Source organism: Drosophila ananassae, chromosome XL (assembly GCF_017639315.1).
Source record: "Drosophila ananassae strain 14024-0371.13 chromosome XL, ASM1763931v2, whole genome shotgun sequence".
NCBI lineage: Eukaryota > Metazoa > Arthropoda > Insecta > Diptera > Drosophilidae > Drosophila > Drosophila ananassae.
In genome coordinates, this window is record NC_057931.1 from 13,528,732 (window position 1) to 13,596,252 (window position 67,521).

At 40.5% G+C, this 67,521-nt stretch overlaps 2 protein-coding genes and 2 long non-coding RNA genes across 4 annotated transcripts; 2 read left to right on the top strand and 2 right to left on the bottom strand.

The window, feature by feature from the left end:
* Positions 1-453: 453 nt before the first annotated feature.
* LOC6503148 (chondroadherin) lies at positions 454-35,220 on the top strand. Its single transcript, XM_001963488.4, has 4 exons — positions 454-833; positions 18,556-19,185; positions 23,248-24,512; positions 32,574-35,220. The coding sequence occupies exons 2-3, from the start codon at positions 19,063-19,065 to the stop codon at positions 24,400-24,402; spliced, it is 1,278 nt and encodes a 425-aa protein (XP_001963524.2). The 5' UTR covers positions 454-833; positions 18,556-19,062; the 3' UTR covers positions 24,403-24,512; positions 32,574-35,220.
* LOC6502954 (clumping factor A) lies at positions 3,041-4,273 on the bottom strand. Its single transcript, XM_001963486.4, has 2 exons — positions 3,889-4,273; positions 3,041-3,588 (listed from the first exon to the last, which is right to left on the bottom strand). Exons 1-2 carry the CDS (start codon positions 4,103-4,105, stop codon positions 3,122-3,124), a joined length of 684 nt encoding a protein of 227 aa, XP_001963522.1. The 5' UTR covers positions 4,106-4,273; the 3' UTR covers positions 3,041-3,121.
* A 15,030-nt stretch (positions 35,221-50,250) lies between the features above and the next one.
* Positions 50,251-51,183, bottom strand: LOC116655341. The gene is made up of 2 exons (XR_004310464.2): positions 50,530-51,183; positions 50,251-50,478 (listed from the first exon to the last, which is right to left on the bottom strand). It is a non-coding gene; the product is annotated as an uncharacterized LOC116655341 (long non-coding RNA).
* An 11,033-nt stretch (positions 51,184-62,216) lies between these two features.
* Positions 62,217-63,169, top strand: LOC26514937. Its single transcript, XR_001408546.3, has 2 exons — positions 62,217-62,911; positions 62,963-63,169. It is a non-coding gene; the product is annotated as an uncharacterized LOC26514937 (long non-coding RNA).
* Positions 63,170-67,521: the final 4,352 nt, after the last annotated feature.

Consider the following 67,521-nt stretch of genomic DNA (forward strand, 5'->3'; position numbering starts at 1 on the left):
AGGTTAAGCTGCTTTTTAAATAATACGCACAACACGTTAATACACACAGGGGGCACACAATCCTTTCTGCCGCTGGCCAAAAAAAAAAAAACGGCGGCAGAGCCACAGAGCCATTGAAGGATGGGGAGGCAGAGGGGGAAGGCGAGCCCCGAGTGCCGTGCGGCAGCCCCAAGTCCGGGCGCCACATGCGAACATGTCGAGTGGCGCCCAACGACTGTGCCGTCTTCACGCCCGAACCTGCCTGAGCCGAGCACGGCAGCCACACGAGTTGCAAGCGAACCAGTTTCGTGCGCTCTTCGGCTTCGCTTCGCGTCCGGCTTCGGGCCCGGCCGAGCTCCTCGATTGGCGGCGACGAACACGGACGAGCTCCATCGCCAAATGCCAGGCTTCAAAGCCAGCGCCGACGTCGATGCCGATGCCGATGTCGACGTCGACGCCGACGCTGGCCGTAATCCGTTCGCTGGATTTTTTGAATTAGTTGCGTGTGGTAGCTTGTTGACATCAGTACCGGGTACCGGATGCGAATGCGGATGCGAATACGGATGCGGACGACACGTGTGCGTGGCAAGCAAATCTCTCGACAAATCTCGACAAGCCTTGCCAGAGTTTAGAGTTCAGTTCGTTTGTGGGGCGATCGTCAAGAGAACAAAAAAAAAAAATAAATAAATAAATTTAAAAAAAAAAAAAGAGAAAATAGAAAATAGAAAAGAGCCCACCGGTTTACTGATTCTTTTTTTTTGGCTTTATAACTGTTGCTGGTTTTTGTGTTTGTTTTTGTTGTTGTGCTCCTGATTCTTTATGCGGTATCACGTGTGTGTGTGAGGTGAGGTGAGGTGAGTGATTTTTGGATATTGTTTCTGATGCAACTTGCAACAGAAACCAAAGAGAGAAACCAGAAAACCAAACTAAATCGCACTAAACTATAATCAGACCCCGAAACCCAAAAATCCCGAAAACCCTAAAGCCCCAAGCCCCAACCCCAACTCGAACTCTTAACTCCAACTCAAACATGGCAACCAACTGTAAAGCCCTGGCTGTTAGTAGTACCGTTATAACGGACATGGTAGCCTGGAACCGAGCCGGCTGCCGGCCTGACCTGCGGTCATCGGTTGTCCGTTTAGCTAGTTTTGTGGTCGCTTTGACGCGGTCGCGGGCAATTTGAAAGCCAACACCGAAGCGCCGATTACGATAAGTGCAGGGGCCAGAGAGATAGGGCGGAAGGGTGGTGGCAGAAAGGGCTTGCAATCACCATCCAGTTCAGTCCCATTCAGTTGCATTTCCCATTCACTTTCCCCCCGAATGTTGTTGCTCTTTTTGTTGCATCTCTGCCATTTTATAAATATATAAATGTATATGTGTATGTGTATGTGTGTGTGTGTGTGTGTGCTTGTTTGGGAGTTTTTTATTTCAGCCGAGTAGTTAGTTGGCAGCAATTGCCAGTTTCGCAATTAAAGACTCTCTCTCTTTATGCAAAAATATCCGAGAGGCAAAATATTAAATACTAAATGCCATATATGTACCATCCTCTCCTCCCTCTCCGGCCTGTCGGACTGCCATCCCATCACATCATCTCCCCCAGGTGTAGTGGGTGCGAACATGTGAGAGTGGGACAAAGAAATCCAACCAGTCTGGAGATTTGGCCCAAATCGAATTAGTTTCCAATGCGAGCCCCTGCTCCGGGAGGAGTGGCGGCACGCCTTTGTGCCTGCCGACCGACATCCGATATCCTTTCTTTTGTCTGAATCCTCAACAGGATGTTGTGTGTCTTGTAATTAAAGGGCCACGGGGAAGCAGGCTTTTCTTAACTTTCAAAACTTTCATAATAATTAATATTAATATGTATGTGGCTGTTGAAAGGAATTTTCAATTTCAAAGGAAAAAGCATTTCATTTACGAATTCTAAAACGCAAATAAATATATGAAATATTAACTACATTCTGGCAACTTTTCTTTCAGTTTCAAAAAAGTCAATCAAAGACTGCTTCTAAAATTTATAAAATAGTTTTACGACTTAAAACGTTTCACTTTCTTTAAAAATGTATATCTGAGGATCATCAATATTCTCATTTGCGAAATCTTTTAAGTGAAAATTCAAACGAATTTCTTAAAATTCACTTTTTACACTTGAGGACTGGTACTCATTCACGTCTTCTCCCCAACTCTTTTCTTAAAAACTATCACATTTTGAAATTATTCACAGAAGTCTCTACTAGAACCGGGTATAAAAATGATTAATATTATATTATAATTTGTTTCTAATGAATACGCATAGAGCAATAATTCAATAAAGCTTTATATAATAAATAAAAGCATGAATAAATTCAAAAAGCATGAAATAAATTTAAATAAAATAAAATAATTAAAAGAGGGTAAAGTTTCTCTAGTCTATTTTCTTAACTAAATATAGTATAAAAAGAATATGGTATAAAAAGTAAACATAATAATAAACTATCTAATAGGCGGTACTCAAAGACCGTTCTTTTAAACACATAGATTCATAAAACAAGATTTTGTTGCATACTTTTGGGTGCTAGGGAACAAGCCACAGAAAAAAGCAAGTAGGAAAGCAGAATAAAAACTCTATAATTCCTATACAAATTGCCCGATTTCTTTGAATTGGTTTGTAGATTGGCCTTTTTAATAGTTTCTTATTAAAACTAGGTTGGAAAACTTTTCTGATTTATAGATATAAATTCATAGATCTAAAAATTTAAAATATTTTAGGTTAAGGATCGGAAGAAGTGAAATAAAAATTTGATATAGGATTGAACTGTTTATCATGGAAGAGAAAAGCCTTAGCTCGATAATATAGAGTGTTATTTAATTATAGTTTCTGAGATGCTCGAGTTTTCGATTCCTAAAGTTTAAATTAAATTAAATTAAATTTAAATTCAAGCACTCCCAGAGTCTTACAAACAATAATAGAATGAAATATTATTTACCAAGTGGAAACTACTACCTACTATAAAGACACACTTGATAATCTGCCTTTGATAACCTATTATTAAAATGAAACCTAATGATTAAAAAATGGGAATAATCACTGTTGGAGAATTGCATTTACTCAGCCTTGGACGTAAAGATACTAAAACAGGTTACAATTCCATCCATCAGAGCTCTCCTAATCGAAGTGGGCCTCCTTTTTGGCCTGCGGCTTCTCCTCGCTATCCGGATCGTCCTGATCCGTCAAGAGAAATGTCTGGCTGGTCATCGAAGTGTCGAGGGGGCTCTGGCCCTCGTCCTCGTTGCCTTTGGCGGCGCCATCCTCGTCCTCCTCGCTGAACATCAACTGGTAGGGGTTCTGCAGTCCGTACTCCAGGCTGCCGTCGAGCTGGCCCTGGTCCTGGGCCTTCTCCGCCTCCGCCTCCGACTCGGACTCCGATTCGGAGTCACTTTCGCCTTCGCAGCAGAGGATTTCGTGGGCCAGCAGGGCGATGGTCTCCTCGCAGAATATCTCCACGTCGTCCAGCTCGATGTCAGAGTCCCCGTCCAGGGGACTGTACTTGAGGCTGTGTGGCCCGAACTCGCAGCAGTTCTCGTGGCCAGTGTCCAGCATGGCGTTGACATCCGTGTCGGAGTTGCTCTCAGCTGGGGATCAGAGTAGTTTTCGAGGGAAAGGTTTCGAATTAAACAAATCTGACAGCACTGTTAGGGCCCAAGCTAATAATTTCGATTCAATAGCTGGTTCGGGTTAACTTTTGACACGCGACTGTTGTGGCTCTAAATGGGAAGCCCTCTCATGTCAAAACCGTGCGAAAACCCCAAGCCCCAACTGCAAATTAACCACATTCCAGGCATTCGTCATTACAAGTCCCCACTAATTAGAAGCGGAAACTATTTTCCGACTCTCGTGTAAGTCGAGACGGGAGCCCGCATATTAATCGTTACCTTCGTTGCAGTCGCTATCCGTGTCACTGGAACTGCTCGGTTCGTCGCTGCTGGTGCCGCCGCCGACGACGCCTCCGCCGGATATTAGATTGCCTTCCGCCAATGCGGCATCCACGCCCACCTCTACCTCCATGCCCAGATCGTCACCCAGTTGCACTTGGAGCTGCGAGGACCTGGCGCCGCCGTCTCGCTTCGAATTGGGTGCATCGCCGGCCATCTTTGTCTGTAGCTCCTGATTCTCATCGATCGACTCACCTGTATGTTCTATACTTTCTTTTTTCTTTTTTTTTTAATATTATTTAGTTTTATTTTTCCCTCACTCCGCCTGTCACTCAACACTAACTGTGCCTGTGCCTGTGCCTCTATCGTTACGGGAACCTGAATTTGTTTCGATGCGTATTTGAAGTGCTTCGCCCGGGCCACTGAGATTGGCTCCAGGATTGTGTTCTGGGTTGCAGCACGTAATGTCCCTGGGGAGGAGCGAATTAAATTTTATGCCAACTGCAATGCCACCCAAAAGACAGAGGTCCTCAAGAAAACGCCAAGATGGAGTCGCAATCGCAGTCGCACTTCTCCGGCGAGTTCAAGAGTTGCCATTGAAGTTGCAGCAAGTCCGGCACACTGCAGACTCGTCACAGGCCGCAGGCCAAACTGCCTTTAGTCCTCATGCCCCACACACACACATAGCACACACATATATGTACGTATGTGTTTGTGTACTCCACATATACGAGGCAACATGAACTGGCTACCGCAGCAAAGTTACATTTGAAATTTTATTTCCTTGGTCGAGCCAGAAATGCAACAAATAAAAACGGTCCGGGAGCCACGGTTCCCATTCCGGGGGTCCAAAGTCCGGGCTCTGGGCTCCGGACTAGCATCGTTATCATTGTATCACTCTCATCTGGGCCAGTCGACACGCCCCCTTGCCTCCTCACGCCCCTGGAGCTTCACCTTTTATGGGTTATACGACTTTCACATACCCAATAAAGCACTTTAAAAGGTGGCCCAGAGAGAGTGCTTCGGAGAATAAAGGGACACTGCACTGTGTGACCCCGAAACATAAGGGGGTTATAAATTAATGTCCATTTTGGGTTAAAGTGCTGTTAGGTTTGGATAAATATATTAAATATCAACAAGTTTTTATTTAAAAAACTAAAACAGTGCATAATAGATAGTTAATATGAGATATTTTCGTAAGTGGTGACCCCGATTTCACAAATTTAATTGCAAAAATAATGAAAATGCTTTTATACTCCATTTACTGGCTAAAGATTCTATAGGTTATGAATATAATTCATATATTTCACCAATTATTTATGAGTTATTTAAAATAGTTGCCTAGAGTTTCCTAAAATAAGGTATCTGTGGTGACCCCGAATGACAATTTTCACAACTCCTTCGCTTCTTCTGTGACAGTGGTGTGGGAAATAAATAATTTCCCCCGCCAATTAGAAAATAGTTATATATAAATTATGGTGTCTCCAATTTGTGCTCTTCCAGCCACTAAATTAATATTCCCCGTCCCCAACAAGGAGCACTTTTTTGGAGCCTAACTTTCACCCGTTGCCATTTGCATCCAGGCCAGTTTGCCCTTCGCTTTCTATCGCTCCCGTTTTGCATTTTCACTTCCACTGCCGTTCCTTTGAGCCAGGAGCTAGGGCAGAAGTAGGGCCCGGACCAGGAATAGGACCAGGCGAGGACCACTTTGGTGAACCACAATTTCATTTCGCTTTGCCCTGGCGTTTAGCCTGTTTCGGTTTCGGTGCAGCTTGTATCTGTTTCTCTTATTTTTTTTGGCCCTCTGTCTCCAGTCCGGCTTCCAGTCGGAGGCCTTCCGGTCGTCAGAAGCAGTCGCTTTGTGGGTAGATCTTTGGTATCTCGGCATTGTGTCGCCCGACCTCCAGCTTTCCCGTCCAGCTCTCTAGCTCTCCAGCTCTAGTCCAGAGCCATATCTTTACTTTAAGGCAGGCAGCCAGCTCATTGCCCGCCGCGTTAACGAACATAATAACCCTTTTCTCTCTAATTACACACCGAATTTACTACAAACGAGCAATAAAAATCATCCGAGCAAAATCTCTGCTACACTCCCGACTTCCGACTCCCCACTACCCACTACCCACTCCATGGCGCTTAAATGCAAATGCTTTTTTCTCACGCACAGCACAAAAAACATTAACAACAATGACAATAAATGAAAGACATTAATGCTAAGCGATCCGCATCTCGTTTGTGCGCTCCTCCCTCGCCATTGCTGAGAGGGTCTGGGACAAAGGACGACGGACGACGGACGAAGGAGCCGGAACATGGCGACCGTGACAAACTGAGAGCGACGCTCCCTCCGACAGTCAATGAAATAAAATTAAACAATTATGTTGTGTGTCGGTGGGTGGGATGGTTGGTTGTATGCTTTTTTTTTCCGACTCTGCTCTGCTCTGTTTTAAAATTTTTTTGGGGGGGAGGGAATCTCTGACATGCCCTTGTTACACCTTTGCCGCTCCGTCTGGGCCACGTACATAATTATTTGATGCTGGGCGGGTGGCTGCCCTCCCACCGGGTGGCTGCCACTTAAACCTCGCTCACACACTCACTTGCTCAGTGGGGGCAGTCAGTCATCCAGTCATTCAGTCAGTCAGTCAGTCGCTCAACCGACAGTGGGGCAAATTTTACGCGACGTAATCGTAATATGATTATCGTGCTACATAATCCCCCTCTCTCGCGTGTGTGTGGGTGTGTGTGTGTGGGGATGTGTTAAATAACTTCCTTCCGGTGGAAGCGGCGACAACATCAGCCACTACACGGACCAGAGCCCGAACCCGAACCCAGAACCAGACCCCAACCTACCCTCCCCCCTCTCTCTCGAACCGTACTCGTGTATCCGCTTCCGTCGAATAATGCCGCAGAAATGTTCTAAATCTCATATCATCATTTACGCAGTAATTTTTAGAAGCCAACTGGATGATGAGGAGCAGGCACTTCTCCTCTATCCCTCTATCCCTCTATCCTCGCCCTTTGACAGTCGGAGGACACTCTTTGGCAACTCCATCATCCACTGGCAGTGCCAGTGCCGCTGCCGACTAGTTTCCATTCCCATTGCCGTAATAAACAAAAGCTTCAGCTCGCAACTCATGCGAGTGAAACTTTCTGGCAGGACGACTGTGACTTTCGGCTGGGCCACCACCACGTCCACGGCCACGTCCACGTTCAGGGATGACTGAGAGTGTCCTTATTTTAATCTCGACACAAGTTAACAGCATTGTTGGCAGCCGCGTGCCATCCTGGGTGCGCATCAACATAATGCGACCGGCTCCTGCTCCCTACTCCTCTCTGGCATCCGGCATTCATTCCAGACCGCAGATCCTTTCGGAGCGGAGCCTTAGTTTCAGTTTCAGTTTCAGTTTGCCTCCTGTGTCCTTCGTCCTTGGTCCTTGTCATTAGCAGTTAGCATTCAGACGGCATCGTCATCCTCTTCGTCATCATCGTCGTCCTCGCCGTCGTCGTCGTCGCCTTGGTCGCTCCTTGATATCCTTCGCTGGCTGTCGCCTGCCGTTCATAATGTTATGATGGCTAAAAGCTAATTGCGTTTGTCTGTGTTAGTTGCTGACATTTGCCCTCCACATCCTTCGTCCTGTGTCCTTTTCGCCGCTGCCGTCGTCGACGTGGCGGCATTAAGTGTCACTGGAGTGCCTAATCCTTGTAAGTCGTCTAGTTACACATGTTTTTATAACCTGTTTTCCAGGACTAGGTGAGCCAGTCAGCCATCCAGCCATCCAGCTACCCTGTTTTGTTATCCCCTCGGGTGGATTAGTTTCCACCTAAACAAGCAAGGACCTTCAGTTGGATCCTGTTTGTTTTGAGGGCTTCCAGGACTTGCTTACCAAGCATACCAAAAAAAAGGACACACCATAAAGCTGACAAATAGCCTATTTCTTTAGAAGGATATCTTTGTTTTTAGTAACGTAGAAGTGGAATTAAATGTTATTCTTGTTTATTTTTAATATTTTGTTTATTTTTAAGCCTAACAATTAAGTTTTTGTTAGTTATTTTATCTTTAAATTGTTATTATTTTTAGATACAACTAATTACCATTATTATTTCTTACTTTAGTGTTTAATTTAATAAATTAAATGTATTTGAAATAATCTGAAAGTCACATAAAGAGTGTGTTTCATTACTTTTTTGAAGTTGAATTTAAAAATAAATAATTTTATTGTTTTAATTCTAAAAAATCCCAATAAACTCTTTCAAAGATTTTCAAAAGTCTTGCCTTTCCGAGTCCCACTTAGTTCGATCACTTTGTTATTTTGTTTGTTTAAGCAAAAGTGCTTATTGTTTTTGCCATCGTCATTGCCATCATCCCCGTGCCCGTATCCTTTGCTTTGTCAGCTGCGTGTCCTTGATGTCCTGGGGCCATCAACTTATTGTGGTGTCACTCCGCAGAGCAAACTTTGGGGGATCGGATCACTTAATCAGTCAGGACCGGGTGCGGACCCAATGACCGGCTAACTTCACCTGTCAGCCTGCCGAAGGACCTTGCTGGAAGGAGGAGCCTGCCCGCCGCTTATCACTGACAAATCACCAAGTGACTCCTCCGCTCGGCTGACAACAAGAAGTGTCATCATTAACGAACATCGGCCCCAACAAACATTTATCAAAGCCCAACCAAACAAACAAACAAACAAACAAACAAATGATGGGAAAGGCGTCAGGGAACTTTTGGCAAATTAAATCAGTGCTGCTGATGGGGGGGTCCTGGCGCCAGGATGTGGTGTGGATAACCGCATTCGGGACTGAGACGATAAACTAAGCCCCTGGGGAGGGAGTCCATCCGCCCCTGCCTCTACTTCCTCGACTTCCTCCCCAAAGAACAGTTCTGTTTCTGTTTCCCACCAAATCAAGCAAATCGTATTAAATAACAGTTAATTACAAATACACACGGCCCCGAGGACCCCCCAAAATGGTGGCAGGACGAGGACAAGGACTCTCCAGCAAGGAACCATTCTTTGCGGTGGAAGCCAAACGGTTGTTGCGAATTAATTAATGATTCACTCGAATGATTGATTATTTGACTAAATGATTGAATTATGCGCTCTTGGCCGAAAAACCCCTTTTCGTTGGCCACAATGTGCTGCAGCCTTTGACCTTTGGCCAATAACTCAGTCAGGGAGTGGGAGTGGGAGTGGGAGTGGGAGTGGCTGGTGGATCTGTTAGTTGGTAGTTGGAGAAACCAATAAACACGCCCACACACACACACCACACACCACACACATCCTTGAGTCCCACGCCCCCTTTGTATGGCCAGCTCCTTTTCGCTTTCAACGCAAAAAATATGGCATGCCAGCAAGTCCTTTTTATCCTTCTCTCCTCTGGTCGGCGGGGCCTTGTATAGCTTACAAGGACACATTGATCAAAGTCATTGGCTTTTCGTTTGTGGAATTTCGGTTCATAAATCTGGATCCAGGTGGCCGGCAATTAGCCGAGGGTCCTTACCCTCTCGTTATTATTAGAGGGGGGCTTTAATAAATATCCAATAACTGAATATTGTGAATGGGAAATAGTGCCATGGGGATTACAGGACTCTACATGCTACAGAAAATATCAGAGCCCTGTCTTCCACACTCTCCAAGATCCATTCAGAAGGACTTTCTACGAGTACCTGGCATCATTTCTTAGGATTTCACAATGCAAGTTGTTGGGATTTGTATTTTTTTAAATCTTTTAAGGTATTACTATTTTGAAAAGGATGAATGCCAACAGAAAAAGTGATATTCCCTTCTCAAGGTGACACAAAATGATTTGGAAGGAGAGTTCTTTAGAAAAATATCAAAACTAGAATTGAAGATGTTGCTCCAAGGCCTCGATGGTTAAAAGGATCTACACTCATAATAGCATAATATATAGCAAAAATATCATTATTTCAAGCAACCAAATAGAATATTAATAAAAATTAGCAGGGCATCGAATTATAAATATAAATTATTACGCTTGGGAATCGAATGTTTCTTGAAAGTATCTAGGTATAGTAGTATAGTATAGGTATAGTAGGTCTTCCATATCTTAAAAATTTGTGACCTCTTTACATTATATATTATATTAGCATTCCAGATTTTTCCAAATGGGGCCTTAAAATCAAAACAAATATTTAAATCATATTTTATCAGAGAAAGTAAGCTAAAATAATTTTACCAATATTCTAACTGCAACACATTTTTTGTAATAAATATTAAAAGTTTTCGTAAGGGAGTGTTACCGGATAAGTTCAAAAATGGATGGCAGCTCGATTTTGGTGGAAGTAATTATTTCTTTTCTCTATATCCCAAAAAACGCAGCCCTGGCACTTTTGTAAGAAATCTAGTAGCCTTTGAATTTTTAGAAACCGGACCTTAGCCTGAAAATCATCTTTCTTCCGTCAGTTGTCGCTCGGCATTCGATGGGCTGGTTTCTTCTTTTCTAATTTTTATTATATTTTTTTAATAATAAGAACTGATTTCTTTGTGGAAAAAAAATTTTTTTCTTAAATTTTTTTTATTTATATTTAAAAAAAAATCCAGTGGATGGCTTAATAGTGAAGCATTTAGGGATGCTACATCCTTAAAGCTTGTTTTTATACATTTTGATGGGATAAAAATAGGATATTTAATTTGTACACTTATTTCATTTTATTTTTAATTTTCATGGCACTCTTAAAGATGTGCCTTAAAAAGTATCTCCTAAGCCTGCAGGTCCTGATTTTATTTTTTTCTTTTATTCATATTTTTGATTTTGAAATTCTACTTCCACTCCTGGAATCCCTATTTGGGGCACAGTGCTATTTCCGTTAAAGACTGCAGTACTTCTTTATTTATTTTCTTATTTATATACTTTATCTTTCTGTTTATTTTTATCGAAAATAGTTGGACTTTGCAATCAGACGGATTATCGTTCTACGAAGTACCAAGTCGTCTTCTAAACACCCTTCTTTCTGGTGAAGGAACTATATACATCGGAAGGGCTAGGATAGGCCGACTATATCCCTGACTATATAACTGGCATATAATAATTTAAAGCAGAGGCAGACATTATCTTTGATTTGAACCTGGAGGATCCAACCACACGATCTCATCTTTTATTCTAGAAACCCTCAGTCTCAACCCTTTAACCGTCCTATAAACCAAGTTTAAGGCCATCCCCAAGCACCCAATAATAATCTATATGTCTCTGACTTATTAAGAAGTGTTCGATTGAATTTCGGCCCGAAAGCATCTCCATGCCGAGCTTAACCCTCCTCAGACGGCTTTTGGCCAGGATACAGAGGGAGGTCACGCACTTGGCTTTCGTGGGAATACGGTCATGGCTCGGGCCGGGCTAAGATGCTTAGACAAAGGCCTTAAGGAGTCGGGCCGGGACTCGGACTTGGGCAGTGGGTGCCCTGTAGGACTCTCTGGCAGTGTCGTTGACAGCCACAAATTTTGGCCAGCTCCTGGCGGGCGGCCCTTCCTAGCCCAGACACGTCTGAGCCATGTGGGCCCGAAGGCTGTCTGGGGCGCTTTATGTGCATCTGCTGGATGTCGGGGTGTCGGGATGTATATATATTTATATCTTAATACGTATATCTGACGCCTGATAGAGGTGTCCTGGAGGCGTCGTTGTCCTGCGTATTTCAAGCAATGCAATTTGTGTGGCCGATTGTGGTTTTGTTATCGAAGCCTCGATGAGGCTATTGGACAATTGATGAGGAGAGTGTCCCCCTCTCAGGACACGGCAGGAGTCGGCAGGAAACTGGCTCCCTTATCAATCTGGCCATCGTCATTGCTCGCTCATTGTCCGGGTCTTGGTTAACAAACATTTCATAATTTGATTAGTGACATTCTGCACAGGCATTTGGGCGAAAAGATAAGGAATGCACACCACCAGGATACACGCTAGCAGGACATCCACATCCACATTCAGCTAGCAGCTAGCACCTCCTGTACTGGCCTCTGGCAAATGGCCAAAGTTGCAATTAAATTAAAGGATGCGTCGGATTCGTGTGTGGCATGTGTGTCCAGTGTCCACTGTGTCCTATGTCCCTGTGTGTCCTGTTCGGCCTGGGTGTATCCTGTGTGTGTGTGTGTGGTCAGGTTGTGTGGCACCTTTGCCAACCTTCCTGGTCGATCATTAATGAAGTATCCTTTTCTTCCCTTTTTGTTTTTGGCCAGGACATTGCTACTTTAAAGAGGTGCAGCAACAGCAATATTTCTATATCTTATATCTAATGCGAGTGTGTGCGAGTGTGTGCGAGTGCTGCCACAGCTGCCACATCTGCCACAGAAGCAGCAGCAGCAGCAGTTGCCACCCAGAGTCTCCTGTGTGGAAATAATCCCATTTACTGGCTACTTCTTTTTATCACTTATCCAGTTAAAGACGATTCTTTTATTTGCCCTCCGCCACTTGTTTTTATTTATTTGCTATTTATTTTCTCCTCCATCTTGTTGCAGCTGCCACTGGCGCAGCCACAGCGTACTTGCCCCGTGAGTTATGACCCACGCAGTCTGCTCCCCCACTTGCCCCACTCGCTGTCTTAAGAATTAAATATATATTTCACTTCCAAACAAATAAAAAGCCAATTATACTAATTTTTAAATCGCAGAAATAGCTTAATAATAAATTGCATCTTATGGATGCATTTGACCCCCGTGACCCCACAAGTCAGACCCTCAAAAGTACTAGCCATCGAACAAAAATAGATGTATTCACATAAATATGGGGAAAGTGTAAATTGAAATTTTATTTATTTATTTTGATATTATGATTCTGGTTTTCATCTTCGGTTTCCAATTTATTTGCATATGTTTGTGTGCTCATTCATGGCCAGTTGCAGTTGCAGTGATTGGTTTCGGTTTGAAATCAATTTGCTGATTTCCCATTTTTTCCTCTATTTTTTCACATTTTTTTTTAATCTGCATGTGAAGTGGAACCGCTTTTCTATAATCTAACTAGCCTTTGAATCAATCGACTACTTGTCACTGGCACTTTTCTCTCTTTTTGTTCTCTAATTTCAATTTCCATTTCACCTTTCACTTCGAAAGGTGTTTAAGCTTTAAGTGTTTTTTATAAAAGCTATTTTTAAATAAGATTTGTTCTAAAAATGGTATTCAAACTAAGGGCTTCAGTTTTTTATTTGAAAATAAGAATTAATAATTATTCTTTTTAATACATGTCTTCTTATTTTTGAGACTTTTTAGCAACTTTTCTGGCTCTTTCTGACATTTTTTAAACTCATAACCCTCAAAAAGTGTGCCCCTTTCTCCTTTTTACTTAAAATACCATTAAAGCGTTTGTTTTTAATCCTAAATTACACTAACATTCGAAATAATAGCTATGAACTAAGTTTAAAAACCAATTTAAAAGCCATCTTCAATCACTTGCCAATAAATAGCACTATACTCCTTTAAGAGTCCTGTTGCCTACCAAGATCCTCGCTTATTTGCTTCAGTTATCCTGTTTTCTTTCCTTACATTCCTTACCGACTTTCATTTCTTAGTTGAGTTATTTGTGTCCTGGGCTTTTTGCCGGCCAGAAGAACACATCCTTTTAATTGGCCCTAATAAGAGCTTAAAGGATTCCCCATAAGTCAGAGTGGCCGGACGTGTCTGGAGCTAGTTCCGGGCAGGGTTCAATAAAATGCTTAATAAAATTGATTGATTAGCTGCGAATGGCTGCTGTTTGTTGCAAGAAGGAAGGTTGCAAGAGGCACTGGGGTTGAGGTTGAGGTTGAGCACCGGTGGCCACATATTCCTCCACATGTTTATTTAAAGGCATTGTATTGCCCAAGCCTTGATTCCTGTTTCGAGTGGATGAGGATGAGGATGAGGATAAGGATGAGAACAAGGACGAAGATGTGGATGTGGATGTGGATGCCACATTTTGCAGACTCCCATGCTGAGTTCGTTGGTTCCTTCTGCCACATTTGCGATTCCTTTTACCATTGTCCTGATTCTTCTTACGGCTGCATAGACACATGCACACCATATGTAGCCAATGCAATCCTGCCAGGATGTTTTCGTCCTTTTTTCTCCCTGCCTCCCTCTGCCTGCCCCTGCCTCTGCCTCTGACGTTGTTTTGTTTGTTGCTTACACAATTGTCTGTGCATTATTTGAGTTTGTGCCGGCATTTGTTATTTTGCTTTTATCCTTTTAGAGTTGAAGGCAACGCAAAGTAATGCGATTGCCGGCTGTGGAATAGATCCTGCATCCAGGAACCAGCGAGACAGCGATTCGCGAATTCTTATCCGACTGACAACTGCCATCCCAGCCCCCAGCCCCCAGCCCCTTGTCTCAGACCCTCTGCTCTTCCCAGAAACAAAATTTAGATATATTCTCATTCGTATAGACATTGTTGAGCTGGAAGCTCAAATTCCGCTCTAAATTATATTTTTACAGAGCCTTCTAGTTGGGCCAGCTCTGTTTCCAGCTTGGTCGGTCTCACCTTGCCAGGCCGGGCAGCAGTAGAGCATAATATGGTCCAAAACTTTTAATTGGGCCAACAGCACCCTGGCCAACACACTCATGGCCATAACACCATAAGCGCATTACACTCTTTTTCAATACGAGTGCTCAGGATTTAAAAACAAATTAAAATCAATTATGAAACGGAGAAGCAGTATTTTTTATTAAATTGTATTTATAATATACTTGTTAATCCTTTTAATAACAAAAAGTATCATACCCTGTACTCTTCTCTTCCACGAACCTTTAAAATAATATTTATAAATATAATGACTAAGTTATACTTTCTTGTTACATTTCTCTAAATACTTGTTTTAAAAATAAAATATTTTATATGAAAATTCTACTTTTTATTATTGATTTTTTGATCAAAGTATTTATATTATTTATTTAAACAAAGACCATGCATAAATTCAACAATAAATTCTTTTCACTATAATCTTAAAGTTTTTTTATTCATATTAAGTTTAAATTAGCTGAAATAGTAAAAAGTATTACTATTTAAAATATTCAAGGTAAAAAGCTGAAAAATAAATAATTACACTACTGTGCTTTATTTTTATCGATGGCGATGTGCAGATCTCGATGATCTGTGATCTTCAAGCTTTTATCGATAAATCATATTACAACAATGCTCATCGCTAAGAGTATTTTCAATATGTAATGATCTAGTATTAATTTGGTATTTTAACTAGCTTTTACTTCTTAATTACATTGAAAAGTATGCTTGTATCTTAGTAGTAAGGAGTATCTTATCACTACAGTAGTTTTTTTTAGTTTATCATATTTATTCAAAACAAAATGTAATTATTTAGTTTGTGAAAGAGAAAATAAGTTTTGGTAAATTGTTTGAAACTGGCAGGGACCAGTTCTTGGCCAACGTCTAATTGTTGGCCTTTAAAAAGGAGCACTGCCGGAATTTGGTATTTGCTGGAGAAGAGAAGTGAGCTGCTCTGGGCCAAGTTGTGCTTAGGCCAGGTTAAACAAATGCATCTGTGAATTGCATTAGCCAGGCTCACTCTGCCGGGCCTTTGTTGGTTTCCAATTATAATGTCACGCATTTATGCCTGCGCTTATTTATTATTGTGCTGATGCTGATGCTCCTGCTCCTCCTCATCCTCCTCATCGTCCTCCTCGGCCTCAAGTCTTCAGTTGTCCTGCCAGATCCTGCCAGCTCCTTTTTGCCATCCTCAGTGTCCAATTAAAAGCCGAAGCTGCAGCACGGATTTGGACATGAATCGAAGTGGCAGGGAGGGGAGGGGTGGGTTGGAGAGGGGAGGTCAAAGGGGGGGTTACCAGGATACTGAATGGGGGTTAACTTCTCTAACATCAGGTGCTGTGCTGGCCAGTTTGGAGTTTGGACTGCTTGCATATTTGATTTGTGCATTTAAACATTTCAAACAAGCTGTGTCAACCGGCAGCTTTGCCACGCCCCTCGCCCCCGCCTTATGCCTCATGCCCCATGCCCCATGCCCCACCACCCCTCCCCTCTTTCAGCCACCAAGTTTAGCACCAACCCCCTCCCACCTGCCGTGCCAGTGGCAAGTGCAAGCGACATTGCCTCATTGAAAATTCTCTTTGGAGTAATTTCAGTTATTATATTGCTTTGGCTTTGTTCATCCTTTCCATGCTGATGCTGCCTCGGATCCTGCTGCCTCCTCGCCGCTCCTCCTGCCGCCGCTCCCTGCGTCTCCAGCAACTTATCTCCTACCTGAGCATTATTTATTATAAATGATTAACAAGGCTGCTATTTGGAGACGAGGCTTCCAGCCCGGATGCCTCCGGAACTCGCCCCTCCAACTTCAAATCTTTCACAATTCAGCATCTGCATCTGCATCTGCATCTTGGCAGCCTTCTGTCTCCTGGCTGTCACATCTGGCTTGTCCTGTCACCTCCTGGCCACTCCTCCTCCTCCTGTCTTCCTGTCCTCCCATCCCAGTTCCAGTCTCCTTGCCAGCCAGCTCCTAATCCGACCATAAATGTTGCATATGTCGAAGGCTTTGAGCGGACAAGACCAGGACACCAGTACAACAGGACAGCAGGACATTGGGAGGAGGGGCTCAACCGGCCACAGGCCAGCCAGACGACAAGCGAAATTAAATGCCACCTTTGGCCTGCAGAGAAGCCCTCCACGGGGGATACAACTCACTCAATAAATACGAAACTGCAAACTACAAACGGCTGTTTTTGATGCAAAATATAAAATAATAGCTTTAAATGATTTATTTCTCTTCACATTAAATAAATACAAATTTAAATAAGGGGACATAATTATAAAAACAAGAAAGAAAAGCTTAAGTCACCCTTTACCCTTGTAGTCACTTGACAGTTTATGTTATTAGATATTTTTTTAGATTATTAAATACATTATTTTTTAGATGATGTATATCAGAACGGATGTAGATGCCAACTAATATATAATCATTACAAAATCAATTTAAAAAAAAAACAACTTTCTATCTTCAAAAACACCAAGGTTCGATCGTTCAGCTATAAGCTATAAACTATAAGATGTAGTCCCCCGATCTATATCTAAAGGGTATAGGAAGAAAGGAAGATATACACTTTATGTGGTTGGTGATGTCTCATTTACTGCGTTGAACACTTTTGACTAAAATTACAAGTCCTTCAGCAAAGGTATAAGAAAGCAAAGTGCGTGACCTCCCCCTATATCTCGGCCAAAAGCCGTCTGAGGAGTAACCCTCCTGTAAGCCCGGCATGGAGATGCTTTCGGGCCGAAATTCAATCGAACACTTCTTAATAGGTCAGAGACATATAGATTATTATTGGGTGCTTGGGGATGGCCTTCAACTTGCTTTGTAGGACGTTTAAAGGGTTAATACTGAGTGCTTCGAGAATCTAGTTTGGAAACAGAATCTGGCTTGATCTTACAGGTTTGGTTGGGAATCCTTTGAGCTCCAAGACAACAGTCTGCTTTTGGTTATTGTATTGCAGTACTGGGATATAGGCGAGCGAAAAATCCGTCCGATTGCAAGCTCCAACTATTAGCAGTAAAATTAAATTTAAGAAAATATGAAAATAAAAAAAATAAATAAAGAAGTACGGCAGGCTGCAAAGGAAGTAGCACTGTGCCCCAAATAGGGATTCCAGGAGTGGAAGAAGAATTTCAAAATCAAAAATATAAAAAAAAAAAAAATAAAATCAGGAAATTAAGGCTTCAGGAGATACTTTTTAAGGCACATCTTTAAGAATGCCATGGCTTAAATAAAATAAAAATATTAAAAAATGAAAAAAAAATTAAAAATAAAATGAAATAAGTGTACAAGTAAAAGATCTTATTTGTATCTTATTAAAATGTATAAAAACCAGCTTAAAGGATGTAGCATCCACGGGATTTGTTTTTTTAAATATAAATAAAAAAGGGAAGAAAAATATTTAAAATAAAATATATAAATTAGAAAAGAAGAAACCGGCCCATCGAATGCCGAGCGACGACTGACGAAAATAAGTTGGTTTTTAGGCTAAGGTGGGGCTTTTAAAAATCCAAAGGCTACTTGGTTTCTTATAAACAAGTATTTCTAGTATTTCTCTAGTATTTCTCATTTATTTTTAATCACATTAGAGCTGCCACCCTTTCATTAACATTTGAAAGGTAGTCCGGTAACTCTCCCAACAAAACTTAAATATTTAAAACCAATTTTAGTTTAGAAAGTAGGTATGAGACTCACTCACTCACTCTTGGTTGTAAAAGCGATGATATTATTTAATTTATATGTTGAAAAATGTATTAATTAGCTTCAAAGTTTACTGTTTCCCTGGAAAGAATCCTTCAGAGTTTCTAATATTTGTTATTATTTCAAAAGCACCTGTTTAAACATGCAACCAACTTAAGTGATTAGATAGATCTCTAGAAGTGTTGGTGTAGAAATCTTATGTGGAGGTGGCCATATACATATGTTTATACATATTTCCAGATTCCATTGCCTATATACTCGCCCCAAACTTGTGTTTATGTACTGATGTATGTATGTGACACGCATTGTATTTCCATTTAGTTCGAGTAAGTCATAACTTTTAAGTGTCGCATTGCTTCACTTTCGGTTCTCTTCCGACTGGAACTTCACAATTGCCATCCCTAACAATCCCCCACCCCTGTCGCTGCCTCCCATTCTCCCCAAGTCTAGCTCGTATTCTCGCACTCTTTAACAATCTCTCACTCCTTCTCTGTCTATCTTTGCAGTTATCGGCATGGCCACGCCTCCACACAGCAGCCGAGGCGGTAGAAGAAGCGCAAATAAATATGATTAAGCTTAAGAATATATAATAATACAAAATAAAAAAAAAAAGAAAGGAAGAAAGGAGAGAAGAAAGAGAAAAAATAAATAAAATCGTACAAGACGCAACGCCAGAAGAAAAAGAAGCAGAAGCGCAAGGAGAAGCAGCGGCCGAAGAGGGAGAAAGTTCAAATGAAATAACGCAATATAAAAACATAAATAACTAAGAAAAGTGCCAGGCGGAAGAGGAGCGGAAAGCAAGCGGAGCATCCCATCGCCGAGTAGGAAGAAGAGGAAAGAAGACAACCCGAAAGGAAGAAATCAGCAGAAGAGTCGCAGCGGCCAGAGAGTCACTAGGAGAGAGATAGAGAGAGAGAGAGAGGCAGCCAAGGAGCGGGGGAGCAGCAGCCGGACAACAAGAGAGAATCGAGCTCAATTACGCCGCCAAACTGTCGTGTCAGCAACAACGTGAAATGTGCAATTCCTGGCTGCTGCTCATAATTGCGCTCTCCGTCGTCGTCTGCCTGTGGAACTCGCAACAAACCGAAACATCCAAATCATGCCCACCCGAGTGCATCTGCTTGTCCCAGACTCAAGTAAGCTTAACAATCTACAATACTTGTACTGCTTGTCCTGGTTAGGGTTAGCGCTGCCAGGCTGCCAGGCTGCGGGGCTAGGGGGCCACTTCCCAGCTTCCTCCGCACAGTGGCTGCCATTCCCTTTGTTTCGCCATCAAATCAAAAAATACCTGCCATTCCAAGAGCTCAGTCAATATTATGGAAATTGCTATTCCTTAAAGGATTTTATTATCCTTTTTTTGAAACTAAATCTTAAGGGGGGGATATAGGGTTTTAACATTTTTTCGAGTTTTGAAGATCTTTTCCGCCATTTGCAGCCATTTTTTTGTTAATTTTTTTCCATTAATATTTAACAAAATATTCTTTAAAACTCATACTAGAATATACACACTCATTCTAAAAAAAATATTAAAATTTCAATATTTTAGGGTAAAAAGCACAGAGTTTTTGACAAAATTAACTCGAAAACAAAATTTTGAAAAAATATAGCATACTTTTTAGATGGGATACAGGGCGTATGAGTAACACATATGCCAAAACCTTCTAAAATCAGGGTTATCTTATAAAATATCTCTAAAAGCTTATAATATTGATAAAATATACGTAATCCTAAAATAATTTAAAGACACAATGATCTCAATCATTAAAACCACAGGGCGTATACGTAATTTTTTGTAAAACTCTACGGCAGAAATCTTAAGGGATATTTTACTTTCAAAACTCAATATTTAGGACTCGTATTGACAAATACCTTTTGAAAACAAGCAAAATGTAAATTGAAATGTACTCGCATCGCTTTAAAACCACATGGCGTATACTTGATTTTTTAACTGAAATTTTTAATTTGTCATTTAAAAAGTTAAATATAAGCTTTAAATATTTTTTAAACATTTTTGGGACTACCAATAGTGGAAATAAAATTGAATTTTGTCTCAGCCAACCGGGCGGATACTTAATAAAGGCATATATCGAATGATCTGTCACATTTTGGGTTATAGTTAATCCTCTTTTGATTTTTCCTATAAATAAACCCTCCCAACTAAGCCTACACCCGCACCTGCCTATCTTCTTTCGATTTGGAACTATTCTTACGTAGAACCACCGTAAATAGCAGTCGGTCTGTTCTGCGTCGGAACTTCTATTGTTTTAGTTTTAATTCTATTTGGGTTTTTGGGCGAAAAGTTGGTCAAAGCTCGTCGGCACCACAGTGCAACAGTGGCAAGTTGCAAGTGGCAGAGTGGCAGAGTGGCACAGTGGTGCCGTTGCGCCATGGCGGCACCACGGTGGTGCATGGCTGGGCATCATCATCAGTAGCTGTAGCAGAAGTGGCAGCAGTCAAAGGCAACAAAAGAGATGGAAGCAGAAGACACACAGAACAGTGCCAGGAGCTGGAGCAGTAGCAGGAGAAGGAGAAGGAGAATTTGGAACAGAGGAGGATCTCTGGGGAACTGGTGGTCAGGCAATGGCCACAGATGCTTCTACGGCCTCGTTGGCCCAGTGATGAGCACAAAAATTAAATCGAAAATGCAGGAAAATGGTTATTTTCTCTTAGTTTTTTTACCCCACTTCTTTTTTTGCCTTTTGTTTCTGCGTTTGTGTCTGGGCCAGTCTTTTTTTTGTTGTTTTGGTTGTGCTTTTGCCACGCCCCCGGCATTTGAGTTGGCAGGATTCAATTGTGTCCCCCGAGAGCCTGGAGCATGCTTAATGCGCATCCTTATTACCAGCGGGAACTTGGCATCGTCATTTTTACCAAATTGCGAACTTAAGTGATTTCATTATTTCAGATTATGGACAATGCAATGATTTACTCATTTCTTGTTGTCCTTTTTCGCTTTTTTTGGCACTGCAGACATCCTTTTTCCTGCAACGGCTTTGTCCTGTATTTAAGATGCGAAATTAGTTCAGGTCGCAGAAAGGTAACAAAAGTGTAGCACAGTTTTTGGGGTCGGCCTTCGTTGCTCGTTCTTTTCCGCGTCCACTTTCTCCAGCATCTTCCCTCTTCTCTCCTCTCCACTCTCCCTTCTGCCTTCTCCCTTCTGGCCCCACCCCCTTAGTGCCCAGTTAAAGTTCAGCGAACAAGGGACTTTTTAGCCGTGTCGCTTGAATTCGCGTCTCTGAATGCATGGAAACGAAATTTCATTAAATCGAACAACGCAACCAAAACGAACCAGAACCAGAGCCAGAAACTGAAACAGAAACAGAATCTCACAAAAAAAAAAAAAATTTAAAAAAAATTAAAGAGGAAAGTCAAAAAACGAAACAGCAACAGAAGCAGAAGCCGAAGCCGAAGCAGAACGTAACGGTACCGGGGCCAACAATAACAATTCTAGAGCAGGGCGGTTGGGGCTGACTAACGGTGCCCAAGAAGAGGCGGCAAACGAGAGAGGAAAGAAAACTTTTAATTCGTTCATTTAAAAAGGTGAAGCGTATGAAAATTGTGCAAATGTTACGCAAGAAGTGCACTGCCTAGGTGGCCTAGGGGAGGGGGTGCCCAAAGTCCAGGTCCGGATCTGGGATCCGGGAACAAAAGACGCAGGGCGGGGGCGGAGGCGGAGGCGGGCCAGGGGTCAAGAGAAACGTGACAAGCGATGGACAGTTATGCACAGCAGCTTGGGAGTCACCAGCGGCGAGGCAGCCTCCTCGGCTAGGCCCCCAAAAAATATACACTTGACGAAAATATTGGCCATGTTGAAAAATATTATTAAGTACTAGTTTTATTAATTTTTTAAAATTTTTAACTGGTTTATTATTTTCTTGTGTATAATGAAAAAAAACTATGGACAGATTTTATTTTTCTGTAAAATAAGGGACAACTGTAGAAAACTAATTATAATTTTTATTGGTTCTTTAAATGAAGTATAGCTCAACCAGTATCATAACTAATTATTATAAAAATTACTTTATGAAAATATATTTATAACTAATATAAGAAATACACCATTTTTACTGTGATTTTCTTATTTTTACATAGTTCTTAAATGGCTTTTGAAGAATAAGTATTTAAAGTATTAAAAATCTAAATAAATGACCTTATTTCTCAAATTTTTCTTGGTTCGAAAAAATTCAAATAAAAGCCTTCGAAAAAAACCCTATAAAAGCTTAGAATTCTCAAATGGTTCTGGTAGAAAGCAAAAAATATGTAATAGAAAAAAAAAAAGAAAACCGGAATGAGATCTCCAAAAATTGGTAACTGAATCTCAACTTTTTTGTTTAAATAGTCAAGAAGAAAACTTATTTATGCATATAGTTCTGTAGGATTTTCTCCAAGTGTATGCCAGGAGTAGTGCAGAAGAAGGTGAAAATTCTTAAGGAAACGCACACATCAGCACATCATAGTTATAAAAAATGAAGGCGCAAAGCAGAACGGAGAGCCAAAGACGAAAGGCGGATGATGGGTGACAAAACAAAGCTAGACAATGAGGAAAGAGGAGGAGGAGGAGGAGTAGGAGTAGGAGGAAAGACGAGTGGGAGGAGGTACTCCTTCCTCACACCTAGACATTGCCATTTCGGCGAAACGAACAAAAAAAAAAAAGAATTCGATTTAATTTTATTTTCAGCAATAAAGCCACAAATTCAATTTTCGCGCCACGCATCAAACGAAGTCACTCCATTCCCAAGGCATCCACCTCCTGCTCCTCCTCCTGCTCTGCCTCCTCCTCCCCCCTCTTGCCCACTACTTTTTGTGGCGTCTCTGATCTGATTGCCCAGCGGCTGTCAGTTGCCATGACGGAGGTATCAATGCCACCCCCAGACGGGCAGCGGACAGGAGGAGCAGACGGAAAATGTCATAAAGCAAGAAAACACAAACTGATTAAGAGCAAGAACCTTTGATGAGTCGATGAGTTTAAATACAAAGTCGACCTATTGGCTGCCACAAGCTGGCTTTTACGATTCCTGAATAAATGTTGCACATCAAAAGGATGTCCTTCGAGGACGAATCTCTTTGTTTTGAGCAATTTCTGATTCCAGGAAGCTATAGAGAATGTTTAGTCGTCATATTAGGTCTGAGAGATACTCCCTTAGCTTAATAATTAAATAGAACTTGATTATAATTAATTTGTATCATCTTGCAACTTGCAGGTTCTGTGCAACACCGGAGGTCTTGAGCAAATCCCGCTCCGCCAGCTGCCCGCAACGGTGGAGAACCTGGCCCTGACCAAGAACAACTTCCCGATCATCAAGCCGGACTCCTTCGCCGGACTGCGGGCGCTGAAAAAGCTATCGCTGGACGGCAACAACATAACCAGGATCAGGCAGTTCGCCTTCCGGGGCCTGCCCCGGCTGAAGGAGCTATCGATCCAGTACACTCCCCTGCAGACGGTGGCCCAGTTCGCCTTCGCCGGCCTGCAGAACCTCTCCACGATCCTGCTGAGCCACAACCAGATCCAGAGGATCGAGGGCAACGCCTTCGCCGGCACCTCCAACATCAAGCTGATCCTGCTGACCAATAATCCCCTGATCCGGATCGACAGTTCGGCGTTCTCGAGTCTCACCAACGTGGGCCACCTGATCCTGCCATCGGGCATCAGGAGCATCGAGCAGGACGCCTTCTACGGCATGGACACGGTGGGACTGCTGAAGCTGGCCTATATGGATCTCAAGGAGGTGGCTCCCTTCACGTTTCGCGGCCTGACGAACGTCCTCCTGCTGACGCTCCAGGAGTCGGATCTGGGTGTGATATGCGCCGACGCCTTCACAGGACTCGCCCAGGTCGAGACCCTGCAGATTCTGAACAACAAAATCGACTCGATCGAGGAGCTCAACTTCACCGCGTCCGCGGCTATAAAGCACTTGAAGTTCTTCGGCAACCATGTCCTGGAGACACCCGATCCGAACGCCATCATCGTGGACGGCGTGGAGCACTTGCAGCTCGTCAACAATCACTTCCCGTGTGGCTGCCACATTCACACGCTGCTCGACGGCCCCCTGGCCGAGGGGGCGCACAACTTGACCGATTTTCTGCAGAAGAACTACTGCATTTCTCCGCTGGAGGTGAACGGCCGGGTGATGAGTGAACTGGACATCGACTCCATCGGCCGTTGCTCCGATCAGCTGACCAAGGGGAATCTGGGCAGCTCGGCGGCGTCGCTGGCCTTGGGCCTCAACTCCATGCTGCTCATCGCGGTGGCAAGTTGTGCGGAGTGGCGCCACGTCCGGCTGTTGGCTGCCCGACTGGCGCTGCTTTTGGGGCACGTTGCCTGGCGGAGGCGTCGGAAACGGCGAAAGGGCCACTAGGAGATGGTAAAAGAAAACCAAATGTTCCAGATGGTCCAAAAGAAACAAGGCCATCATCAAAGAGATCCACAGGGTATCTGCCCCAACGACTGTCCAGGGGCAGGCTCAAGGTAGGTTTCCTTTTTCCCCTTGAATCACACTTTAAATCACGATGGGTGACCCCGAAATCCCCAATAGTAAAAATAGGTGTTTTTGTCTTGTTTCTTATTCTTATTTAAAAAAAAAATAACTATAATTAGCTTACATATAAATAAATTTTATACAAAAACATGTTCGATTTAATATTATACATATAATACCAAATGGTGACCCCGATAGGTGACCCCGAATGAATAAAACTACTCTCTAATGACCACACAAGCCTTTTGTTTTGTAAATATATGTTTTTATTTCCATGTTATTATTCCCTGCACTGTTTCTTGGCTTAATTCCTGAAATTTATCAGAAATTTAAGTGTCAATAGTGCGAATTTCAAAAGAAAACAAATTAAAGCTCGACCAACAGGAGAAATGCATTTCGGCAGTCACCTGGTCGTTTTTTTAGCAAATGGAAAACCATTTCACTGGCCTCTCATCTTTAAATGCAATCGCAAACATGGCCAGCAGAGTGTTTAGTCATCGTCATAAGTATTCCGGGCGGCCCGGCCCCAGCCCCAGCCCCGGACCCGGACCCGAGAGCCCCACTCCTTTTAGCCCCGAAACCAATTGAACTGCTTGAAGGCTGCAGTGCAGCAAACATCAGTTCTCCGGGATACGGTTTCTCATTGTCAGGCTTTAAGTGTGTGTTTCGCTCGGCGAGTGTGTGCTGCAGGGGGTTAAAACGGGGAGGTCACCCGGAGGGGAGTGGGTGTGTGGCATGGGGTTAGCATACAAAACGAAAACGGAAATTACAAATTCTATTCACTCGCCCCGACTGTGGCACTCTAATTCGTAGCCGTCGCCGTCGCCGTCGCCGTTCCCCGGGCTAACCCATTTAGGAGAAGAAGGAGGAGGAGACTTGGTCGGGAGAGCTTTGATGGAGACATCGGGTCCTTGGGAGCATCGGGGGCTAGGCTATTCTTCAGCCGCTTATCGCAAAGGATTTAGATTTATCTAACTTGATTATGAGACCGGGGCTAGCCTGGTTAGGTCGGGCTGGAACAAATGCCCAGAGAAATCATTGAAGGAAATTAAAACTTTGTTTACTTTTCAAGTCCCAACTCGGCCGAGGGAGAAAAAAGACAAATCATCCGGGGCTGGGACATTTTCTTCTTTTTTTAAAGAGAACTTTTCTTTTTATTTGCATTTTCGTTCTTTTTTTATTTAAATAAGCGGTACTTCCAGAAGACTATGCTATTGAGCATTTAAGATATATTTTAAGATATTCCTAAAAAATTCAACTTTGTTATACAAAGAAATTTAAAATTAAAAAAAAATATATACTGGTAACTTAGCTAATGACTAACTAACTAAATAGTTTAAAGACATAGGAGAAGGCCTTCTAGAACTACGCCCCAAATTTGTCGAGTATAGTTTTGTAAACTTTACTATCATATCTAATTACTAAATAAATAATATTTTAATAAACCTAATATGATAGGCTAGGATTCATAAAAACCTAATGTTTTTATAAGAAATTCCATAAATTATTCGATAGAAATGCAGGAGAAAGGGTTTTGTCATTTGGTTTTATCCATAAGTACCAACCAATATTTGTTTAAATGATATGAGGTTTATTAATAAGTTGCTAAGGGATCTAAGTAACTGCTTCATACCTCACTACCGTGCATCATTTTAACAGTATCTTACTTTCTTAGTTTAGAGATTATACTTAGCTTAGAGATATATAGAAAAATAGAATTTATAGAGAAAATAATCTAAACAATAGACATTCGTTAACCATTTTCTATAATTATGAAGAGCATTATTGTCTTCAGATTCTAAATTTCTATTAGGGGATATAATTGAGAAACTATAAAATAATGGAGAAAATACTTTAAAGAATCATATATTTCTATCCCTAAATATTAATCTATATTTGAACGGGAGAGTAACAAAGTTATTTATTATTTAATATATTATTATATATATATTATGAATGAATATATATTCTATCATTAAACTGTTTTAAAAGTATCTAATACGGGATAAGAGAACTGTAGGAATAAAAGGGGCAATGGTCCGTCTATCTCTAACTATTGGAAGAATTGTTAACTGAAGAGAGTCTGATCCCAAAGGATCTTGTTATCTGCTATATGATAACCGGCTATCATAAAGTCCCTTCGTTCCATCTGAGAGACTGCTTAAAGCCTTAAAGCTGAGGCCAGACTGTGAGTGTGCAATTGTCGTCCATGTTCCAGTGGTCAGTGCTTCAATGTGGCCAGCTTAACACGTTCCTCCTGTCTTTCGCCACGCCCCCTTGAGCCTGCCTTTGGGGATGAGGACGGACTGAAGGGACTGGGGAAACGGGGGGAACTGGGGGATTGTAGGCACACTTTGCTCTTTGGCGCTTTCCACTCGTCCGCAGATCGTTAACTTAATTGTTCCGCTTGAAATCCGAAAACTGCCAACGCCATTGTTGCGACTGATAGTCGTGAATGGCTGTAACCACGCCCCCATGGTGCTCCCCCTACTCCCACTTTTGGCCAACGCCTCTGGCTGTTACAGCAACTGGAATAGTAACAGAAACAGAAACAGGAACAGGAATGCAATAAAATTGGCGTGACTAACTCAGCTCGGGGAGCGATGCGAGCATTGCAGATGAGCTAAGCTCCAGGCGGGCTATTGAAGTGGTAGCTTCAGGGGGGGGTGTCGAGTGCCGACTGGCAGTGGCTACTGGCAGCAGGACCTGCCACAGAAGGGCGCAAGTCGTGCGTGCCTCGGCCAACGTTGACGCCGTCATGCAATCAGCAAATAGGCGACCGCAGCAAAAGTCGCGTAATTAACGCGAGGCCAACATGGCCATGTCCTGGAGTTTGGCATTAGATGGTGACTCTAACCAATTTGGCCCCCTGCTTTCCTCTCCCACTACCACTCGCACTCCTTCTAAGCTTTAATCATACATCTGAATCCCGGGAAATCCTGTGATAAATGTCCTGCAAAGTCCTGCAATAGCAAAGCAAACATTCTAAAGTAAAGGAACGATAAATAAAATCAACGAAGGGGCAGCTCTAAAAACGCGGTGCGAAAAGTGAATTGCAATTGGAAGCGAGTTGCAAATTGAAAGGACTAGACCCGGGGCAGTGCAAGCGGGGAAGTATCTTTTAAAAAGGACTCATTTATAGCCGATATCCGAGGTCTAGATAAGCCAAAATTTAAGTTACTATTCGGTAGGAGAAAAGTTTTAACACTTGGACTTGCAGGTTTATAAGAAATTATTAAAAATACTCAAAAAACTTGTTGAATAGTTCTGTATAAATTTTTTGTACTTAGACAAACTATAAGTTATATATATAACTAAAAAATAATCAACTTTAATATCTTAAATTCAATCCTTTCAGAATTTTCCGTCCAGTTATAAAATTAGGGATAGAAAATACATGAACCTCTTAAGTTTCAACTTTAAAGTCCTTTAAAGATATACCTTAAAAATATAAAAAAAAAGCTTATATATATTTAAAGGATTCAGGGATTATTTTAAAGCATAGATACAGAACACTAGAGTCTTAAAAGTATTAGAAATGAAGGAACAAACATATTCCTTGTAGTTCCAAAGTTCCAAAGTACGTTCAAGGCCCAAGAACCAATAAGTTCCAAGTAGTTTCCCTCTTAAGCACTTTCAGAACTTTCCCCCGATTATCCCCCACCACTCCCTCCTGATTAACCTTCCCTACAACAATAAGCCAGTGGAACTCCCATTAGGTGAATCACACGGAATAATCCTCTCGGAAGCGGCAGCGCTCCATCATCTTTATCTGGGCGAGCCATTAGGAGTTATTTCCCGGCTAATCGCTGGCCTCTCCATCTGGATCGGTGCTGGCTCATCATATGCAAAGGCCACCCATCGCACCACCGCACCACCGCCCCCTCGATTAACCCTATTAAACCCCTCATGACCATTAACCCATCTGGCATTCTTCGGGCCACCCCTTGTATCTAAAGCAGTTGCCACGCAGAAATCTCTGGCAAATTACCAGCGACATAAATTAGAGGCCGAAACCACAATGGATACACGATGCTTTCCTCTACTTTTCGAAACGGGTTAAACAGAGGGGGGCGGAGGGAGTGCAGGGAGTGGGTAGGTAGTGGGTTAAAGAGGAACTGGCACTAGCACTGGCACTGGCACTGGTGAGTGCCTGAAATATGACAACGAGCAGTGGCGGGTTAAGCGACGTCCATTTGCGTGTCACATGACATTTTTATACTCCTCTCGCCCGGCGCTTTTTTTGCAAATTTATTGAGCTAATACAAAATTTAATCAGCCTCCTCCGTGCCGATTGCCCTTCGTCCTTTCTGCTCCGGCTGGCCCTTCGTCCTGGCTCCTGGCTAGGCCCCTTTATTCCCGTTTCCCCTTTATTTTTTGCCTCCGCATTATCAGACTCGTCTCGACCATAAATAACTGAAAGTAAGGTCCAGGCTAGGACGAGGTCCTCCTGGCGGGGTAGAACAGCTGGCGGCAAAGAAAAGGATTGGCATTGGTCCTTACACTTCATTTAAAGTCAAGGAGTCGCACATAAATTTCCATGCACATAATTAAACGGCCGAAATGACAAAGCAAAATCGAGTGAGTCGAGGTCAGAACGAGGCGAAAATGGAGGCGAAGCGGCTGAGCCGTTGACCTCCGGGGGTCACAAACACAAATCTAATAAAATATGCAGCCAGATGACCAGGATCGCCCCACCCCCCAACCAAACTACATCCTTGTATCTATTATCCTGGTAGTGTGTGTGTTTGTCTAATAACAAAAATTATGAAAATCTATGGGGGTGGGCCTGTCAATTAACTTGGCCAGTAATGAGCGGAATGGCATACAGGGCGTATGAGCAATGCGGCCATGGGGGTTCTGTTTGGAGGAAGGGCTATTGGGAGGATAGGGTTGGGTCTGAGGGGCGTATGGGGATATTGACAGAGAACAGGACACCCAGGAGGATAAAAAGGGTACAGGGGATTAAAGCTAAAAGGAATATTGTAGTTTAATTAGTTAAGAAACAGTATTTATTTAGTGATAGTTTAAGTGAAATTTAAGTTTTTTAAGGTTAAGATTATATTTAAGATTATTAGTTTTTAAAGGTATATTTTTCCTAAATTATATTTCCATTTTCCCTTGAAAAATCCCCCAAAAGACACTCTTCTTAAGATCACCTTCCTTAAAAATGTTATGTTCACTTTTAAATAAATTACAAAAAAAACTAAATAATAATTATTTTTATCATTATCATTATAATTAAGAATATAAGTTTTAAGAAATATATTTTTTCCTAAATTATATTTCCATTTTCCTTTTTGAAAAATCTTTAAAATCAAGCACATATTTCACCAAAAGACACTCCTTTTCAGATCACCTTCCTTTTAAATTTAATTTTCAATTTTAAATAAATTATATAAAAAGCTAAATAATAATTATTTTTAAAGCCCTTAAGGGCAATAAATTGCCCGCTAAAAACAACATTTAATTTGTGTTAATTTCTTTGGCCAAAAAGGCAAAACTCCAGGGCGCACCTGCAGCACCTTTAAGCCCATTCTGTCAGTTCCGACAGGGCACAATTCACGCGAAAATGTGCCAGAATACTTTAGAAGGCGAAAGGAGTTAGTCCTGGCAAGTGGCAGGGTGGAGAGAGGGGCTAAAAAACAGAGGCAAAGGAACAACTTTATCGACGCGATTTTGGCCGCTGACTTGAGGCTGAGATTGCGACTGACATCGAAGTCGAGGCCGAGGCCGAGGCCGAGGCCGAGGCAGAAATGCTTAAGTAAGCTTAGTGAGTTGAGAACTGAGCACACACACACAGAGAGAGAGGAAGAGGTCCTTGCCACACACCCCCCCTGCAGCACGCTTAACCCTCCACCCCCTTAACCCCATAAAGCATTTCTACACATGTGCGCCCTTTTGTATGCTACACTGAACCCCAATAAGCGCTTCTTCCCACCGATGTGGCAAGGAAGGAGGCAAGGAAGTGCCTGTGGAAGTGGAAACATTGGCCCTGGCTCAACAATTTAAAAGTTAAAAACTTCTACTGCTGCCGGAGCTGGCTTTAAAGCCTTTAAGTATTTTAATTATGTAGGATTTCACTTCCTGTTGCCTGTTACTCTCCGGCCCGGACCGAAGCCCACGGCCAGGCCAAAAATTTGTAGATGTCAGTGGGCTTTTTTGCCTCCCCTGGTGGCTCTAAGGCTTGCTGCCTGCCTGCCTCCCTGACTAACTAATTGAAAAATCCTATCCGCCTATGGCCCGGGGCCAGGACTTTGTCTTGGGTTCGTGTTCTCTGATGCCTCAAGGACATCTTCTTGCCAACGCCCCGGCGCGTGACATGTGTCATTCGGGGTGTATAAAATCAATCTAGAATGATCATCTTTGGCCAACAAGTCGACACGTATGTGGAGATCATCATTACTGTCCTTGAAGCAGGACCTTGCCGCACACACACACACACACACAGGCAGCCCATCTCCCATCAACAACATCTTCATGCTCTTGAGTCGGCAATATAAATCAAATCAAAAGCACAAACAAGCCGCGAGTGTGTACACAATTCAAGTAAACTCCATAGAGAGTAGGTCCTGGCCGAAAATGCAGGGAGCGAAGAAGGAGGGAGGAGGGTAGATTGTAGAGAGGGCGCAAGGGCAGTGAGCATCCTGAAGCCAGGACCAAAAGACAGACAACCAACTGGGACATAAATCAAGGCGGCGCCAACTTTGCACTGCACTCTTGCACAGGACCAGAAAGGACAAAGCCCAGGACGAGAGAGCCAGAACCAGACCCAGCGCCAGGACCTGCCAGGATATACATATATATATAAATCCATAGATATATATATAGAAATACGATAGATAGGCTTGTAAGTGCACTCGAATGTTGCTTGTTGCAATGATGACATCATCGTCATCATCCTACAGCCCCTGTCCCGCGTCCTTCGTCCTGTGTTTTGTGCCCTGTGTCCTGCGTCCTTTTTACTCGGAAAATGCTGTGTTGAACATCAATCTGCTTGAGCTATGACAACGAAGCGTTTTATTGTTGTAAGGACATACTCGCACTCGAACACACACACACACAAATAGATGGATTTGGGATGCAACACGCACACACATACACTCGTCAAAAAAACATTGCAAATCTCCAGCACTCCGGAACCCTGGGAACTCTGCCAATTCAAAGGACTAAACGGGTTTTGGTTCTCAAGCTTTTTTCCACATTTTTTTTTTCTGCGAGACTTCTGGCCAGTTTGTTTATTGCCCGACAAGTTGGGATTTTTTGGAAACCAAAAGTCACGGAAGGACCTATCAGGAACTTGCGTTAAGCTGAATTTTTTTTTTCAATATTCTTGAATATTTTGTTTTTTTTTCAGTTTTAATTGGCAAAGTTAGAGATTTTTAATGGTTTCATAGAAAAGGTTGCTGGAAAGCGTTTTTTAATTGATTTTACGTAAACTACTATACTCTTCAATGTCCTAGGTTACTACATAAATTTATATATCTATTTCTTTTTTGAAATTTAATTTTTGAAGCATATTATTGTTTTTAAACTTTTATTTTTAGTGAATATAATAGTAATTATTATGTAACATTCTTGCAATTTTTAATAAATTTAATAAATAATAACTTCACTTTTTTAAAGTTTTTAAAAGCAGGAAAATAGTTTTTTTTTTTATTTAATCTAAATAATTCTTAATCTTAATCTTAATTAAGTAATTAGGTAATTTTATTAATTTTCCGGTACCATTCTTAATAGTCCTCTCTCTCAAGATTTTAAACACGTGTTATACCACTGTGCACGGCTGACCATGTAGGTGACGAAACTTAGCTTTTACATTTTAATTAGTTAAACTAATAGTAATTCTGTTTCTAAATTAGTTCTAATAATAGTTATGAATAGATTCTATTTAAAGTTCAATCTTTTAAAGAAAGTTCCTTACTTTGAACTTTGAATATAAATCGATAAATCGGTTTATCGATATTATTATGAACCATTTCATTTTTAAATCAATGAATTTTCTGATAAAATAAAATTTTGAACAAATATTTGTTTTTTTCCATTTTCAGAACAGACACAGACACCAACTCCGAACAGAGGAACCTGAGAGCAGAGCCCTAATCGTCCCATCTTGGTAATTCCCTTCGATTGTTTTGATATCGATGGCATCGTATCTGTCTTCTAATACATAAATACCCACACGAGTGTTGTTCATATATGCATATGCCATGGAGTATATATGCGGAAAAGGCTACAAATTGTCAAATTGTAAAACGCTGCAGTTTTGCTATCGAAATGCGAAATCTGAGAGTCTCTGTTCTTGTGTGCCCTCTCCGTGCCCCCTTTTTCAACTTTCATCTACAAAAAAAAATAACATAAAAATAAAATAAAGTGAAAAAAATAGTTGCTGAACCCTGGGCTAATCCTGCAACCAGGACACTGCATCCTGCATATCCTGGACCCGAGGGCGTTCTGTTACGTTTGTTTGGTAGTTGTTTACGTTTCTGTTGCCATTTTATTCTGTTTGCGTTAAATTCGAAAAAATGCAGAAGCACAAAAATGCGAATTGCGAATCGCAGAATGCAGATGGGAAAGGATGCAGGACGCAGGACGCTGGTTACAGGACTGCGGATTGAACACTAAATAATTATGTATATCGAATTTCGAGTCAAATGTGTGTAAATCATAAAGTGAACACATATGGACAACGGCATAGACAAAATCCGATTTAAGCGTATTTAAGCATATTTGTATTTGTATATGTGACAGTAAAATCTCTATATATATATATACATATATATAATGAATTTTTTTTTTATCATAGCTGATAGTTCATAAATAACTGGGAAAATTTATTGGCCAATTAATAAAGATGCAATTTATCCGTATATGTGGAGAACAAACAACAAACAAACGACATCTGCATTACCTAGCCAGATGAACGATATATACACATATGTATACCCACATACATATACATATATAGCCCGTCTAGTCAATTAATGCCACAGTATCTTGTATCTTTGTATCTACGATAGCTAAACCTAAACCTAATGCTAAATGGAAGCCCCGAACAAAATTTGTACTTATTTTATAGCAAACGATGTACGGTACGATATACGAAATTACACACTATTATTATTATGGATAAATATGTGATAAAGAAAATGTTTGCATTGCCCTCACAGGACTCCCTTGGAAAATGAGAAAGAAAAAACAGAACGATTCCTGTACATATCAAAAATGACAAAAAAGTATCGAGTATCAATTACTAACTTGCTTAGCTAAATTATAAAAAAAAAAAAAAGAAAATATAAAACAATGTACATTTTATAGCAAAGTCCACGAGAATTAATCCCAATAAATCTACATGTATTTCCCCAAAAGTTAAGACCGAAATTGCAAACTGGAAAATTAAATGTAAATTAAAACAATTTGTCCAAACAATTTAGCCGCAAATCGAATCGAATCGAATTGGTTTGAATTGAATTGAAACAAAAATAACGATGTTTTCCAAGCAAATCGTTTTCTCCACACATATATATATATAATATATATATATATATATAATTGTGTGTGTGAGTGAGTAGATGTGTGCGTGCGTATCCTTGCTGGCAGATTGATATTCCAATTAGAAATGCTAACGAGACAAGTGAGGGTTCAGGACAAATACAAACACAGACTCGCCCACACACACACACACACACACCCTCACACACTCACACACACCAAGCCGAATGCACTCAGTCAGCATTTACTATATAAACAAAAATCAACTAGCATATACCTATATATGTATACACAAATAAATATAAACAAATATAGCAACCTCTAGATACTGAAGTTGATAATTTTTTTTTTTTTTTTTTGGTCAGTCTGCTAGCTGAAATCCTAATCTTAATTAGCCATGGTAATACGATTAATATTTATAGTGAATGGTAACTCTAGATAACAAATATCGATTGTTAACTCTGCGATAATGACTTCGATTAATGTAAAATAGCATAAATTGTGTCGCCCAAGTAAGTGTTTCCCATCACCATTATTTGTATGTCCGAAACGAAGGCAATTACGCGTCATTATGCATGATTATACTATATTGAATATATATAATGTTAACTGTAGGCTAAATATGAGACATACAGGTGCATAACGATAACGATAACGATTACGAATACCAAGCAGCAAAGTCAAAGGCAAACTAAGATCCATGATAATATATAATAACAATAATAATCAAACCTACTATCGATGAAGAAGCCAAAAAAAATATAATAATAATAAAAAAAAGAATGAGCAAAAAGAAAAACAAACATAATAAATTCAAAAGCCAAGCCAAAGGATTATTTATTTCGAACGGAGGTGGGACGACAATAAACGGGACCCTCTCTCATCCTCTCCCTCACTCTTTGTGGCCCTCGGTCTCTTTGTAGGCGTGTCCTGGGGAGCGGGAGCGGGTCCAATAAATCAAGCATTGGCGCATCCCAGATGCTCTTCTCCCTCCCCCTGTCGGCCAGAGCTTAAGGACTACCACCCCTACTACTACCACCCCTGCCTCCCCTCGTGCATCCTTTGTCTTCTTTAACATCTTCCTCTTCTGCCTCGGCTCCTTCTTCATTTTATGTTTCTTGTTCCGCTTTGCTAGTTTTTTATTTATATGCCGCAAAAGCTTTAAATGCGTCACCAGCAGCAGCAGCAGCAGCAGCAGCAGCGGCGGCTGCAGGACAAACAAGGACATGGCCAGGGGGCTAGTGGGGGCATGGGAGGGTGGTGTATCCTGAGAAGACGGCGGTAAAGGAGTCTCCCGGCGAGAGGATACACAGCAATTTCAGCAACAATAATAAATATCGCGAGTCAACCGCAGCCACAGCAAAATGCAAAAAAAAAAAAAAAAACAAAAACAAAAACAAAAAATAAATACAACAAAAAATACACAAAACACACACACGATGGGACTTTTTTTTGGTGCGCCCTTCATTCCGCCCCGCCCACAAATTTGAGCCCTCTCCCCCCCACCACCGACCTAAGAAGACAAATGTATGCATAAGTCGGCAGCACAGTTTCTGCTGAAATTATTTCAAACAGTTTTCGAGGCACTCGGAGAAACGGGCATGTCCTTTAGCAGCACATTCGAATTTAATTTCAGCAGGTTTCTTTAATTGAGAGAGAGAAGGATTAAGTCTGTTATTCCCTTCTAAAATAAAAATGAAATAGAATCAAAAATTGTATTTGTTTTTTTTATTAGTTCTTATTTATAGCTAATTACAATAAAAAAAATGTAAAACTAAATAAAAACTCTGTTTGGAATTTTCGTCACTGAAATTTTCTCTGGCCGACCTACACTGCATGCCAAAAGTCGGACTACACTGCCCGCTGAAAGTCAGCGGACAAGGCGGGGGGAAAAACTAGTGCCGGCTGATGAATGCGCTGATAGAAGAACCATAGAGCCGGACCGCTTGATGGCACTCCCTTGGCCAATTACTTCTGCCAGCACCTGTATATCGTGCAGAGCACACACATGCAGATCCGAAGGACTATCGTCCTGCTGGCTCCTGCTGATGCCACTGCTCCTGCTGAGTGCGAAATATGAGCGGCATTAAAAATTAGTCCAAAGTACTGCTAAGTGCGGAAGCAGCCGCGACAAACTATCAGCGACAACTAGAAAAACGGCAGTCTGGAGTTTAGTCGGTCCAAGGATGAGCAGGAACGACTTAATAATGTCCTCGAAAATAAATTGAATTTTTATTTTCAAAAAAATTGTCTCAAAAACCCGAAAATTATAATTTTTAAACACTGACTTTGGAGTAGATTTCTATTAATTTTTATCATCTAGTTTAAAAAATAAATATGAAAAATGTAGAATAAAAGCCACCTACCACTACCTATTTTTGTTTAAATATTTAACAAAAATCCTCTCTTGGCTACCTATATTGTCCAGTGTCCTTTTCCGAGCGCAAAAAAAGAGATATTCCTTATTTTTTTGAAGACTATAACTTAATGAGATGAAAATCCGGGACTTGGTCCGTATTTGTAGGTATTATCCCCCAAGATTTGTGGCTACCCGGGGGCTACCCTCTACAGTTGCCTGTGTAAGTATATTAACTCAAACAACGCTCTACAAATACACACACACACACACACACACACAAGTAGCGCAGCGAAGCTGGTGTGCCATATTTTTAGTGTCCAGTTGTGGGCCCGGACCCGGGCCCTTCCGCTCTCACCCCCTTTGGCCGGAAGGTACGCCCCTGTTGTTGCCTCGCGCTGTTTTTCGTGCGTGGGTAGCTTTTAGTAGTTGCCCCTCTTCCCGGGGCAACTAGTTTTGTTGGTTGAAAATTTTAATGCCACATTTAGTGCCGGCGACAATGCTGACATTGTGTCTTCCACACCCCTCCACCTACGCCCCTGTGCGGAGCTTAAAGCACCAGAGACTCGCATTTTTTATTTTTATTTTTTTGATACCCGGTACTTGTGGAGTATACTATATTATTGTATTTTATTTTTTTTTTTCTTAACTGCTGACTGCTAAAAATGGCTTCGAATCTTTAGAATTATTTTTAAAAATGGAAGTACCGGGTATCAGATAGTCCAAAACCCATGCACCCGGCCCCCTTTTGTTTTCTTCTCTTTGGCTTAGTTCTGGCTTGTTTCTATTCCGCTTTAGTCTCTGTTTCGGACGGTAAAGGATACCCAATTGAGGCAGCAATCGACGTTGCCATATGCCACCCAAATATGAGCAGTTGCATCCACAGGGGCAGCACCGCTGGCAGCACTGGCAGGAGGATAGCTGGCCTGGCCTCTGTTTGTGTCCAGTCCATTGGCTTTAGCATAATTGGCAAGTTGTATCCATTGGTAATGGTAGTTGGAGAAATAGGACTCTGCCGGGACTCTGCCGGGATGGGGAGTGGGTTTTCAGGCCAAATGGAAAATACAAAACGAAAATCGCTTAAACTGTGCAAACCAATAAATTTAAAGCAGCTTAAGCGACGAGCGCAAAAACAATAAAAAATTGCACTTGGCCCGGGGCGAGAGTCCAGCCAATAAAAAAGGAGAATATAAATAAATAAATGGGCGGGGCGGCAGGACAAAAAGCTACTTTGTCGGGTCGGGTGTCCTCCGAAAAATCGTTGCAATTGCACCATCGACAATGTTGTTGTTATCGTTATCGATAATATACGCAAGTGCGTACATGCACGGACATGTATGTACATGTTCAGGTAAGCATATCTGCTACACTTAAACCACTGCCATACAGACAAAGAAAATGCGTGAGGCAAGTTTTTTATGAATTTCCGGAAAATGATTAAAAAGTACAGGGTATCAATACAGAATAGCAATAAAATATACATTTATTTTAAAACTATAAAACTATTTTTTTTCAGTCTATCATAATAACTTATCTACATAGCCTTCAATTTTACATTTTACACACAATTATAGGATCGGACTTATAGGACTTGGCCTAAAATACAGGTACCCCAAATACGCACACCGGACCCTGGCCTACAATCGTTTTTGACCTTTGTTTTGTGTCTTTCTTTCCTTCCACCCATCCTTTTTTTATGGGCGCCTGTCATGGGTAAAATCTCGTACCCACTCGTACCCTGTGTGCTCGAAAGACACGCGGGTGCCTAGAATACCCGGTGTTCTTCGGCTGCACTCATTGCCATTCTCTGATATGTGCATCACTGTGGACGGCAGTCCACGAGGTGACGACCGAAGAATTTAAAATTTTCTGTAGGCATCCGATCTGAATGAATTATACACCAATCGAAAGGTACTGTTTTAATTAGATAATTTTTGTCCAAAAATAATATTTTTCTTTATTCGCTTTCTACTTCTAAAGACGCGTCATTGGTATCTCAACCGATCCGATCCGATCCGACATTTCTTTCAGAAGTTATTCAAGATATTCGATGTTTACTTTTCCAAATGAAGGCAGTGTGTGTGTTTGTCTGTTTGCACTATTTTTTTTTTCTTGGCAACCCTCAAAAAAATTGGAGTTGTTCGTTACTATCATCATGAGCTACTATTGTTCTACAAGTTAATTACAAAGTTTTTAACTTTATAATCAAGAAAGATATTAAACCTTTTTTAAATCGTGCTTTACACCGTTGAAAATGTTTTTTAAATATGTATTTAAGTTTGTTCAAGACCAAGTGTCTTAATAGTAGAAAAAAAACAAACAATAAAATTAATTTTTTTTTTCAGAAAAAAAATTATTTCTTAAAATTGGCTCATTCGATCTTTTTAATATTGCACGTGGAGAGAGCTCTTGAGATGACGCAACTTTTGATATATCGCTTATATCAGGCAAAATTCGTTAACTCAAGATATAGGACTATAACTCAAGATATAGTCCTATAAGAGGAGCCACCAATTTTGTGCAGCCACCTGTGAAACTTGGTGTTACGTACACATACATACATTTTATTTTATGTATACATACATTATTTTTTTGAACTTGTGCAGGTATGTGTGCAATAAACTTGAAAATATATATCCGTATATATCCTATCCTATAGCTGCCATGTAACTGATTGATAGGAAATGCCATAACTAACTTAACTCCAACATTTTTATTAGAAAATTGAATCGATGGTGAAATTCTCAAAAGGATCGGCCAACTATATACGATCCGATATATATAAAATTATATAAGCTGCTAAATATCTGCGAAGTAAGCTTTCCTTTCTTGTGTTATTATACCCTTGCAGAGGGTATTATAATTTTGGTCAAAAGTGTGCAACGCAGTGAAGGAGACATCTCCGACCCTATAAAGTATATATATTCTTGATCAGGATCACCTCCTGAGTCGATATAAGCATGTCCGTCTGTCCGTCTGTCTGTCTGTCCGTCTGTCCGTCTGTCTGTCGGTTTCTACGCAAACTAGTCTCTCAGTTTTAGAGCTATCGAGTTGAAACTTGGCACACAGCCTTCTTTTCCTTGCAGGTAGTACATAAGTCGGAACGGCCGGGATCGGTCGACTATATCTTATAGCTGCCATATAACTGATTGATCGGAAATGCCTAAACTTCGTTGTTTTTTAAGATAGAGGGTTGGGACTTTCCACACATGTTATATTTGACCAACATATCTTATGTACAAAATTTCATAAGGATCGGCCAACTATATCCTATAGCTGTCATACAACGATCGGAATTGGCATAACTTTGGTGTTTTTTAAGTTAGAAAGATGGGACTTGGTACAGATTCTATTTTGGACAAAATAATCTGATTAGCCAAATTTCATAAGGATCGGCCAACTATATACGATCCGCTATGTATCTAATGATATAAAATTCGTGGCGCCACCTAGCGGACTGCGACTGAACTGCAAGGGTATATAAACTTCGGCTCCGCCCGAAGTTAGCTTTCCTTTCTTGTTTTTGTATTATTTGGAACTACTTTTAGGTAAATGGTCTAAAACATTATCTTGAATTGACTTAAAATCTGGAACATTATTATAGATATTTTATAAAATGTATCTTAAGATATAGGGTATCTAGCAAGTGCGCTTTTTCTTCTCTAATGCATTCCGCACTTGATAAAAAATCAGTTAGTTTGGCGCTGATTTGACCTTCTTGTAATTGAACGATGTGTCAATTACTCAAATCCAGGACGAATGAAAATGAGCTGTGAAGTGCGACCCATTTCTCTTTGTGTAGGAGAGACGTACATATGTGCGACTGAATGGGATACAGATACTTTGGTGTAGAGCCTGCTTTGGCTTCTGTCTGCCAGTCTGTCCGTCGGCCTGTCTGTCTGAATGGGTCTCCACTTTAGTGGCCCCTTGCCCCACCCCCACCTGCACCCCCCACCCCCACTCTGATTCACTTGCTGCACAAACACAACAAACACCAATTCAACTGCAATTGCATGCAATGCATTTTGCATTTTGGATGCCCCAGACAAACACTCAACGAATCATGCAACCGGAGAATGGGTGGCGGCTGGAGGCAGGCGGCATGGGGCATGGGGCATGGGGCATGACAGCGGCATCTGCTGGCCATGAAATAATCCTTAAAAGACCACAAAACGATTTTATTCAATTAAAATGTCAAAAACGGTGTTTGTTTTCGTTATTTAATGCTATAAATATTTACACTTTTATCTATGCCGCTGATGCTTTTGATTCGCCATTCCCCCCACCCTGCTGCCACTCCCCCTTCTGGCAGGATATCACCCAAAAAATCAGAGAAATAGAGAGAGAGAGAGAGAGAGCTGTCGAGTGCATCAAGTGCCCCTGAATGGATGGAAAAGTGAAAGTTGGGCAGCCGTTGCGGAGGCAACTTTGAAAGTACTCTGTCATGCCGGTTGCCAAAGTAACTTTAATCTGAAAAATCTCTCAAATTAAAGGGCACATTGTCCTTTTTTGCAATTTATTGATAATTGTTTTCAATTCTATTACAGTTATTAAAAGTCGAAGTCGCTTTAAAACTCTCCTAAATCCCGCAAATATCCTTTGTATCCTTTATAGTTTCCCCATCGCCATGAAGTCTCTAATTTGTCAGATTGTTTCTCGGTTTGAAGGCCATAAACATTGCTTACATAATAATTATTATGATTATCATATTGAAAGGGGACTCATGCGGCGGGTGGGAGGTGGGTAGCTGGGGGTGGGCGGCAAAAAATAAGTTGAAGGACATAGGCATGGCCGATAATTTGTTCGTTGCTGTTAGCTGAATATTTTTGGCTTATTGCAAATTTTGGGCACGTACAACTCGTAAAGACTATTTACGATTCTAATAAAAAGTATACCCCAGCTCCGACTACAGAGCCCCTCTTTGGTTGTGTCATCCCTTTTGAAGGAGTAACCAAAGTTGAAGTCCTGCCGGGAGGTCCTTATAATAACGAGCCCGTTACCTCCTTCGCTCTGTGTGAGTGGGTGGGTGTGTGTGTGTGTGTGTGTGGGTGTGTGCATGGAAATTGTTGAATTTGCTGCTAATTAAATTGCCGGCGCTGCTTCAAATTTGCATTCGCTTTTAATAAACTTTGTTGAGAGAGAAGTGGGCGTGGCCCGTGGAGTGTGGGCGATCCTTTTTATTGGGTAGGTAGGTAGCCATAGCCCATCCACCCATCCTCCCTCCAAAATATCCCTGACAAAGACATTTTAGTTTCTCAGTCAGCTTCCCAGCGAGATGGCAGCAAAAAAAAAAAGAATAGAAAAATCCGATCAAATTCCTTGCCCTCATCCTTGAATGTCCTGGAATAGCAACAAATGTGGGGGAATCCCTTCAATGTGGATGTCTCCCTTCCGACTCCGATACGGATTCCGGATTCACCACCATCGGTATCCCACAATTCGTTTTATATTTGCCATTCAATTGTTTTTTATTTTCTGGTATTGCTTTCTTCTGGCACCGCTTTCTCCTCTCTTCTTCTCTCCTCTTTGTTTCGTCGTCCTGTTTTCCTAGTCCTTTCTGCACGGTTTGCATTTTTAAAAGTCACCTCTCACAGCTTATGGGCTATACGGGGTGTACTAGTACCGGACAGCTCTTAAAAAATAAAAAAAAAATACATATTCCAGTAAAAACTATATTTTAATTTAATAGTTTACTAATTAATTTGATAGTTTCTAATAGAAATATATTTTTTAGGCTTTATTTTTTAATATAAAATTATTTTTATTCCTAAATTTGCTTAGATTATCCTTTTGTATCCTTTTCAAAATATTACCTCCATTCGCCCTAAAAAGTATGCTATGTTTTTTTTTCATTTTCAACATGACCATCTTGTCATTCGCTTTATTGCATGAATTTATTTATAATGTCCTTAAGGATACTGGCCAAGTCGTTAGTTAAATTCGGTGCAACTTACGTGCCCCGCTGGCTTGCATTGATTGCCACCTGGCTGCCACCTGCACTGGCGCTTCTTGCCTCCGGCTCCGGTGGCTCCCCTCGTTTTAAATCAATACAACAAATTTCGCGGGTCGCCATGGACTGTTGATGACTGTTGGTGCTCCGACTCCTTTCCCCCCTCGGCCATCTGCTCCTTGTGCCGTTTAAAATGTTCTGAGTAATTAACACGCCGCGTGTGTAACCCCAAATGGTCATACCAGGACGTGGGTGGCCATGGGTCCAAGGGGGGGGCATGGCCATGCCAAATGTGCAGCGTAAGCGCAGCATCAGATAGGGGGGTAAGGAGGGGGACTCACGCACATGCTCAAAAAGTTACACGTCCCCATCGATATGTGAGTGGTGTGTGTGTTGGTAACTTTTATTTATTGATTTAATACTTTTTCAATTTACTGCAAATGGCCAAAGAGTTTCCATTCCATATGTGGGACTATGTCTGTCTATGTGTGTGTGTGTGTGTGTGTGGGAGGAGGTGGGTGTGGGGGGGGCAGGGAGAGGTCATAACTACCTTCCTTTGGCGGAAAACTAATTCTGAACCCGCGAATTCCCTCTCGTTTTCCGCCAACTGTCAACTGCTTCCAAAAGGATTGCCATGATGTCCTTTTGCCCCGGGCTTTGGGCTCATTCGAGGTTTAAATTCTGAAAAAAAACTGAATATTCAAATATTAAAATTTCTAAAAATGAAATATTGAAAGCTAAATTGCTTGTATTTTTTTATAAATGTGTTTTAAAGTTCAAACTATATTGAATTCAATAAAGGTTAAAAGTAATTTTGTAATTTCATAATAATAAGCCCACGAGGCGCATACGTAATATTATATAACTTATACCTCTCATATTACGTCTAGGCCAAAAATAACGTGTTACAAAAAATGGGATTTTGGCTAAAATTCAACTTTCAGTAGCCATAAGTTGGACAATTCTGGGCCGATTTGTTTTTCCGGTTTCCCAACTAAGGGCTTCCTGGAATAGTTATTTTCCTAAAAAACAAAAGCTAGAAAGATTGCTAGAAAAAAATTAGATTTTAGCTACCCATGATGGTAGCTTGGATGAGACTTAATAGCTTTATTAAGAAAGAAATAAAAGATAATATAGTACAGGGAAGGTCAAAAATTAAAGTAAAGATAGTACTAGACGAATAAAAACCTCTTGTATCATAGTTAGAATTTAATTTTTGTGAACTTTTTTTGAATATCTTGCTTATTTATTGTTCTTTAAAAATGTCAAAATATTGCAAATTCATGGCAAATGACGGAAATATTATATAATTTACAAGAATTTAAGAACTGTTTCTTGTTTTTACCAGTATCTGTTAATAATTATATTAATTTTTCGAATAATATTCGAATAATACTTCCGAATATGTTCTTGTATCTTGAAATATTTTTGCTGGAGCTGCGAATAATTATGCGGATTCTTCGAATCATTTTCCAGATAACCCGAGTTTGTTTAATTGTTTGCATTCTTGAATATGATACAAATAAAATAAATAAAAATTAGGTAGTGCTTAAATTTAATATATTCAGTATTCGTTGAGAAAAATATTTTTCTCATATTCTTAGACATGGAATCAAAATTGATTTATCTTACATATCAGCAACCACATCACTGGTTTTAAAAAAGACATATTATTAGAAATTTGATAATTTAATTTTCAACTTTCACTTAAGTTATATAAACTTGGGCTCAGCCAGAAGTTAACTTTCCTTTCTTGTTTTAATCAATTTTAGTCACTGATAACTCTATTGGGGAAACATTGTTGGGATGAGGACTACAGGGTATAATACATTCGAAAACCCCCTTTCTTGTTTTCCCGTAAATTGTAGTTTTGGGTTGCTTTTCAATGATACTTTATAATTGGCTAGGCCGGGTGGTCGGGTTGAAAGGCATCTTCATGGACCAGCGGATGCTTGACCAGGAACGGAAGTACCGTGACGCCGGCACGTCCTTGTCCGTAACCTTGTCCTTGGACAGGACCTACCCGGAAAAGCGCGTGAAAAGCTGGGCTGGGCCGTCGAGTAACGGAAAATGGTAAACATTCAATGAAGCGAAATTGATTTGATTCAATTTAAAAGTTGAAAGCGTTCTCTCCCAATGATAACAACAACAACAACAACATTAATAAACAACAAGAAGCGTATCAACAACAACTACAATAAAGTAACAATAAAAAATATACATATATAAGGACATGGAAAGCTGAACTGGTTAAAGGACCTGGAAAAAAACAAGTCCTGGAGTACGGTTGGGCATTGAAATTTGATTAATTCGCGTATAAAAAAATAAGGACAATTGTTTACGCTGTGATTCCTCGCGCATTGTATTGCAAATTGAAGATGCAACTTACAGATTGCTTGCAGCAGGCCAACCACTCACACACACACACACAGACAGCCACAGATACAGACACAAACAGACACACATACAATCCTTAACATGTTGCCATTTAAGGACAATGGGCAGATAGGGCAAACATGGGAACTGAAAGGGTCAAAAATGGGGTGGGGCATACCTAACAGTAAGGACTTGAAGGACTTGAAAATATTAAAATTATTGCATACTATTAGTGTAATATTTTACTTAAATTAATTTATTTTAGAGTACTTGTTTTTTACTAGTAGCGACTATCTCATAGTTTAAAGATACAATATATAAGAAGATTGTGTCTAATAACTTTTCTCTCTAAATCAAATTTAAAAAATTTTTAAAAAGAAAAAAAAGTCTAACAAGAAAGGAAAGCTAACTTCGAGCGGAGCCGAAGTTTATATACCCTTGCAGTTCAGTCACAGTCCGCTAGGTGGCGCCACGCATCTTATATTATTAGATATGTAGCGGATCGTATATAGTTGGCCGATCCTTATGAAATTTGGCATATCGAATTATTTTGCCAAAAGAGTAATCTGTACCAAATCCCATCTTTCTAACTTAAAAAACACCAAAGTTATGCCAATTTCGATCGTTCTATGACAGCTATAGGATATAGTCGGCCGATCCTTATGAAATTTTGCACACAAGATTTTTTGGTCAAATATAACATGTGTGGAAAGTCCCAACCCTCTAACTTAAAAAACACCAAAGTTATGGCATTTCCGATCAATCAGTTATATGGCAGCTATAGGATATAGTCGACCGATCCCGGCCGTTCCGACTTATATACTGCCTGCAAAGGAAAGAAGGGTGTGTGCAAAGTTTCAACTCGATAGCTTTAAAACTGAGAGACTAGTTTGCGTAGAAACGGACAGACGGACAGACGGACAGACGGACATGCTCATATCGACTCAGGAGGTGATCCTGATCAAGAATATATATACTTTATAGGGTCGGAGATGTCTCCTTCACTGCGTTGCACACTTTTGACCAAAATTATAATACCCTCTGCAAGGGTATAAAAAGAACCCTTTCTTATATACTTTATACCAGAGGTACCGGGTATCATATCGCTTATCTTAGAAAAGTAATTATCTACAGATAATTAAGATAACTACCAGGTATATTAAAAATAAAATATAATTAAGACAAGTACAAAGGATCTTAGAATAAAGTTTGGTCCTTTTCGCAACTCATTCCACAATAAAAGTGAGACTTAATTAATATCTTTTATTTTATAGAATTTCTTTACTCCAGCTGCATCTGCAGCTGCATCATAGCGAGTTTCCACTGTTTTGCAGTTGAAATTGCCTTCAGGTGTACAATCTCGAGGAATCTGACAGGTCATGCCAAGATACAAGCTCGGACGTTCCTCCGCACAAAGGACCCATACCAGTGGGTGTGTGTGGCGATGGCATTAGCGGATGATGTTCTATCAATTGGGGGCTGGGCCCCGCGGTAAGGCGAGTGCGGTGAAAGGACAATGGGCGGAGATCTGCAGATGCCTGGTCGGGAGTTCAATGGAAATATTCAAGCTCTCCCTGGACTCCCAGGACTCCCTGCACCATCTATTCAATTCCCCATGCTCCTTGTTCTTATGCACTGTCAACAGCATCTTTTGAGGGCAGAGTCGGCAATTAAGGGGGCTCATCGGGGTGATATTCACATCCGGTAGAAAGGAAAAATAATAATCAGTTGTTTCCGGTTTGCAATATGCACTTTTGATGATCAGGTCCTGCTTATACTCTTGTCCCAAATTTATGAAATAAATAATAAATAAATCGATGTACTAGTTAGCCCCGTCGCCTGACTCCTTTGAGTTCCAAGTTTCGCGAGTGTGTCTGAGGGAATTGGTCGTATTTCACTTGACCATTATCCGTTGTTCTCGGCAGATGGGGACGATTTGCAGGCAGGCCAGGGGCGTCACGTAAGGGGGCGGCCAGGTAGCGTTAACATAAATCAAAGCTTGAAGCTCAAAAGCGAGCGACAGGCGCAGAGACACTGTGAAAAGGACTTCCACACACACACACACAAACACACACAGGAGCTGCATCATTGTGACACGGACCGCAGGGGATTGGGACAAAAGGGAGACGAAGACAGAGGCAGGAAGCGGCAACGGAAACGGGGCATGGGTAGAGCGGAAATGCCGCCTGACACACTTCCAGATGCATTTTGGCACGTGCACTTGAAAAGCCAAGACGACGACGAGGACGAGGACGAACTCCGGAGTTGTCACAGTGCTCTGCCGGCTTTGAGGAAAATTAGACAGAGCATAACCAAAAGCATCACCATCGCCAGGATAAAGGGTAAGGGGAACGGGGAACGGGGAACGGGGAACGGGTAAGGAAGAACGCCTCGCGTCATTGCCAGTCATATCCTGCGGGGATAAGCGCACTTTATGCAAAACGCACAACTTTTTTCCTTTCATTCTTTCTTTTTTGCTTCTCACTATCGTTTCTTCCAGGCCCGTTTCATCTCACACTCCACACACTGGGAAAAATTATGGCACAGTCTGAGTATATCTCTATAATTATACTTATCTATAAGTATCACTAGCTTTCTCTTTATTTCGAACTTCTTAAGAACTTTGCTTTGAAAAATAGAAAGGTTTAAAATATTAAATAAAATTGCGGGATGAGTACCTGCTATGCATAGTTGAAAAATTGTTTTAAAAAAATATTTTTTGCAAATTTTAAATCTTTCAAACTATTATATAGAAGTTGAAACTATTTTTTCAAGATTTTCATGTTGAATTTGTTTATAAATCTTTTAGAAACATAGTTTTTATCCATTATATCCATTATATAAAAAGGTATTTTAGATTCTTTTTATTTAAAAATATTGATTTTTAAATATATTATTTTCAGAGATCTTTCAGTTCTTCCCAGAAATCAGTTTATCTACAGATTTTTATTTTGTTGTATATTGAAAAAATGTATTTTTTAGGTATATATTATATATGTATAAAGTAAGCTCAGTATGAAATATTTGCTTAAAATATTATCTACAGTACTGAATAAAAAATAAAGAATATAGAAACTATATACAATAACAAAATATTTACAATAAAAAAGAGTTAATTTTCCATTTCCCTTTTTTTTGTAAAAATGCAATTGAAGTTATTAATTTTCAAGACCCACTTTATTTTTCTTGCAGTGCAGATGTCTTTCGGGCCGTGACAGGCGAGAAAGGCGTAAACAGCTCGTGATTTAGCTTTAGCTTTGCATTTGGGTCTGGGCTTGGGCTTGAGCCTGGGCTTGGGTTTGGGTTTGGGTTTGGGTTCGAGCTTGGGGCTCGGATGCAGATTCGGGTTCGGTATCGGGTTGGGCTTGGGATGTGTCCTTGTTATGTCGCTGACAATGCCTCGAAGATGATGGCTTTCAGCGGAGATTTGAAGGAGGATGGCCGAGGAAGAGGAGGAGGAGGAGGAGGAGGCAGTAAAAGGCACAAAGGCGACACGGAGAACAACGGTAAAAGCGATGGGAATTGATTGAAAAGTGGCAAAAACGGAGGCGACACACACAGGATGCTAGGAGCTAGCTGGAAAATTAAGATATACGATCACCGGCCCCACCACACCACACCCCACCTCACCCCACCACTCTCCCCTGCGATTTGATTATGCTAATGAAACAACAAGCCCATAAAACTGAAAAGAAGCTGCCAGAAATAAAAATAAAACTATGCCAATGTCAATGCCAATTTCCATTCACACGCACGCACATTTTCCTCCTTTTTTTGGCCTTTTCACAGGAGTATGGGCAGGGGAGAGGTGCAAAGTGTCCTGAATGAAATGGAAATGAGAAAGGTTCGAGGGGTCGAGGGGCTATAAAAAGGAAGAAATAGGCATCGCTTACCGAAACGGCCTATGGGAATATCTGATGCTCTAAAGGGCTTCCCCTGAAAATAGAAAAAGCCTGAATCTATTAAAAATACATTAAAAGAGGTCTTAATTAAATAAAGGAAAATAAAGAAATACTTTCTAAGCTTTAAAAAAATATTCTCTATATTTAAAGTATAGCAAAGACCTTACTTACTTACTAAAGAAAGAAATAATATATATTATTTTTAGTTTTTATTTAAATATATATCAAATATATTTTACTTTTTTAATGTACATTTTTCATTTCAAAATCTTTTTCAAAATCAAGCATAAAATAAAATCTAAAAGACAATTCTTGCTCCTATAACCCTCCTTTTTAAAGCACGTTTTCCTAAAATTTTCTTTAAAAATAATTATGGAAAAAGTCTTGCAAAAAATACGCAAAAACAAGCTTAAATATATTTATTTAAAATATTTAAAGAACTTATTTTAGTTAGAGTATTTTAGGGCAGTGCACAGAAAACAAATAAGCTGACCAAATCAAGCAAATTACATGCAGCACAGCGGCGACACCTATTTGAACGTTTATAACACGGACCCCGACTCCCCGGGAAACTTTATGTGCCCAAGGAGCATCCGGAAAACGAAAGGCAAAAGGGACGAAGGAATGCAAGATGCAGGCCAAATATGCAATCGCAGGCGGAATGAAGATGGTCGGAAAAGTCGGAAAATTTTAGCTTGGGGGGGAATTCTCTTTCGATGGCCACAGTCTCACTTATGGGACACTTTATTCCTTTAACTCTTTTTTGTCCTTTTTGGCTTTTACTCTATAATTGAATTTTGGGTAGATTAAATTATATATATGATATTATACCTACCTATATTAAAGGAATTATCCGTATGGCTGCGGAAAACTTTATATTAAAGCTGTTCCTGGTAAAGGGCTCTTACAGGTTCTACAAACTTTCTTGTTATATAAATTAAATACTTATTACTAAATTATTTATATTTTTTAATGCTCGCATTAATAATACAAACAAAAATACAAAAACAAAATTAATAATACAAACTACGTGAGTTTTTGACTTTGTTTAAATCCAAAAACTTCTACATTTTATTTAAGTTAAGTAAATAACCCGACTACCGCGACTGTAAGGTATTTATTTTTTCCATTTTAAATTATTTTACCATAAAAACATTTTTTTTATGGTAAAATTGAAGGCATTTTAGGCAAAATTTAGTTTACCGTTTACCAGTTTTTATTGTTTCAGTATTGTTTAAGTTTTATTTTTAAAACTATTTTCTACAAACAAATTTAAATTAAAACATTAAAACAAACGTACGACATTTTTAATTTACTCCGCATTTTAATATATATATATTTATAATATATTTAATAATAAAGCCTCACTCCTTTTTATCATGCTTTTCATTTAAAATTTTTATTAGTCGCCTATCTTTTTTCTTATGTTTCATTTTTATTCCCTTCCAAAAGGAATTATAATCCTTATCCAAAGCATGCAAGGCAGTGAAGAAGACTTATCCGTCCTTACAGAGTATATATTTCTATTCCTTATCAGCATCACCCCCTAATTCGATATAAGCATGACCGTCTAACCATCTTTATGTTTCTACAGGGCTTATTTTATGTATATTTCTATTCAGTTACTTTATATTTTTATAAGGCACAACTCATAATAATTAAAAAGGTTTTAATAAGTGTTAATGCTGAATACATGTGTATATTAAACAGACCCCTAGACAGATTAGAGCAAACGGGGATACAATCCATATCCTTCTTAAAAAATGTAAATTCGTGGCGTCTTGCAATTGTATGGTAAAGTGGGTGGAGATCATCTTCCCTTCTCAGGCATACAATATGATGCCAGGGACGTTATTGCCAAGCGGTTTACATCACTTCTCCTAAAAAAATATTTAAATTAAAAATGTTTTCCGTTAAAAAAGTTTTCTTACGTATATCTTGTATCTATAGCGCATGCATAGCATAATTCCAATGCTAGACTTCAATGCACATCCACATCCAAAAACCCGTACACATTTTCACTCGGACTGTAGTTATGCGAAGAAGCGGGCACTCGATACGCACCCACCCTATGCTGCGACCTTGCTTGAAGACCGGCGGTATGGCTTCGAAGTAGCAGAAGCGATCTGACTGCCGAGGACACTGTCTGGACATGCGAGCAATACCAGATCATCCGTTCGCGTAATTTGAGAATTGCGAAGTGGTAGACCTTTTTCTCGGACTGCGCAGCTATGGGGGTTCCCTTCGAATCTGATGGTAGTGGGGGAGGAGGACTCAACAGGGGCCTGGCTTGTTCCGCATCTCCTTCGAAATTCCCTGGACGGTTCCAGACAAGGTGCTCTGCGCCATATCGACCAGCTAGAAGGCCAGAATCCTATCCACAAACTCACCAATGGACCAGGCTGTCCGGTACGCTTTAGATCCATGTGGGCAGGAACTCAGGGGGGGCCCCACGGGCACCCCCCGAATCACTGAGACGAGTACTTGTTCCGTTGGAGACTGTTATCCGAATGGCTGAAAGGGAATCAGAACACAGGCTTGTAGGCTCTGAAATGTGACATTTAAGTCGATGACGTCTTTGTGGATTGTAATATTTTTTAGTTATGAAAAGCCTGCCTTGTTTAGTAATATTTTTTAATCATTTTCGTTTAAAAAAGATATCTAAGCAACACCTCAAGAGTCCTTATATCCTATACCTGCGATATAGATTCGATCCGATATCTATACTATAAACCGCCTCTGACTGCAAGGGTATATCGAGTTTCGCTCCTCCCTAAGTCAGCTCTCCTTTCCTGTTTATTATTATCCTCCTTAGTTTTACCTTTTATGTCCTCCGCTTTTCTTCGTCCCACCCTACGCCCTTCCTCGCTCTTCTCTCCCTTCTATTTCTGATCTCTTTTGCGTTTTGCATATTTATTGTATAGTTTTGTAGTTTTATCAAGTTAGCTAGTTAAGAGTCAAGATGCCACCGAGTGGCAAGTGGCAAGTGGCAAGCGGCAGGACGGCGAGGGGGAGTCTGCTGCAGGTAGATGAGCACGTGCATGGCGCCATGTCGCCAGCTGCCAAGGTTCTCTCCACCAGCCTCCACCGCCACCGCCCACACGGCTTCTTCTTTTATTAGCTACGTGAAACGGTCACAAAGGGAGGGAGGGGGGAGGTAGGTGGCAAGGATATGGGCGGGTGGTCAGCCTCGTGTGGGAGGAGAAGCTTAAGGCGTGGCAGAACTTGCTAGGCTCTGGCGATAAGACGAGCGTGCTAAAGTTTTATTGCCGCATATTTAAGCTATTAAAAAATTCATGCATAAAATGACACACTAACACACACACACACACTAACACACACACACACTAACACAGCACCCACACACACGCAGCCCAAGGAGCAAGAAAATTAAAAAACGCAGTGGCAAGACGCAGAAAAGGAGTAGGCGGCCGGCGGAGCAGGAGGAGGGCCGGAAATCAGCCAGGAAATAGGAAGTGGAAAGTGGAAAGTGTAAAGTTGAAGCTTAAGTATTCTGCGAATAGCTGCGGATATCCGCTTTAGTGGTATTAGAGCTGCAAGAGCGGATATTCACTGCCGGGACGGATATTTGGGCGAAGAAGATACTTCTACATATTTACAGAATATTTTTTGTTTTCAAGAAGCATAAAGGGAATTCCTTAATGCTCAGACACAGAAGAAATGGTTTTTTCAAAGAGTTTCATAAAAAAAATAATAATAATTATATAGTTTTGGTAATAAAATATTATTATATTACCATTTTTGCAAGCTTACAGAAATATTTGAATTGGGGTTTTAAGTCAAAATTAAAACAATATAGGAGAGCAGCCATGGTATTTTGAAATAGAAAGGAGAAATTAATTGCTTAATTTATTTAAAATTTAACAGAAATACAAGAAGGGCGCAGACCTCATGAGAGCTATGTAACAAGAGCCAAGAGCGCTTAAAAAATACGCTTTCTAAACATCAAAGCACCCATAAGCGTTAAAAAAATTAAGAAAAAGAGACTAGTCCTTATTTGTATAAAAAAAAAGGTTGGCTTTTGTCGAGTTTTTCCACTTTAGGATAACGGCGGTACTCCAAGTTAAAGGATATTTAGCTTGAAGTCGTCTATACAATGTGCAATTTAAGTCCTTTGAAGTACCGATGTTCGGACTTTCGTTAGATCTTCAAGAAACGTCTGAAAAGAATTCTGTAGAGCTTCTCCAGATAATTTTCTTGAGACCTTCAAAATGTAATGAAAGAGGATTGCTACTTCACAGGATTTAAGGTCTAGTTCAATACCTTTTAACATAGCTCTTCCATCCTTTGTTGTTATTTCAAAAATTTTATTTTTTAACAAAAATAATTCAAATAATTCAGTTTTTGGGCCCATTAAAACGATGGGCAGGTTGCATTTATCGAATGTTTGTAGGACTGCAACATGAACATGATTGAATTACAACATGAACTCCCACCAAGCCACACTGCGTATGAGTAATACAACTAGTCACCATCTACATGTTGGCCACAGTGCGTATGAGTAATATGCATAAATAAAGACACAGTATAATTTACGAATATTTGAAATACAAAGCTATAATATTTACAAATAATGCTCTTTTCGATATTAGATTCCACATGTTCGATTTCATTAAACTTCTTCAATTATTGTGGGCCAACATGTCGTATGAGCAATAAACATAGGAAGTCTATTTATTCCCTTACAGACTTTATGCTGCACTGGACTCTAGAGCAGAAAGAACTGTTGAGAAAGGGGCTTCTTTGATTATTTATTTAAAGTTGGCTTAAGTTAGTTGCTAAGTTAGTTGCTGATTCGTCAGATTCTACGGAAAGGCAACACGGGAGAGTATTAATCCGTGACCAGGAAATGCGAGGAAATAGAAAATAAAAAACGGAAAGTAACCATGAATAGTAAGAGAAAGATCTGAAGAGCAATAAGCAAAACGTTTTATGTTAAATACCGCATCGTTATCTCCATGGGGCCCTTTCCCCTGGGTCGGTCCCTGGGTCGGGATCTCGACGAGAACTCGAGTCGAGTGAAGTGAACCGAAATGGAGTGAGGGGGCACGCGGGGCACTGCAAAGGGCTGTGGCAACAAGAGGGTGCAAGTCCGGCATTGGCCCTAGGCGACTGAAATGCTGCAACATTCGCGCGCCGGAATTTCAACTGCAGGGTTCGCTCGAGTTCGCTGAAGTCCTTAGCCCAGTGCAATAATAACTATAATAATCAACATGGCGGGGAAACCAAGAAACACTCACCCACACTCCCACACTCCCACACTCCCACACAGCTGCACATACGCCCAAACACCAACACCAAGTCGGAATTATGTATGTATGTATATGTAGAGGTATACTTAGTATAGCTACCTAGTATAGATGCTCTTTTTGTACCCGATACTCCTTGGGCTCTGGGGTTAGTTGGACTAGGCGGTTATTATGCATCACATAGAGTTCATAGATGGGGAACCATTATTTTGGGGGTATTATGTGATGTATATAGGATGCATTTTTCGAGATTTCCAGTTCAGAAAGAGTTCAAAATCAAACGAACTAAGAACTGAGACTCATATGGTTGGAAAACTTCAAGTACCGGGTATCATTTACCCGGGGCACTTTAGTCGCGATCGTCTAAAGGTGTCAGTAGTGTGTGCATAGAAGACAAAGTACTGCTATAATAGAGTTCAAAGTGCTTAAGTGCCATCAGATACACCTTAAACTACAAAATTTCAAGGCACCAGGCTTCACAGAATCCAAAAACTATAGGTACCGGGTATAACAACTCTAAAGTCTAAATCCTGAAAATACCAGGACACTACTATTGCGAGAGTTGTTAAAAATAAGTTATGTGTACACTGTACATAGAAACAACCCAAAAGGCTCTTGGTATATTAGAGTACCCAATTACAGGATCCCAATTACAGGGTATCACATACACATAGAAACTAGAAAGAGGGTCTATGACATACATAGATGAGAAACCCAATGTGCCAATTTTTAATATAGTCGGAAACTAGCGAATATAAGACATCAATAAATCAAAAACTATGAGTACTGGATAGACTGTAAAGTCTTATACAAGGAAATTATAAATACCGGGTATCATTTTTCCAAAATACTACAGTCGCGAGATGGGTCAGTTCTATATATAAATTTTTTAGAAGACAACAGAAGAATACAGGTATAATTGAGTAAAACACAATTACAATAAGTATATGGTATCATACAGTTGATAGATGATATCTTGTGATATGTATTATCAAAAAATAAAAAGTACCGCGTATGATACACTCCAGAAACTATAGAAACCCAGTATGATGCAGTCGACTAGCCCATTTGGCCGCCCCTCCTTGCTCCTTTATTTTTGTGTTGTTGAATTTTCTTCATTTAATTTTCTTAATTTTATACACGCATTTATTTTTTGCCTTGGCTTGTTGTTTGCTTTTGATGTTGTTATTGCTGCTGCTGCTGCTGCGGCTTCTTTATCCCTTCGCTGTTTTTACGCAGTTTTGTATTTATTGCACGGCAGGCCCTCCCCGGCAGCCAGCCACTGTCGCCCTTCGCGGCTCCGCCCCTGCAGCTTTTTAGTATTCATTAAACTGCATAATTATACAATAAGTGCAGTGCCTTCCGCCCCCCGATGCCGCGCATTCCACTCGCTGCCACTGCCACGCCCCCTCCTCCCCCATTAAATGCATATGTATGCGTGTGTATCTTTGATGTGGCTTTCATTTGTGTGTGAGAGTGTGCTTGGTGTGTGATATAATCGAAGGAATAATACGTGAATTATGTACAGAGAGAATAACTGTTAATTAGGTTGTATGTTCATAGTTGGGTCTAATAGTTTCTAGGACATACGATACTCGGTACTGTTATTTTTTTGAAAATATCACGAAAAGGACTTGTACTGTATGGTAATTTTAACTGTATGATAATTGCATTTTATTTATTAGTCAGAGAGTATGTGATATCCGGTACATATATAGTTTCTAGAGTTGTGCTCTATTTGAACATGATCCTTTCTCCTTACTAAATCCGATAAATAAATCTTATAAAAGGCATATATTCTCAATCAAATGCTTTTCTCCAAAAGTCACCATTTTGTGACTTTAGTATTCCAATTCAAACTTTTTATCTGAGAAATTCTCTTCATCCTCGCAATCTTTTTTCCCTATGCACTCGGATCTTTCACACTATTCGTGCCGTACGGTAGACGGCAGCGCCAGTTAGGAAGGGAGGTGGAAATTAAAGATACCCAGTCGGACTTTTCGGTGCTAGCAGCGTTTCGGTGCATTCCGGCAGGCATCTTTCGTACCTTGTTCTCACCCACCCCGAGTTGAGAGAGGAAATTTGTTCTCTCAACATAGATTTTGCTCTCAAAAAACTGGACTTAGAAAATTTTCGTCTCGCTTGGGACTTAGAAAAATTTATGCGTGGGACTTTTAACTTAGAAAAAATTATTTCATGAACAATTCAACGTATATTATTTAAGTTTACCAATTTATGTTCTATAATAATTTTATTGAAGTACAAAATTTAAACATAGCTCAATATTTAATGAAATGATGATTATTTATATAAGGAATATTTTTTTTACATTAACTGAGGGCAGCAAAAAAATAATCCCGCGTAATTAGTGTGCGTTTTGTGCAGCGTTTTTATGCTAAATCAACCCAAATCGAAACGGTCACATAGGGTTGTTCGTAGTCCGTCGCATTGGTTTATTATTGTGAAATGGTAAGTTTACTGCTCTGTTCATTCAATTATTCCTATTTTATTGTGTTGATAATGATGAATAAACGTTATTTTATTAAACAAATATTTTCAGTTCTGGCTGTACTAGAAATTTGGACGTCTCAATATTTTTATTTGTATGAATCTTAAATAATTTGTTTTTCTTTTTAATTTATTTTCAGCTTTTTTGTTATTTCTTTTTATATCTTTTCAGTTTTATTTGTTTAAGATTATTAAATAATAAATATAATTAAAAAATAAAAAAATATGACAAACAACGCATTTCGAATTTAGTAAAAATCAATGGGCATGGTTGGGAAAAACAAAAACAAAAACCAAAAGCAAAGCAAAAAGCAAGGGAAATTTTTTTCAACCAGAAAATCCCTGGGTGAGACTTCGCGCCGATCTCCCCTAGCCGGTAAGCTTGCGGGTAGGGGAGAACCGCCTTCTTTTTCCGATCGCCAAGCATATTGATGCTCGCTCCGCTGGGTGAGCGGCCACGCCAATGTAAATCGGAATGATGGTTTTCCGCAGATGGGAGTGCGCCGCGCACTCCCATTTCCTACCGCGGGATGCGCGTTTGGCGAGCGGCAGGCACGACTGGGTAGCTTAATAATAGAAAAATACCATATACAAATCATAAGATTGAAACTTGAATTAAATTAAATTAAAAATTTATGACTCAATGGATTATTAAGCTAAATTCCTTGCTTCTTGTTTAAAAGGATGAAATTTGAAAGGATGAAAATATAAATAAATATGTAAGAACCCCTTGAAAACCTCCAGCTATCAATTGAAATATTTTGCTTCAGCGAAAAAAAGAATATAGATTTAAACAGTTAGCATCTGTCTATGAAAATTTATTATAATACCCCGAGTTTCCGCAATGGCATCAAACTCTTTTTTTGTCCTTCTGGCCAGAAATGAGGCTAATTTATTTAATACCCCTTGACCTACCGGAAATACCAAAACAAGAAATGACCAAGCCAGATCCATATAGGACATAAAGCGGATGGGGGCCTGGGAAGGAGGGGCAAAAATGGGAAACAGGATTATTAAGCAGGATTATGAATAGATAGGCTCATTCAGTCAGGCCGTTCTCGTGCCGGCCGTCTCATTGTTTTTATGTTTTTGAGGGAAACTTTTGCCAATTTGAAATGGACAAACGGAAGCGAAACACACGCCCGGCCACCTGAAACCTGAACCGGCTCCGTTCTGGCCGAGTGTCCGAGTTCGGGGCCCAGTGTGGCGGGCCGGTTGCTGGACCAGCACATAAACAAATCCCTTAAACGTTTTAAATGCCCGAAGCCCAGCTGCATGCAACCACGCTACCCTTGCTACCCTTGCTGTCCTTGCCACCCAGCCCCTCGCTTCTCGCCCCATCCACTGGCCACCCCCGCACATAAGTTGGTGGCAAACGCAACCAAAAAAAACAATTGAAAATAGACAAAACCAAAGAAGAAGCATAAGTGGCATTGGAAACGACAAAGTCGAATTTTGATGCTCTTTCCAACAAAACTGGTACGAAGGGGATATAAAGAATATCATACATATACAAGTCATATAATAAAAGTACAAATACAGTCATCTAAAAAATGCATATAATAATATACAATATAATAAAATATAAATAATTATTTATATGTTATTTCATAACATAATTCCCTACCATTTAAGTTTCTTACCACTTTATTAATTGTTTTTCTCAGTAGCAACTTGAAAATAAATTGAATTGAATGACATTAACTAATATATTTAAAATTTACCACAAAATGTCATTATACTGTTTACTTTTTATAATTAATTTAAGAGGATTAATTTAAATTATTGGGGTTATTGTATGTATATTACTTAAACACTTTATTAAAAAGCTTCATTGGATTTGTCCTCGCCTCTATATTCTTTAACTATTGAAAAAAAGTAATAAAAAGAAACTGTAAAAGAAACATTACATTTAAAATATTGTAAATCAAATATTCTTTGCCTCTATAAAGCCCTACTTTCAAAAGAATTGTATTTACATGTAATTGTATGTAACAATTAAATAATATCGTTTTAATTTAAATGATAAAACCCTAAGTAAGCTTAGAAGGAAAATATATGAATTAATTCTAAAAGATTGTTAGTCAGGTATTAAATACACTGATTTATTCCCCGAAAATCCGCAAGGCTATCTTAAATTTTATGTCAACGATTAGAGTGTCAGACTCTATTGAAAAATAACTATACCCAAGGCCGGTGGAAAGGGTATGGGAATGGGTAAAAGTGGACATTGGACGCACTTGGAGCATGTGTGCGCTCCATTTCAAGCTCCAAAATAGTTTTGGCCAGCGATTGGGCAAGGCGGAGTCGAAGCAAATCGGGTCAGGATATGAGACAGAGCCAGGAGTCCAGGTTGCGGGCCTCGAGGACGGCCAGGACATGCAGGACACCCACCAGGCATCGCCCTCTGGTGCATCGTAAAAAATAAGCAGCAGCAAATTGTATTTTTATGAGCTGAAACTGTTTTGGGGCCACATTTCAATGTCGATAAAAACAACGACGGTCGAAGCTGCGAACAGGGGTCTGTGTCGGTCCAGAGGCGTAACAGGATGCGAAAAAGGGGGGTGGGTGGGTTGACCGTAGCACCATACCATGTGTGTGTGTGTGAGTGTGTGTGCCAACAACAAACAATAAAAACTGAAACAAAAACTTACAACAAATTACAAATAACGAGGCAAACACAAAAAAACCCCAACGTCTGGCTGTGTAGAGGCGGCAAAGCGGAATAGATTTCACAGGGGCGGGGTGAGAGGCGGGGCTGTTACGGATCTAATAGAAAAGCGTGTGGGAAAATTGCTGGCCCTTCCAAACACCACAGAACGGGGGAAAAACGAGAAAACCAACTCCGGAAACGGGAGACGCGCTGCCCCGTCAGCCGGACATTCATTAGAGCTAATTAAACGTGATCAGTGTCCGGGTCCGAAGCCGCCTGTGTTGCCTGGCCGAAGCCCTGAGTTCCCGGGATTCCGCAAAAACTTAGCCCCGACAGCACACCAAATCAAAAAAAAAAATAAAATAATAAGCAGCTGGTCAGCTGAAGGGTTTAATCGGAAAGGAAACTAAATATGTATAATATATGTAAGTATAAGTATTTTTAAAGTCTATTAATTTTAAATTTAAAAGCGTTTTGGCTTTAAGCTTAATGCTAAAATTTCAATTTAAACTGACCAGATCAATGGCTATTCCAAAAACTATCAACTATGGGCACTCTAGTTTTGTTTGTCTAAGTTTGTTTCTTTAGTCACTCCTTAGTCCTTTCAATGGCTTATAGTTCTTATTTCTTAAAATATTAATATTTTTCTTAAATAATTCTTCAGACACCTTCTCTATATATTTATTTTAATTTCAAAATAGTTTTAAAGAGGCCTTACCCGCAGCCCCGCCACAAATTAAAGCTCTTCCTGCCTTAAATGCCATTTCAAACTGACCAAAGGCCCAAAACACTCAACACCTACATCCCATGGTCACTCTGGCAATAAAATTGGTATCGCCCTCCCGCTCTCGCTCTCGCTCTATTGTTTTCCATCCGAAAGCATATACATTCCGCTTAGAGCTGTTGAGCTTTATCTTCTTTGTCGAAAATATCATATCAAATATGTTCATCATGCGCCTCCGTTTGATTGCTTCTGGGATTCTAATATTAATTAAAGGCTCAGGACAGCCACACATGCTGGTGGCTGGTGGCTCTACCCGTCTCTGTCTGCGGCCTTTGTTGCCGTCTCTGTCGGCATGCCCAGTAAATAAATATAATTAGCTGGGAGGAAGCGGTTCAAGATCCTGCTCGGCTGTGTCCTGCTCTATTCTGTTAGGTGCGGCACGCAAAATGAGATGACACTAAATCAAAGTTATTCAACTCACGTCGTTAAGTCATTAATCGAACAATGCACGGCAGGAACATGCCAGGACACACACACACACACACACATGCCATATGCATACAAATATGGAGGACCCCCTCGTACGTAGAGTAACATATGCTGATATCGTCGCCTCGCCTTTAACTTGGCCTTAGTCTTTTGTCTTCTTGGTTGACGACCATGTTGGCACATCATAACGGCAAACGGGCCATGGGGCACACACACACACACACATGCACACAGGCACACCTCACACTACACGCACACATATCCACGCTCCATACACCGTTAATGGTGATGTGGCCTTTGAGGTAAGCGGCGCCAGCGCGGGACCCATCATACCCAGCTCTGCCCCTAAGTTCCTTGGACATTGGTCCTTTAAATGCACTTCAAAAATTATAAGAAATTGTATAAATAAAAAAAATAGCTTGATAGAAAATGGATATCAAGAAACTTGTACAATTAAATTTATTTTAATTATTATAATTATATAAAAACTCGAATATCTCTAATAATAATTTGAATAAAAATACTAAGCTCTCTAATATTATCTATCTTTCTCTAGAAATTGTGCACTTTGCAACACTTTTTAAACAAAAATATTTACAAGATTGTTTTTTTTATTTTTATTTTTATTAAAAAAAATTTAAATAACATTTCTTGCAGTGTAAGCAATGCATTATTAAACGCATAAATTTCGAGTCAAGTGGCAAGGACTCCCAAAATGTCCGGATGCCCAAGACAGATATTCTGGGGCGGGACCAGAGGGGCGGATGATGGGCTTGGAAGGGCCGGCTGGGTCGGGGGGAGTGGCAAACCCTTTTCGGAGTGACGACGGTCGCGGCCTGTCAACGCTCCAACTACTCCAACCCACCGTGCCCCCTCTCGCCGAGAGCCAGGTCAGTGCATTTCAAGTGCATTTGACAAGAGAGGTCCCGGGGCGGACAAGTCCGTGGGCGGAAGGACAACCACAGATCCTTTACGACTTCTCATCAGCCATCACGGCTCATTGGCCATGGAGGAGGACTCTCCCTTCTCTCCTCTTGGAATTTGGCTAAAATGTATGCTAAAGATTTGCTGGTTTTAGGGTCTCAAGTAGGTGGCAGCTATTTCAATACTTGGGAGTTATTGGGTTCAATTTAAGAGTATAAATTATTATTTGCATATCTAATTGGTTTTATTCGATGATTTATTCAAAAAGTTGGTTGCTTAATCTACCCAGGCCGACAGTTTCCAATATTTTTTATAAAATTTTATAAAATTTTAATTCAAGGCAATTACACGGCCTACATAATTCAATATATGGTAAAATTTTATCAATTTTTTCTCTTAGGTGTACCGCGGAAACTGTGGATGATGGAACCCATGTTTGTTCTGGACTTTGTTTCAGGGGACCCTTAAGGATATGGAGACGGTGAAATTATGCATGGAGAATTTTTGCTGTTGGTCTGTGTTATTTTGAATACTTTAGTTTTACTGAATTACCCAGAACTTACCCAGAATACTCGTTTCTCATAGACTTTAGAATATTAATTCGAATTATTATAATCGACTGACTTAAATATAATATATAAGGTTCTACTTCCCTAAGGCACACGTATTCTTGTGGTTCTTATCTATCCTTTGGTTTTATCTATTTACAATTAGAACATTATTTATTAGCCCCAGACTATATTATATATTTGACCTATGAATATGAATATTATGCGTTTTTCAAGGATGTTTTAAGATAGTTTTTATACTATTTTGGCAGCTATGGGATAAAGATTAGGGGTCATGTGAAATATTGCATAAGGGGATTAGTTTAACACAAATGGGATCCGTAGAAGTCAACACTGTCTATCTTTTAAAACATATTGTCATTAGGATCATTAAAAGTCTCATTTAATTATTAATAAAATCCAAATATATGGTCTAATACCGGAACCCAACTAGTAATCGGTCCTAAACATGGCAGGCTTTTCATAACTCAAAAATATTACAATCTACAAAGACGTCATCGACTTAAATGTCACATTTCAGAGCCTACAAGCCTGTGTTCCGATTCCCTTTCAGTCATTCGGATAACAGTCTCCAACGGAACAAGTACTCGTCTCAGTGATTCGGGGGGTGCCCGTGGGGCCCCCCCTGAGTTCCTGCCCACATGGATCTAAAGCGTACCGGACAGCCTGGTCCATTGGTGAGTTTGTGGATAGGATTCTGGCCTTCTAGCTGGTCGAGTATGGCACAGAGCACCTTGTCTGGAACCGTCCAGGGAATTTCGAAGGAGATGCGGAAGTGAAGCGAGGGAGTGTGGAGAACAAGCTCCGCAGATGGCGCCCATCATCCAGGCCACTGTTGAGTCCTCCTCACCCACTACCATCAGATTCGAAGGGAACCCCCATAGCTGCGCAGTCCGAGAAAAAGGTCTACCACTTCGCAATTCTCAAATTACGCGAACGGATGATCTGGTATTGCTCGCATGTCCAGGCAGTGTCCTCGGCAGTCAGATCGCTTCTGCTACTTCGAAGCCATACCGCCGGTCTTCAAGCAAGGTCGCAGCATAGGGTGGGTGCGTATCGAGTGCCCGCTTCTTCGCATAACAACAGTCCGAGTGAAAATGTGTACGGGTTTTTGGATGTTGATGTGCATTGAAGTCTAGCATTGGAATATGCATGCGCTATAGATACAAGATTTACGTAAGAAAACTTTTTTAACGAAAAACATTTTTAATTTAAACATTTTTTTAGGAGAAGTGATGTAAACCGCTTGGCAATAACGTCCCTGCCATCATATTGTATGCCTGAGAAGGGAAGATGATCTCCAACCACTTTACCATACAATTGCAAGACGCCACGAATTTACATTTTTTAAGAAGGATATGGATTGTATCCCCGTTTGCTCCAATCTGTCTAGGGGTCTGTTTAATATACACATGTATTCAGCATTAACACTTATTAAAAGGTTTTTAATTCTTCCTTAATTACTTCTTTATGGCTTCCATAGGAAAGGGTATTAAATACAATAGGGTATATCGCATAAGGGATTATAGAAGGCTCTGATAATTCCATTAACCATTGAATGCAAAGGACAATTGGTTCCGGCAAGTGGTGCCTAAAGAGTTTGGGGAACTGGGCATGTTGAAGGAGCATTGCTATTAACACTGCTATAGGATCTATGGATACTCAAACTCTCAGCACTTTTGACTCTAGTAATGTTATTTTGAACATAATTTAAATTTAGGAAAATTTTGAATTTGGATAAGTACTAGGAAATTGTATATCTTTTTCTAAACTAATTAAATATTTCATTTCCCAAGGATATACAAAGTGGGGCGAATTTTTCTCCGATGCCAATGAGATGCGCCACTTAAATCCATAATTAATCCATAATTCTATAACTTGTCAGTCTTAAAAATTTCTTTAACTTCTGTAGTTTGTTTGAATTTTGCGCTTAAAATATAGAGTGGCTTTAGGAATAGTCGGGCATGAGCATAAGCTTCCAAACAGCCAATTCCTATTTAATTCGCCAAAATATTATGCTAATTTTAGTGAAGGATCTTGTAGCCCCACTAAGCTTGGAATAATGAAATCGAAGAATATCCTGCCATTGTGCGATGAATTGGCCTTTGAAGCCACAGCAATTAGGAAAATGAATACACAGCCTCGTTAATTCGCACGAAATCAAGGCAAATTTAACAAAGTTTAACCAAATTGGGCATCAAATAATCGAGGCCCGGGCCGAAACTTAACGGAGCCAGAATGCTAGCTGGCCATATTTATGCGGAAAAGTAAACCAACGGCCCAGCACGAATATGCGAATATACATACGTACATATATTAGAGTACACGGACGGGGTGTTACAGCCCGGCGTGGAGTGCGGCGGCCAGAGGACTAGTCATCACGGGGCTGGGGCAGCTGTCGAACTGTGGAAAAGTGGCAAGTGGCAAGTGGCAACTGGCGAATGGCGAATGGCCCGGTAATAGGATTATGCCATGGGCTCCATCAAAGCCAAAACAACCGCAACCACGCATAATTGTTCAATTTATTTATTTAAGCACGAAATGCGTAGCCATATAGCCTCATATAACATACAATGCACCCACCCACCCGCACAATACATATGCAAAAGTGAGTGTAGATCCTGGACATTCATCCTTTTTCGGCCAACATCCTTTCAGCCCTTTCGCCCCATCCACTCCACCCCCATCCGCACCACCATCCGCACGGACAGCAAACGTTTTTCGGTTTTTGTGGTCAATGAAAAATCGCTTTAAATAATGAATTTCATTTAAATAAATATTTAAAATGCTGTCAGCGAACTTTTATGGGCTCCCCCAGTTTTTTGTCTTTCGTTTTCAACTCTCTGTGTTCTTTTTTTTTGTTATTTAAATTGAGACATAGGTGGTCTATTATATGTGGCGAAAGATCAGCACCTGGTCAGAAATTGATTGTCGGCGAAAAAAAGCAAACAAATAACTTGGTCGGCATTAGCGCAAAAAATTGATGCATTTCGCTGTGGGGTTGCGAATAATTTGCTTTGTAGTTTCAATTAATTATGGATATGGAATAATTAAAAGGATCACCATAAAAAGTGCCATACTAAAAGTTTTCTAAAAACTAAAAGCAAAGGGTGGATATTTTTCAGTAATTTTGGGTAATGGGAAGTCATCAAAAATGACATTTGAGCAAAAAAGTATTTAGGAAAGTACCGGGTTTTTCAGCCCATATTATAAATATCTTATTTATTGTTTGCTATTTAAATTTTTATACCATCTTGATGTAATGCCAAATTTTGTATCGGGTATCATTCAGTGTTCATTTAGTACATTAGAAACACAATACCAAAGTGTTTTACAACACTTTTTTGGGAGTGAGTGGGAAGGAGTGAGACAAGTACCGGGTATTCATTTTAAATTCCGCTTTACAAAACTGGTTTGAAAAAGTCACTGAGTCTTGGAGTCAAAAGTTTGGAGGAGTAGGCCAATTAAATAAACAGTTTAGGTTAAGTTTTATTTTGGCACTCAAAAATTATTAATTATTCATTGTTTTTCTTTTCAAATTTTAGACTTTATTCAACAAAAAGAACGCGAAAACACCCGAAAAGTATCGGGTATCTTACAGTGTTTATTTAAGACAATAGAAACGCAATAATTAGGTATTTTCCAACACCTTTTACAAAACTTGTTTGAAGAAGTAAGACAAGTACAGAGTACTAAACAATTTATTTTAAGGTCTATTTTAGCCCTCATCATAATTAATTTAATCATGGCTTCCCATTTCAAATTTCAGACTTCATTTAAAAAAAGAAAGCTAAAACATCCGACAAGATACCCGATATCTTACAGTTTTTTTTAAATAAAATAGCAACAACAAGGTGTTTCACAACACTTGTTTGAGAGGGAGTGAGACAAGTACCGGGTATCATACAGTTCCTCTTCATAATTTTATTTTCTTGGCAATTATAACTCATTCTTGTACTCGCTTCATGGCCAGACAATCAGAGGGGTCAAGTGGTAGAAAGCTGGTAGACACGAGAAATTATAATTACAATTTTGCAGCACTTTTATATGAAAGTATATACGTATGCCTGTGGAGGAAAAGGTGTGCTACATACATATATATAGACAGCCCGACTGTGGCGGTGGCCATGGGCCAGGGACTAATTAGTCTCTCGAGCGTGTTCTCTGATTCCCGATTTCTGATTATTGTAAATCTCTGGTCACGCACAAACGAAACAATTCATAAATTTAATTTTTCGTGCAATGGAGTGGATTCATAGGATGGAGTGGCTGGAGTGGAGATCAAGGATGCAGGGACTTGGACATGGACGTGGAGGACATGGAGGAGGTCCTGCCACTCGACACGTTTCAACCAAACGAATTCCCACAATAAACATTTGCACGGCGAGGATGATAATGTTGTTGTTGATGACGATGTAGTTGTAGCAGCCACCCACCCACTCACCCACCCACTCCTGTCCACCCACCAAACACTCCACTGATACTGATGATGATGATTATGATGATGATGATGATGATGAGAAGGACGATGTGGGTAATGACGCTGATGACGACACACCGCTGGGAATTATTTGTATATGCAGTCATGTAGCATCGATTAATCATTTTATTATTATTGCCATTCGCTGGCATTCCCACAGCTCGTGATCCTCATACATACGAGTTTTTGAAAAGTTTCATTTCCCCCATCCCCATCCCCAACCCCCCGTCCATGGCACTCTGTACATAGAGGTGTCCATAATCGCTCCGGGCAGAGTGCTCCTCTTAATTGATAGCCTCCCAAATCAGATAAATAACAAAAGTGCTCCACAGGCCCAACAACGGCGTTATTTCCTCCTAAATTGAATCACTCCGCCAGGCATTTAATATTCTCTCAACTTATATCACAAATCAACCTGCCTGCTAATCATTTTTAATAAATGTCTGAACGCATTTCATTGCATTTTAACCCAAAATTAATTAACTCAAAGCGGCCCCTAATTTTCATTTAATTTTTTCAACTGGAAGCTTCATTCTACCATTATAGAGGGTATCTTAATGTCGTTCAGATGTTCATAATGCATTGAAGAATTAATCCCCGACCTTGTCAAGTAGCTCAGTTAACAAAAAAAATATTTTCAGACATTCTGGGAACAAACTCCCCACAAAATCCCAAAAGTAGGCTCTTGGCTCAACGTTCCACCATTCAGAGGGAGTTCCCTTCACAAATCATCAATCCCCGTAACGAGCAGCATCAATCCAAAATAGCTCCTAAATAATAACAGGTTTTAACTGAAAATATTCCAAAACATAAAATGCCTAATATGAGAGGCAAGCAGAGTCCCGGCACTCCGCATCAACCTCGCCCGGCAATTAAGACTACGTCGGAGGAAGGTGAGAGTCTATCGGGAACCGAGGAGTCTCCTAAGAAATGTGGATCACCTCAGAGGGTCATAACCACCTTGTGCCTGCCCAGTAAGGGCGAAGGCGATGGACGAGCCACTCTCGAAGAGTGGGCTGCCAGTGGCGCACTCATTAAGCCCGAATCCCCGTTTGGATCAATGGGTTTCGGGACACTGGAGTACGGCAGTCAATTCCCGATGCAGCAAACCGGCCTGGTCAAGTTCGGGCACTACAGAGGAAGGGGCTACCGCCCAGTGCCGTACGGGCCCATGCCAAGTGATCGGGATGCCCAGCCCCAAGGTGGTTCTGGGAAGCACGTCTTGATGAACAACAATCGCTCCCCTTGGCTGGTGTCCAAGAATGTCGACAATGACAAGGAGATCCTCAAAATAAAGGAGTACAGG

Coding starts and splice junctions, on each gene's coding strand:
- LOC6503148 (XM_001963488.4), top strand. CDS start 19,063: ATGTGCAATTCCTGGCTGCTGCTCATAATTGCGCTCTCCGTCGTCGTC. Junction 19,186..23,247: donor TCTGCTTGTCCCAGACTCAA/GTAAGCTTAACA, acceptor TGCAACTTGCAG/GTTCTGTGCAACACCGGAGG.
- LOC6502954 (XM_001963486.4), bottom strand. CDS start 4,105: ATGGCCGGCGATGCACCCAATTCGAAGCGAGACGGCGGCGCCAGGTCC. Junction 3,589..3,888: donor GGATAGCGACTGCAACGAAG/GTAACGATTAAT, acceptor TCTGATCCCCAG/CTGAGAGCAACTCCGACACG.